The following is a 72,089-nucleotide window of genomic DNA, read 5'->3' as shown; positions in this document are numbered from 1 at the left end:
TATTTACATAAAACACGCCCCCATCACATCCATTTGAATTGCGTGCCCTTACGCCGCCAAAGAAACACTACGCCGCCGTAACTTACGGCGCAAATTCTTTGAGGATTCCAAAAAAAAAAAGTAAGTTACGGCGGCGTAGTGTATCTTAGATACGCCACGCCCGACGCAAATATGCGCCGATGTACGTGAATCTGCCCCGTAGTTTTTTTTACCACTTCCATCAGCTCATTCCCCACAGTTACAACCTTTTGCACCACCTGCCCCACCCTATTAGATTGTGAGCTCTTCTGAGCAGGGCCCTCTTAATCCTCTTGTATTTTATTGTATTGTAACTGTATTATCTCCCTTTTATATTGCAAAGCGCTGCGTTGGCACTATTTAAACCCTGTATAATAATAAATAATAACAATAATACTTTATAAAAATGCATTTTATGAGTAGGTTTTGTGTGCACCACAAGGGCATTTGGGTTTTGGAGGGAGACCCTATGGCTTAGATCTTGCAGAGGAAAAAAATGACTTGTTTGACATTCGGGAAAAAACACTCCAACCTTGCTTTACTTCATTGTATTCACACCAACATAGTAGTAGTAATATGTGTTGTTCCTCAGGGCAGTGTATGTCATCGATCTGTGCCGTGACTTAATCCCCTGGGAGCAGACCTACACATCCCCTTGTATGTTCCCCCCCTGTGTCCTTCATGATTATCTGTTAGGAGACTAGAGGGTTTCGTGCCTCATTATTCCCGAATGCTGATGTAAAATTGATCAGCACTTGCGCTCGCTTTTATCAGCAGCTTTTCATCTCTTTATCATCCTTGTCACTTGTATTGTCACCTAAAAAGCCTGCAATAACATCATTATATGAAGCATGAGGAAGGATGGGATGCCGTATGATGGTTACGCTGGCCAAAAAATAAAAAAACCTGTCTATTGTCTTCAAAGAATCAAAACTGCGAGGCTGAATCCAGCGCTTCACTATTCCACAAAAACTGCAATATATTACAGCTGAATTCCAGGAAAAAATAAAAAAGGCCATCATTTAATCTAGTTATGTAATTAATCGCTTGCCGACTGCCTCACTTAGATATACGTCGGCAGAATGGCACGGGCAGGCAAAGCAACGTATATTTATATTGCTTTAAACCTGCCTCTAGCGGGCGCCTGTGCGTCCGCTGCGGTCTTCGTCACCGTGCCAGCGGGACACGCTGACTCGACGTCCGCCGGTGTCCCGCGATCAGGTCACGGAACGGCAGAATGGGGGGATGCCTTTGTAAACAAGGTATCTCCCTGTTCTGCCTGGTGACATGACAGGGATCTACTGCTCCCTCTCATCGGAAGCAGCGATCAGTGATGTGTCACGGCAAGCCACGCCCCCTAACAGTTAGAATCACTCCCTAGGACACACTAAACCCCTTCCTGCCCCCTAGTGGTTAACCCCTTCGTTGCTACTCACATTTATACAGTAATCAGTGCATTTTTGCTAAAAGTACACTAAGGCCGCGTACACACGGTCGTTCCAAACCAATGAGAATGGTCCGACGGGCCATTTCCATCGGTTCACCGCTGAAGTGGCCTGATGATGGTCTGATGTGCGTACACACCATCGTTCCAAAAACCGATCGGGTCAGAACGCGGTGACGTCAAACACACGACGTGCTGAATAAAATGAAGTTCAATGCTTCCAAGCATGCGTCAACTTGATTCTGAGCATGCGCGGGTTTTGAACCGATGCTTTCTGTACTAACCATCGGTTTGGACCGATCGGGCAGCGGGCCATCGGTTCGATTTTAAAGCATGTTTTAAAATTTTGGACCGAAGGACAACAGACCGATGGGCTATACACATGGTTGGTTTGGACCGATGAAACTGAACCTTGGTCCATTCTCATCGGTTTTGTCCGACCGTGTGTACGCGGCCTAAGATCATTATTGGCAGATAAAAACACAGAAAATGTTACAAAAGTCCCGATAAATATAAAAGCTTAACCTGTATCGAGTTAATAAATAACAAATATTTATAACTTTTAAATTGCGCCTTTTTGCAAAATGGTGATTATCGAACAGACGCAAAAGTGTAAATATCCAAAATAACAAACACTTAAAAAATACTTACCTCCACTGTGCAGCTCGTTTTGGCCTCGATCCTGGTCTTCTTGGGTCCCTCAGGCTGCTGTCTTGGCTCCTCCCTGCATCAGCTAACCCCCTTCATGGGAAGCTCTCTCCCAAGGAGGTTAACTTGCGGGCGCTCTCCTGTGATACAGGCGTCTATAGCCGCCGACTGTATCACTCGCCCCCCCAGCACGCCACGTCATTGGTTTGATTGACAACAGCGGGAGCCAATGGCTGCGCTGCTATCAATCATCCAATGAATGAGCCGAGAACCCTGCTCGTTCACAATGCGTGACTTTTGAGGGCTCAGGTAAGTAAACCGGGGGGGGGGCTGGGGGGCCGGCAAACATCAGATGTTTTTTCACCTTAATGCATTGCCCAGCAATGCCATCAGTGCCACCCCTCAGTGTCCATCAGTGCCACCTCTTAGTGCCCATCTATGCCCAGTGCCCACCCATCAGTGCCACCCATAAGTGCCCATCAGTGCCACCTATGAATGCACATCAATGCAGCATACCAGCGCCGCCTATCAGTGCCGCCTATCGGTGCCCATCAGTGCCGCCTATCGGTGCCCATCAGTGCCACCTCATTGGTGCCCATCAGTGCCACCTCATCGGTGCTCATCAGTGCCACCGCATCAGTGCCCATAATTGAAGAAGAAAACTTTAAAAAAAAATGAAAAAAAAAACTTAATTTTTTTCAAAAAATTCGGTCGTTTTTTAGTTGTTGCGCAAAAAATAAAAATTGCAGAGGTGATCAAATACCACCAAAAGAAATCTGTATTTGTGGGAACAAGATGATAAAAATTTCATTTGGGTACAGTGTAGCATGACCGCGCAATTGTCATTCAAATTGCGACAGTGCTGAAAGCTGAAAATTGGCTTTTGCAGGAAGGTGCGTAAGTGCCTGGTATGGAAGTGGTTAATAATTTTTAAAAGACCCCCCAAAACCATATATTTTCTGAAAGCACATAGCCTGTAGAATAAAAAGAAGGTGCTACTGATTTTTAAGGCCTGGCGATATTTGGGCAAATGTTTATCAAATCAATATTTTTGCTAAAAATACACTAAAATCATTATCAGCAGATACCAACACCAGAAAATTTTACAAAACTCCTACTAAATATAAACGAATAACTTGTGTTGAGTTAATAAATAACAAATATTTGTCAATTTTTAATTGCGCCTTTTTGCGAAATGGCTAAAATCAAACGTACACAAAAATGTTTTCCCAAATTTTGAAGGTTTTAATTTTTCACTTACAGCTTTCAGATTTTGAAAAAGACCCCCCCCCAAACCGTACATTTTCTGAAAGCGCATGGCCAGTAGAATAAAAATAAGTGCGCAAATGTTTATTGGATCGCTATTTTCACTGAAAATACACAAAAATTCTGTTCTAGTGTGAACTCGTTAATGCATTCATTACAAAAAATTGCATTTAATAAACGATCGTGTGTATGCGGCATTACAGTTTTTTTTTTTACAGTAGATCTAAAGGCTTCTTTTTTTTTTTTCCCCAAATACTTTCAGAGCACTAATGTTAAACAGTCCCAGACCTTTTACTACCGCATAAAGAAAAAGAACAGAGAAGTGGAATTCACATTCTACCTAAACCACTTTCTCCAAAAGTACCATCCTGAAAGTATTAAAGATACAAGTTGCTATTTGTAAAAAAAATTGGGGGACTTTAAAATGTTCTCCCAGGCAAAGATTACAATTATTACCATTACCATTTTACCATTCTTTTAACAGATCCATAAAAAGTAATGCATTCTATAAAATATACAGAAGATACAGGTATAAAAAGTTCAGGAAGAAATAGAATACATTTTCTTCCATCTATATGGGCTCTCCTTATAGATATACGGGACGGTCTTTAGGCACAAATCCTCTTTACTGTGAGTAATGAAGATTTATGTCACATTTTCTCTTATATGACATTTGGTGATTGTATTTCTCATCCTATGTATGTATTACAGATAAACCAAGGGAACTTGCACATACTTTACATATTATCAATGACACGCTCCTAGGGGAGCGGCTATTGACTTTGCAATGTGTTGAACAAATGACTTTGATGTACAGCATTTTGAATACTTTCTCTGTGATGACATTTGGTGATGGTGGCCCGGATTCTCGTACGAGTTACGCCGGCGTATCTCCAGATACGCCGTCGTAACTCTGAGTCCGAGCCGTTGTATCTATGCGCCTGATTCTTAGAATCAGTTGCGCATAGATTTGTATTAGATCCGACCGGTGTAAGTCTCTTACGCCGTCGTATCTTAACTGCATATTTACGCTGGTCGCTAGGGGCGTGTACGCTGATTTACGCCTAGAAATATGTAAATCAGCTAGATACGCGAATTGACGAACGTACGCCTGGCCGACGCAGTGCAGATACGCCGTTTACGTTAGGCTTTTCCCTGCGTAAAGTTACCCCTGCTATATGAGGCGTACCAATGTTAAGTATCGACGTCGTTCCCGCGTCGAATTTTGGAAATTTTACGTCATTTGCGTAAGTCGTTCACGAATAGGGCTGGGCGTCATTTATGTTCACGTCGAAAGCATTGGCTTCTTGCGGGTTAATTTGGAGCATGCGCACTGGGATACTTTCACAGACGGCGCATGCGCCGTTTGTAAAAAGCATCATTTACGTGGGGTCACATAAAATTTACATAACACACACCCACATCTACCACATTTGAATTAGGCGGGCTTACGCCGGCCTATTTACGCTACGCCGCCGCAACTTTAGTTTAAGAATACGGCGCCTGCCTGTAAAAGTTGTGGAGGCGTAACGTAAATAGGATACGTTACTCCCGCACAAAGATATGCGATTCTACGTGAATCCGGGCCAATTTGTCTTATCTTAAGCCTCGTACACACGATAGGTTAACCAGAGGCTGCGCTTGAAGGGCACAGTGGCTGCGCTTGATTTATTTATTTATTTCTCAGTTTGTTTGCACCAGCCGCCACTGCCTGGAACCACCGAATCTAGGAGGAAAAGGACATTTCAGAAGAAGACTACACTTAAAGGGGTTGTAAAGGTAAATGTGTTTTTTTCACCTTAATGCATCCTATGCATTAAGGTGAAAAAACATCCGACGGTACCGCCCCCCCCTCCCCCCCCGAACCCCCGTTTTACTTACCTGACCCCTCAAAAGTCCAGCGCGCGTCCACGTGATCCTTTTCGGTTCCCAGCCTGGCCGTTGATTGGCTAGGCTGGACAGATTGATAGCAGCGCAGCCATTGGCTGGCGCTGCTGTCAATTACAGTGGATGACGCGGCGCACTGGGGGGCGGGGCCGAGTGATACAGTCGGCGGCTATCGCATGAAGGTGGAAAGATTTTGCGAGGAGGAGCCGAGACAGCCGCCGAGGGACCCCAGAAGACGGGGTTAAGGGACACTTTGTGCAAAACAAGCTACACAGTGGAGGTACCGTATTTATCGGCGTATACCGCGCACTTTTTTCCCCTTAAAATAAGGGGAATCATCGTGGGTGCGCGATATACGCTTATACCCGCTTCCCGCGCTCAGTTTGAATGCCTGCACAGACATATACCGAGTGCAGTACACTCGTCTACATTCGGCCAGGCTCGGCTTCGCACGTGCTCACGCATAAACGTCACAGAGCGTGAGCAGGAGCGAAGCCGAGCCTATCCGAATGTAGACGAGTGTACTGCACTCGGTATATGTCGGCGCAGGCATTCAAACTGAGCGCGGGAAGCGGCGATTCGATGGGGAGACAGCGTGGGAGAAGCCGGGAGGACACCACCGAAGCCACAGACAGACGCCGGACCCGACGAGGCCGCCGCGCAAGACACCAAAACTAAGTACTAAAATGTTTTTTTATAGGAATTGCGGGTCCAGATTAGGGGTGCGCGCTATACGCCGGAATGCGCAATACCCCGATAAATACGGTAAGTATAACATGTTTGTTATTTTTTTAAAAAATTGCCTTTAGTGTTTCTTTAATAGATACGTGTTGACTTCCTCTTCTGAAATCATAAAACAGAAGATTTTTTATTAGTTTAAGGGAAATGTTAGGGAACTGTATTACCTGAGCACAGTCTGATGGCATACCCCCTACATGACAGATCTGGAGCTGCTGGAGTTATCTGTCTTTCAGTAACAAAGCAATTTGGAAAGGACCGCACGACGTTTCAGTCCACAGAGCGTGGATCATTTCCCACTTATTAAAACATCTGAGGCTTCTGGCTAATATCCTCAACTGTATTAAAACAACCTAATGAAATTACTGACATTTTATTAAATCAACATATTCTTCCGTTTATCTGGAATTTACAAATCTTAAAGGTCATCTCCACAGGCTCAGTATTTATAAAGGATTTTGCAGTCACATCACACCTCAATGTCTGTGTTCAGAACACTGATATATTTTCAACTAATCAAAAACACGGAACTGTACAATGGAGTCTTTGATAGCCAAAAAAAATAAAATCCTGTATTATCTTATCTGCAGGTTTGCAGTCTTTTGCCTTCCATCGGTTGAAGAACCAAAAGAAGCTCAACATGTTTGGCTGGTGGGCATTCTGAGACATTTGGGCCCAGATTCTCAAAGGGCTTACGACGGCGCAACGCAATGTACGCCGTCGTAAGTCCTAACCTGGGCCGTCGTATCTATGCGACTGATTCTTAGAATCAGTTACGCATAGATATCCATTAGATCCGACAGGCGTAAGGCTCTTACGCTGTCGGATCTTAAATGCAATTTTTTTTTTCGCCGCTAGGTGTCCTTTTCCCAGTCGAGTATGCAAATTAGCAAAATACGCAAATTCCCGAACGTACGCGCGGTCGACGCAGTGAAGTTACGACGTTTACAATAGCTTTGCGACGCGTAAAGTTGCCCCTGCTATATGAGGGGCAACCAATGTTAAGTATGGCCGTCGTTCCCGCGTCGAAATTTAAAAATTTACGTTGTTTGCGTAAGTCGTCTGTGAATGGGGCTGGACGCCATTTACGTTCACATCGAAACCAATGACGTCCTTGCGACGTCGTTTAGCGCAATGCACGTCGGGAAATTTTAGGGACGGCGCATGCGCATTATGTTCGGTGTGGGAATGCGCTTAATTAAAATGCTATACGCCCCCTACCCACTTAATTTGAATTATGCGGGCTTGCGCCGGGGGATTTACGCTACGCCGCCTCAACTTTACAGGCAAGTGCTTTGTGAATAAAGCACTTGCCTGTAAAACTTGCGGCGGCGTAACGTAAATGACATGCGTTACGCCGCCGCAGTTTTACGCCCATCTATGAGAATCTGGGCCTCGGTTCCTCAACCACTGGAAGACCAAAACATCACAGGTAAGAAACATAAAGCACACAGACACAGCACTTCACGTGCCATTTTTTGAGGCAGGATAATAGCTTTCTGATGTGTTAATAAGGAACAACAACCGGCAAATACATCAAAGCATCCCTTAATTCAGTGATCCCCAACCTCAGTCCTCAAGTACCACCAACAGCTCATATTTTCAGGATTTCCTTCATCTTGCACAAGTGATCAATGGCATGGTATCAATGAGCTGTTGGTGGTTATACCTATGGAAAATTCCCAAATCATGGCTTGTTAGGCCTCGTACACACGACCGAACATGTCTGCTGAAACTGGTCCGCGGACCAATTTCAGCAGACATGTTCAGTCGTGTGTACGGCCGACCGGACAATTTTCTGGCGGATCGGACAGGTTTCCAGCGGACAAATGTTTCTTAGCATGCTAAGAAACATGTCCGCTGGAAGCCTGTCCGTCGGACATGTTCGGTCGTCTGTACAGACTTACCGGACATGTCCGCTCGGCCGAAAGCCCTCGCATGCGTCGAAGTGATTCGACGCACGCGTGGAAGCATTGACCTTCCAGGGTCGCGCACGTCGCCGCGTCATCGTCGTGGCGACGGCGCGGCCACGTCACCGCGTATCCTGTCCGCGGGGATTTCGGTTTGATGGTGTGTACAACCATCAAATCGAAATCTCCGAGCGGACATGTCCGATGAAAACGGACCGCGGACCGTTTTCATCGGACATGTCCCCTCGTGTGTACGAGGCCTTAGGGGTACTTGAGGAAACACTGCTCTAATTTATCTGTGAATTCCTTCAAATGTCATGAAAGTATTTTCCAATTCAGCTGTTCCAGTCGTTAAAATTTGGTTTTCAGTTAAAATTGCTGCTTTGTGGGCATCGCAAGGGGAAGGTACTCTGTTTCTTTAAAAAAAATAATGCAGAAGTTGGCGCTTTAGTGTTGGCTCGTAAAAAAAAGAAGCTGTTGCTCTCAAACCATATAGCACAGCTCACGATAGTATCAGATTTACCTTGTAAACATTCTAGAAGTTGAATCACATCCGTTTGTGGTTTAACCATATATTTAGATGTTTAGTAGATACGCCCTTCAACTTAAAATGAACCTGTGTCCATGCACAGCGGAGTATTCACATATTCTGAACGAGCATTAAAATCACTTTAAAAGTCCTCATTAATCTCTGCATATGTAAGCATTGTGAAGAAGTTTAGGTACAGTGGGGATCGAAAGTTTGGGCACCCCAGGTAAAAAATTGTATTAATGTGCATAACGAAGCCAAGGAAAGATGGAAAAATCTCCAAAAGGCATCAAATTACAGATTAGACATTCTTATAATATGTAAAAAAAAGTTAGATTTTATTTCCATCATTTACACTTTCAAAATTACAGAAAACAAAAAAAATGGCGTCTGCAAAAGTTTGGGCACCCTGCAGAATTTATAGCATGCACTGCCCCCTTTGCAAAGCTGGGTCCTGCCAGTGTCATTGATTGTTCTCAATCATCGTCTGGGAAGACCAGGTGATGTCAATCTCAAAGGTTTTAAATGCCCAGACTCATCTGACCTTGCCCCAACAATCAGCACCATGGGTTCTTTTAAGCAGTTGTCTAGAAAACTAAAACTGAAAATAGTTGTCGCTCACAAAGCTGGAGAAGGCTATAAGAAGATAGCAAAGCGTTTTCACATGTCAATATCCTCTGTTCGGAATGTAATTAAGAAATGGCAGTCATCAGGAACAGTGGAAGTTAAAGCAAGATCTGGAAGACCAAGAAATATATCAGACAGAACAGCTCGCAGGATTGTGAGAAAAGCAATTCAAAACCCACGTTTGACTGCACGATCCCTCCAGAAAGATCTGGCAGACACTGGAGTTGTGGTACACTATTCCACTATAAAGAGATACTTGTACAAATATGGTCTTCATGGAAGAGTCATCAGAAGAAAACCTCTTCTACGTCCTCACCACAAAAATCTGCGTTTGAACTTTGCAAATGAACATATAGACAAGCCTGATGCATTTTGGAAACAAGTTCTGTGGACCGATGAGGTTAAAATATAACTTTTTGTCCGGAATGAGCAAAGGTACGTTTGGAGAAGAAAGGGCACAGAATTTAATGAAAAGAACCTCTGTCCAACTGTTAAGCATGGGGTGGATCAGTCATGCTTTGGGGGTTGTATTGCAGCCAACATTTCACGAGTAGAAGGAAAAATGGATTCAATACAATTTCAGCAAATTTTGGATGGTAACTTGATGCCATCTGTGAAAAAGCTGAAGTTAAAGAGAGGATGGCTTCTACAAATGGATAATGATCCTAAACACACCTCAAAATCCACGGGGGATTACATCAAGAGGCGTAAACTGAAGGTTTTGCCATGGCCTTCACAATCTCCTGACCTCAACATAATTGAAAATCTATGGATAGACCTTAAAAAAGCAGTGCGTGACAGACAGCCCAGAAATCTCAAAGAACTGGAAGACTTTTGTAAGGAAGAGTGGGCAAAGATACCTCAAACAAGAATTGAAAGACTCTTGGCTGGCTACAAAAAGCGTTTACAAGCTGTGATACTTGCCAAAGGGGGCAGTACAAGATATTGACTCTGCAGGGTGCTCAAACTTTTTCAGACGCCATTTTTTTGTTTTCTGTCATTTTGAAAGTGTAAATGATGGAAATAAAATCTAACTTTTTTTGACATATAAGAATGTCGAATCTGTAATTTGATGCCTTTTGGAGATGTTTCCATCTTTCCTTGGCTTCGTTATGCACATTAATACAATTTTTTACCTGGGGTGCCCAAACTTTCGATCCCCACTGTATATCTAGGGCCATCTGCACTTCTACCTTTCTCTTAGTCCCCCAAATATCCATTGATCCTGACGGTGAATTCCATCTAAAACAGCTTCCCATGATGGTGTGGCAACAATGCTGCACTGCTCCTGAATTCAGAGCAGAGTTGTCGTTCACCTGTAGGCTGTGCCTGTTTGCACTATAGTGGTAAGAGATGTTGCAGGGAACATAGCTTTCAGGATTGTTACTTCTGATTCACAAGACCGTAGCTTGTCAGTCAGTACCTGTCCACACCTAGTCCTGCCTACTGGTTTCTGTATTGACAGCACTGCCTCTGTTGGTGAAACCCCCTCACTGTCATCTGCAGTGTTTGGGAGGGGGGAGTGTGTAAGACACAAATGAAGTAGGAATTGGCTCAGTCAGGAATGGTAAAGAAGTTTTTTGTTTACTTTAGGATTGTGCATCACACAGTTGCTGAATGTGGTACTTGTTTAGACTGTCACAGAGCTGCCTTTAGTTGTACTTTTATTTTGAAAGTTCATAACACTTTTATGGACTCTTGTACACCAAACCCACACACCATTGTGTACTATTGGCTAGTTGTGTGAGGCCTCGTACACACGGGCGGACTGTCCGATGAAAATGGTCAGTCAGACAGTTTTCATCAGACATGTCCGCTGCCAGATTTTGGTCTGATGGTTGTACACACCATCAAACCAAAATCCCCGCGTACAGGATACGCGGTGACGTTGACGCGGCGACGTGCGCGACCCTGAAAGGTTAATGCTTCCACGCATGCGTCGAATCACTACGACGCATGCAAGGGCTTTCGGCCGAGCGGACATGTCCGGTAAGTCGTACAGACGACCGAACATGTCCTACGGACAGGCTTCCAGCGGACATGTTTCTTAGCATGCTAAGAAACATTTGTCCACTGGAAACCTGTCCCATCCGCCGGAAAATTGACCGGTCGGACGTACAGACGACTGAACATGTCCGCTGAAACTGGTCTGAGGACCAGTTTCAGCAGACATGTTCGGTCGTGTGTACAAGGCCTAAGGGGGAGAGGTGATGCATTGTTACAATGCATCCCACTGATTTCTATTTTTACTTTATTGAAGTGTCACAAAATGACCCTTCGTTCTACCCAATGCACTGCAGCATGCTCCGGTGCAGTGAGTTGTGTATGTCAAAAACTGTTAACATGCTACATTTTTAAAGGAGAAGTACAGCCAAAGTTTGTTTGGCTGTACTTCTCTTGTGGATCACAGGAATTCAGTTCGTTCTACACTCCCGTGACCAATTTTCAGCGGACAGCAGGCGGAAGCCCACTGTTGGCTGACATCTCAGAGCTGGTCCAGGCTCTGGTAAGATTCCAAACATATGGTCGAGATCCACCCACATGCTGGGACCAGCAACTAGCTCGATCAGCCTCTCAGCGAGCTGCTGAGAGCCTGCACTGGCTCCTTCTGCCCCCTCCATAGCCCAGTGCGCCAGTGAGCACTGGAGGGGCAGAGTAGAGTGGATATAGTCATAGAAACGAGAGATTGGCAGTGTTTGATTGCTTGGTTCTTAGTCTTAGAACAGGGGGGGGGGGGGCAGATACAGCATCGGACTGATGCTGCATCCACCTAGGTAAGTATGATTCTAAAATTAAATAAAAAATCCCATGCTTCTCTATTAAGCAGCGCCAACTATTGCCCATTAATAGTTTAAGCAGGACATATAGAAAACAATTACATTTTATGTGCCTTTGTGTTGAGCCTGCATTAATCTTTGCAGATTAACATGGCTCAAAGGACATGGTGTGAAAACGCCCTTATCTTAGCTCTTTTCCTTTCTGTTGCACCAGAATCTTTGCAGTCTGGCAGCTCAAATTTAAACGCACACCAGAGGTTTCTAAGTTGTTAGAAACCGAAGCCTGAGTTTTTTGTGATCTTTTTCCCCTTCCTGCCTGCTGGAAGCATATACTGTACGTAGCAGCACAGAGGCGGGCTTTATTTTTTTTTGTGCTGCCTCATCTGCTTGGCTGTCTTGTACAGGGAGCGTGATCAATCGTACTATGACGGCATTGTCATCTACACCCAGGGCTGGACTGGGACAGAAATTTGGCCCTGGACTTCATCCAGACTGGCCCACTTTGACAGGTCTCTCCCATCATGGCCGGACAACTCCCGCACCCCCCCCCCCCCCTGGCCACCCAAGCCCCCTTTCCCCCTTCACTAGCCGTTCTACTTATTTGAGTAGAATGGCTGGTACTGGTACTCTTATAGGCAGTACCAGTGGGGAAGCTGGACATTATTTCACCTGGGGCAAAGAATCAGTTCGGTGCTCCCCCTTGTGGGACAAGATTAGGCAGAAGTGAGAAACTCCCAGGCCATAGCTGTTGAGTCAGCTATCTGTCCCCTCCCCCCATGCTCCTCTGTCGTCCCTGTCGAGTGCTGCGGGCAGGGAGAGACAGAGGAGCGGAGGGGGGCGGCAGTCCACTGTCACTGAAGGCGGCCCACTGAGCCATCGGCCCACCGGGAAACTCCCTGTAGTCCCAATGGCCAGTCCATCCCTGTCTACACCTCTCGATCACACAGTAATGCCTGTCAACCAAGAACCGATAGGACAGGCTCCCTATCATGTGATCACTGTGACAGCCAATCACAGAGATCACATAACTGGGAACCTCAAGGAACGCCTCCAGCATTTAGGTTTCATAAAGGGCTGGTGGGAAGCCAGCTGAAAGGGGTTCATAATTTTGTGAAACAATCTTACATTAAATGCAGCTAGCGAGTGGTGAGGAGTGACTTGTTTTTAAAGCTTTTTTTATGGCTTGTTAACCTCTTAGAGCCGACGCCTGCCATCTCTTTAGGGGTTTAAAATGCTTGGGGCGGGGCTTATGGTCATGTGATTGGCTGTCACAGTGTTCACATGATCGGAAAGCTCTCAATCGCAAGCAGCAAACGGGAGCTTTCCATTAGCCTCCGGTAACTGTGCCGGGGCCGCGCACTCTCGGCACAGCTCTGTCGGCATTATTGCATAAAGGTTTATGTTCAGGCTTATCCTCCAATGGAGTGACAACACTCTGTCCCTTTCTACTAGATGTTCTCCTCCATTCTCACACAGGCATCTGATGGACACTACAAGTAGTTATTTTACAATACATTATACATAGGCATCGTTCACCATCAGAAAAACCCACCTAGGGAAATGCCATACAGCTATATCTCTGGAATGCATGTTAACAGTAGCTGAAAGCACGTATTTTATTAGAAAAATGGCAGTTGTTTATGATTCACAGTGCTTTGGAAAGCTAATGTCATTCAGTTGGGGTTTACATCCACAAAATCGGAGGTTACTGTTAGTAAATCCCATGGCCCAGATTCACAACCGAGATACGTATCTCCAGATCTCCAGTATCTCTGCGCTGCGCCGTCGTATCTATGCGCCGGATTCTTAGAATCAGTTAAGCATAGATAGCTGTTAGATCCGACAGGCGTAAGTCTCTTACGCCGTCGAATCGTAACTGCATTTTTACGCTGGCCGCTAGGTGGCGCTTCCGTCGAATTCCGCGTAGAGTATGCAAATTAGCTAGATACGTGAATTCCCGAACGTACGCCTGGCGGACGCAGAAAAGTTACGCCGTTTACATTAGGCTTTTCCCGGCGTATAGTTGCCCCTGCTATATGGTGGCATAAGTGCGGCGTAACAATGTTAAGTATGGCCGTCGTTCCCGCGTCGAAATTTGAAAATTTTGCGGCGTTTGCGTAACTCGTATGTGAATGGGGTTGGACGTAATTTACGTCCAAGTCAAAACCAATACGTCCTTGCGGCGTATTAGGAGCAATGCACACTGGAAGATTTCCACGGACGGCACATGCGCCGTTCGTGAAAAACGTCAATCACGTCGGGTCACAGTACATTTACATAAAACACGCCCCCTGATCCAAATTTTAATTAGGCGGGCTTACGCCGGCCGATTTACGCTACGCCGCCGCAACTTACGGAGCAAGTGCTTTGAGAATAAAGCACTTGCCCATCTAAGTTGCGGCGGCGTAACGTAAATCGGATACGTCACGCCGCCGCAGAGATACGCAGAACTACGAGAATCTGTTCCTAAATGTCTATGTGTCCATTAGGTTTATAGAGAAAGCTCATTTTATATGTTAATCTCAACTTTAAATGTAAACTTGGCACTTCCTCCTCATTAGGAGAGGCTATCTGTTATATTGAATGGCCAAGAAGGAGACTCACAGGCGGGGCTAAGCTTGACTTTTGCAGGAATCGTCAAGACTTTCATCTACTTAAGGAAAACTTTGGATGTCAAGTGAATAACGTTTAAGCATTGTAGCGGAAGGCACATGGGGAACCAATCAGTAGTCAAGGGACATGATCCATTAAGATGATGGCAAAGTACACATATTTGAAGCATGTTTTATTTAAGATATAGAATTACATCCATTGATGGAACATAAATGAGATCTCTAGGTGTGGTTAAGACCATTAATGCCAAGATCTAGAGTATGGTGACACCACTAGGAGTAACCATAAAACAAGACAATACTAGGAGAGGGACCAGGATCCACAAAGTTGTAAGAGAACTCCTCTTTAAATGTTTGATCTCCTCGGAAATAACGATTCCGGACATTTTGCTCAAACAGTGGCCTTCCAAAATCTGTAATAACCTGCAATCTAACCTTTTTGTAACACATTCTGGATTCATTGAATGTTTTTTGTTCTACCTTTTGATTTCTTCACTATTGCTTTATGCATAGCTTTTCTGTTTTTTTCTTTTGGGGGGGTCATTCATTTCCAACAGAGATGAAATTTATTATGTGGTTTAATTTTAAGCTTTTGTGGGCACAAAATCTTCTTGAATGCCCTCCTAAAGCTATAATGGCAGAGAGGATACAAAACAGGGTTGACAGCTGAATTAACCCATAAGAGCCAAAAGGAGGCCTCATACCAATATTCTGGAATGCAGTGGCCTCTACAGGCTGCCCGAATGATCATCAGCAAGGTGTAGGGTGCCCAACATATTCCAAATACACAGACAATGACGGCTAAAGACTTTGCTACTTTTTTGTCTCTTGACAATCTGAAACGCTGGGCAATTCCTTGAGAGACCATCCTCATGCGCTTCTCCAATGACGGGGTGGATCCCGACTCTGTAAAGCTTCTTCTAGTACTTCTTGTTTTACCTAAAACAGATAGTGTACTCCCATTTAAAGAAGACCTTTTAACTCCTTTAACCCTTTCCAGTATTTCAGCCTCTGCTGACTTGTAGGCCTCATCATCAGAGCGTCCTTTTTTAATTGCTTTTTGTGTCACTTTCCAACATTTCAAAGAACTTGACCTGGGCGGTTCTGGTGTTGGCTTTATATTTTCGGTGGCTGTCTGGCTGTACGGCTCTTGCAAGAGGTCCAGTCTGGCCTTTGTCCTCTTCCGGATGTTCAGATAGATAGACACATTAAAGAAGGTCACACTTATGAAAGGAGTGAAGAATTCTATGGTGGAAGCTGTGATTAGAAAGTACCAGTTATAAAAGAATTCAGCAATGCACTCTCCGTCCAAGATGATGGATTTGCCAGCAATGTATTCCCAGGTTATAATGGCAGGTCCATATAGAAGGAAGGCCAGTATCCAAACCATGGACATCTTCAGCACTGCATGTCTACTGTTAGTTTGCTGAGCCCTGTAGCTCACCTAAGAGGAAACAAAATGTTATTATGAATTCTCTAACACTATAAAGAAAGTATAAGTGAGCATACAGATAGACAGTAAACAATTGGTGTCACTGCAGGAAATAATGCTAATAGTAAACCATAAAGCCTACAGATGGATCCACAGTAAAACAAACAAAAGTATAAAAACAAAGTTTAAAAGGGAGTCACTCTTAATTGAACCCTATTCTTTTAAACTGGATTTGTTGAAGTTTTGTAAACGTTTTACAGTGTACAGCTCAATCTCACAATATAGTAGTATTCAACAAAAACAAGATCGAACATACAGGTCTATTGTAGGTGAGAGGTGACAAGACAGAAGAACACATAGCAACTCCAAAAATCAACGAAGTATGCAACAATAAAATAAGTGAGCCCAAGGGCAAACTGCTTCTTTTAGGTAAGCATGCATAAGTGTGGGGGGGGGGGGGGTGAGGGGGCGACCTGTTTGAGAGTGTAAAAGCTAATAGAGAAGGTGGAGGAAGGGAAAAAAAAGGAATCCTGCAGGGTCCAAGCTGGGGCCCAGGGTAAAAGGGTGTCAGGGGCCCAATCAGGTCGAAGGCAAAATGCCATCTAGGCTCAGGCCATTATTGTAGGATATCCATAGGTCCTAGACCCTCAAGAACTTAGCATGGGTATTTTTCAGAATTGAGGCGAACTTCTCATGAACCATAGTCCCCATGACTATTGCTTGACTTCCTTAAATGGGATAAATGGCTGGTGCCATGCTTTAGCCGACACCTGATGAGTGGCAAGAAAGACAAAACCCACCAGTTTCCTCTGACTTCTAGAAAGTGTTGGGGTGGGTCTGTGTAGTAGTGCCTCCAACAGGTTGTGTTAGCAGATGTTCAAATTGGTTCTAGTCATTGTGTAACCTACATTCAAAAGTGAATCACCTTAGGGTAGGTCCACCAGATGTAAAGCAAGGTGCTTAGTTCTTGACACCCCCGGAAGCATATCGGAGAAGCGGTGGGGACAAACCTAGACAAGCGATCTGGAGTCATATACTGGCAAAAAGCAGTTTAAACACATTTTCTTAGACTAAGATATTCAAGGAACATGTAGAGGTGACAAGCCAAATAATGTTCCATGCTGCTTGATCTAAGGATGTGCCCAGGTCTTCTGAACCCTATTCTTAAATGTTAATGAGGATAGATAAAAACAATAACAGTTAAATTGCCTACCTTTCCTGAAAATAATGCTGCTCCAGGCTCCATTCATTACAGATCCTATGCATTATTGTCTAGACACTTGGTCATGTGATGTCTGCTGAAGATAGAAATTAGCTGTCAGGTCACCTGTGGCCAGGGGCCAGGGATGCACCACAGGGTAGTGAACCCTATGGCCGACTGCTGCGTTTAGAGAGGAAGCGTGAGCCCAAGATTCCCCAGGGCGCGGAGTCTAAGACCCAGCTTTGTATTCACCAGAGCCTCTGGTGGTGAGGATGGCCTTCGCCGCAGCTGGATCCAGGTCACGACCCCTGGGGTCCCCAAGGTCACGCTCTGCAGGGAAAGGGGGGAAGCAGCAACCAGAAGAAGCGATAGTGATGGGTAAGCCGAGGTCGGGGCAACTGGCAGACAAGGGTAAACAAGGAACAGGCCAAGGGTCAGGGAAACAGGCAAACAGGAGAAGTCAGAGACGAGCCAAGGTCGGTACACAGGAAGGTAAACGTAACGCACTACAGAGAGGAACAAGCTACAAACAAAGGTTGAACAGCACTGCAGACCTGCAGTGCAACAGTTAATATAGACTTCCTGGGATGGCCTGGGGTGGGACCATACAGGAAGGAGAGATGATAAAAAGGCAGCCAGAACAGAGTCAGGCTTCTGATGAACACATTGAGACAGGTAAGCTGCCAGACTTTATTGCATATTCATGACATTAGCAAATCTGAATTCTGTTCTCGTTCAGCTTAGATCACATGACCAGGTGCCAACGCTTTAATGCCAGAGGTAGCATTTTTTCCAGCAAAGGTAAATATTTTAGCCTATTACCTTTTACTTAGCCATTCTTGCTAACTTTATGTAGAGGTCCACAACTCCAACCAACAACAACATTAAGTGAGCTGAAGGTACCCAGGGTCAAAATAGTCTTAGATCCCTAGGTCTTGGAGAATAAACTCCTTGCTGTGGACAAAATCTGCAGAGAATCCTCCATCACGGCTCATCTGGTAGGAACATTAAAATATGATCATAACATAAGTGTTTGGATCTGGCAGAGGTTTCTTATCCGTTGTACCAACCTGATGCTTTTCACCAACCGATCCCTGAGGAAACATCGATCGGACAGGTCTTAAAAAAAATGTCCGATTGCTATTGATTCCCCAAAGATAAGTCAGTTCTGGAGTGGCCTCTTGCTTCCTTTTCCCTGCTCCATAGCTTAAACATGATGAGCAGAACATACACGTTTATGTATCCTTCAAAAAGGGGTCTGTCTCAATAGCTGGATTGTGCATGTGCTCCACCATCTGTCATCCAACTATCAGCTGAGGGATGTGACCACCTTTGGTACCTCAGCCAGTATGATACAGACACAATTTAAAGTAAGAGAGGGTGTCCGATGCTGAACTGCATATTACCTGCTCTAGTTTTGCAAGAAAATTTGGTAAAAGTTTGAACTGAAAATATTGTTGATTTTATCACATTTAAATTAGCTCAGAGCCTTTCTTTCACAATGGACACATGGAGAGAGTAAGAACATAACAATAGATGTACAAAAGAGGACCTGTCATTAAAATTCACACTTTACATAATAGGGGACATGGCAGCATCCCAAAATAGCACTAATATTTTGAGCATTTCTTATCACGAATCAAAAGAAGCAAGCTGCAAATGCCGCCGACATCTTGGCAGCCTAGATCACACGGTCAATGGCTAACAGGAGTACTGTGAGTGTTTCATTTACAAACGGTTTATTGAAAAATAAGTCTCAATACAGTTTAAACTCACATTGGCAAGGAGTATAAAAATACATACATAAGCAGTGAACATCAGTGCAGAATATGCATAGCAGTTATTCGAGAGACAAAGAAACAAGTTATGGTTTGTATAAGGGGCTACTCGGCAGAATAATACAGTAATGTAAGAGCTTAATGAATTAGTTTAATGGCAAGGAGATGGAGATAAAAAAAAAAAAACCTCATATCTTAATTCAATAAATCAACAGAGATAGGTCCCACGGCTTCCATTTCTGGTCATATATGTTCATAGTATCATATAGGGTGTGATGTATGCGTTCTGCTAGTTTGATGGATAACATACGATCCATAATTTGGGGCCATGGTACAGTGGCGGAACGCCAGTTGAGAGCTATCGCCCAGTGTATTGATGTGAGCAAGGTGTGTATTAGCCTGGTGTGGGCTATAGGGATGTCAGGGATAGGATAAAAAAGGAGACACATTTTAGGTGTAAGTTCTATTCTTCTACCTGTTATCTGTTCTATTTTGATACTGACTTGTTGCCATGTATTTTTGAGGTGTGTACATTTCCAGAAGGTGTGGATAAGGGAACCCTGTACTGGGCAACCTCTAAAGCAGAGGGGAGAGGTTGCAGGATAGAATGAATTAATTCTGTCAGGGGTGAGGTACCATCTATATTGGAGTTTAATAGCAGATTCCCTAATAGAGGCTGTCTTGGTGCATTTTCGAAGGTTATTTGTCATGCTGTCCCATTGTTCAGTGGAGAAGGATTCATCTAGATCTGATTCCCATTGTAGCATTTGGCATGTTTTGTCTGGTAAGTTGTGTTCATTTAGGGTTCTATATAATCTAGATATCAAGCCCCTGTCTCGGGGTGAAGCAAGACAAATTCGTTCAAAAATCGTGAAGGGGTTTGGAGGGAGAGAGAGAAGTTTTATCTTTAAAGCGGGAGTTCACCCAATTCCTTTTTTTTTTTCCCTTAGATTCATGCTCGTTTTGTCTAGGGGAATCGGCTATTTGTTTTAAAATATGATCCGTACTTACCCGTTTTCGAGATGCATCTTCTTCCGTCGCTTCAGGGTATGGGTCTTCGGGAGCGGGCGTTCCTTCTTGATTGACAGTCTTCCGACGGTCGCATCCATCGCGTCACTCGTAGCCGAAAGAAGCCGAACGTCGGTGCGGCTCTATACTGTGCCTGCGCACCGACGTTCGGCTTCTTTCGGAAAATCGTGACGCGATGGATGCGACCGTCGGAAGCCTCTCGGAAGACTGGCAATCAAGAAGGAACGCCCAGTCCCGCAGCCCATACCCGGAAGCGGCGGAGAAGATGCATCTCGTAAACGGGTAAGTACGGATCATATTTTAAAACAGATAGCCGATTCCCCTAGACAAAACGAGCATGAAGCGAAGGGGAAAATGTGTAAGGTATGGGTGAACCTCCGCTTTAAGTTTATATTCTGTTTGCAGATCTAAGAATGTGCGAAAGGTATTATTTTTAGTGAAAGCTTTTAAGTTGGAAAGATTGAGGAGTTTCCAAACAGAATATTGGTTGGAGTTTAGGTCAGGGGGGGTAAATAGAGGGTTTCCCTTAAGAAGGAAGCTAGGGGAGGGATCTCTGAGGAGATGTTAAACTTATGTTTATGTCTGTGCCATAATAGTAGGTCTTGATGTACTACTTTATTAAGTCATTCTTTGAGTTTTAATCGATTTGGACCATAGGAGGCCTTGGAGGTGGAACGGTACGACAGATTGTTCCTCAAATTCTAGCCAAGGGATATGACTGGAAGGTGCATAACATTGTGCGAGTTGTGTATATCTGGCTGAAAGGTAGTATAGCCACAAGTCGGGCATACTCAACCCTCCCTTCGATTGAGGTCTATACATCAGTGCATATCCAAATCTGGATTTTTTATTTTGCCATATGAACTTGGTTATATCTCTTTGTATAGAACCTAGGGTACTTTTAGGGACCTGGATAGGGAGAGCTCTAAAGAAGAAAAGTAGTTTTGGAAGTATGACCATTTTGGTAGCAACTATGCTACCCATAAAGGACATATGGAATGCTGACCATGATTTCAGTAAATCTCTAATGTTTTGGAGTAATCTAGGGTAGTTGTTGTGGTATAGGGACTTGTAGGACGGGGTGATATGGATGCCTAAATATCGGAACTCCATTGAAATGAAAATTTCTCCTTTTAATATGGCAGTCAGATCCGGGGGGCAGTTAACTGGGAGGGCAGAACATTTAGATACGTTTCATGACCTCTCAGGGTTAGGCATAAATTTATCTAAAGTCTTGATTAGGTTCGGTAGCGAAAGTAAAGGGTCAGTGAGAAACAGGAGGACGTCGTCTGCGTATAGACTTAGTTTAAAGTCTTTCAAACCTTTTGTGTACCCTTTGATGTTGGTATTATTACGGATGGCGCAACCAAGGGGCTCAATAGCAAGAGCAAACAGAAGAGGGGATAAGGGGCAGCCCTGTCTTGTGCCCCTGCCCAATGGGAAAAATTCAGAGTTATGGCCGGGGAGCTTAATACGAGTATGTGGGTCGTGGTATAAGGCTTTAAAACCGTGTAGAAATTCGTCTCGTATGCCGTATCTAGGGAGTAGCGAGTCTAAGTAGGACCAACTGACGCTATCAAAAGCTTTATGAATATCTAAACTAAGTAGTAGTGTTGATCTTGCATGAAGGTTAGAGTCTTGGATGATGTTTGTTGCTAATCTTATATTATCCGTGATCTGTCTACTGTGAGTGTTTCAAGTCATTAGAGGCTGTAGTATCTGTTGTTTTTAGTCAGGCAAACAAAGTCGGGTACACTTGCAGTGAGATAACTGGATTGGCAAAGCACAGCTTAGCAGGAAGCAAAGCCTGCATGTAATGAGAAAATTTGGCAGCCTCCATGTACACATATTATCGGAAGGTATACGTTTTCAAGGTTTTTCAAACGGCACACATTGACCAAAATATTTACACTGAGACAGATAAAGAATAGCCCATTAAAAACTAAAATCAATAAGATGCTTTTGCATTTATATTCACCTTCAGTTAAGAGCTGTCCCCTGCACTACATTCTTGCTGCCCCAACGTGTCCTAAATCTTCCAGGTTGAATGACAGCCAACATCATTCAAATCACTTCCTCTGGGCCTAGGCTGTCATGTGCCTTCCCTAGATTGTTACAGGACCGTACATATATATATACGTTGCTTTGAATTTCACGCCGTGTGGGTGCGCATGCGCCCTGCCGAGAGCTCCGTGACCGTGCTCGCGGGACCCACGGACTCGATGTCTGCCGGTTGTCCCACGATTGTGTCTCGGAGCTGCAGAACGGGGGGGATTTGTCTAAACAAGGCATCTCCCTGTTCTGCCCAGTGACAGGACACTGATCAGAGGCGGCTCTAGGCTTTGTGAGGCGCTAGACAAAACTTAGACATGAGGCCCCACTCACGCCCAAAATGAGAAAAATAATTCAAGCAAGAAAAATGGCTGCAGAAAATGCACGGATCTAGCACACAGGTGATCAGCATCGCTTTCAGAGCACCCTCCTCATCCATCAGACATATTCAGCCAATGCGAGAGGGGGAGGTGAGAAAGAGAGAGGTGTAATAGAGAGATCCGATGCCGCCGACATTAGTATTAATCACAGGCAAATTAGGCAGCCGCGAGGCCTTAATTTGCCTAATTTGCCTAATTTGCCTAATCTTCTGCTCCCTGTCATCGGGAGCAGTGATCAGTGTCGTGTCACTGGTAGCCCAGCCCCCACACAGTTAGAATCACTCCCTAGGACACACTTAACCCCTTCCTCACCCCCTAGTGGCTAACCCCTTCCCTGCCTATGTCATTTACACAGTAATCGGTACATTTTTATAGCACTGATCGCTGTATAAACAACAATGGTCCCAAAAATAGCGTCAAAAGTGATCCGATGTGTCTGCCATAATGTCGCAGTCACAAAAAAAAACGCTGATCGCCGCCATTACTAGTAAAAAAAAAATGATTAAAAATGCCATATTTTGTAGACACTTTTGCGCAGACCAAATAAATAAATGCTTATTGCGATTTGTTTTTTACCAAAAATATGTAAAAGAATACCTATTGGCCTAAAATAAGGAAAAACAACTTTTTTTATATATTGGGATATTTATTATAGCAAAAAGTTAAAATTATTGCTTTTTTTCTAAATTTTTGCTCTATTTTTGTTTATAGCACACAAAATAAACCCCGCAGAGGAGGTGATCAAAGACCACCAAAAGAAATCTCTATTTGTTGTAAAAAAAGGACATCAATTTTGTTTGGGAGCAGCATCGCACGACCGCACAATTGTCAGTTAAAGCGACGCAGTGCCGAGTCGCAAAAAGTGGCCCGGTCATTTGGCAGCCAAATCCTCCGGAAGCTGAAGTGGTTAATGTTGAAATAATGAATACAGAATAGAGCTGCAGGATTAATCGTTAAGATTCAAAATCGCGATTCTACTCCCCTCCTGATCTTAAAACAGCATTTCCGGATTCTATATAATGCAAAGTTCTCTGCTCATTTCTGACAGCTGAAAAAAAAATAATAATACAGGCAGCCTGCCAAGTTTATCTCAACATCCCAGATAACTATAAACAAAGTAACATTTCGTTCTTAGATCAAATGAATGAACTTCAGTGAGGTCAGTTTAACCACTACTTCAGCCCCAGAAGATTTTCCCCATTAATGACCAGGCCATTTTTTGCGATATGGCATTGTGTCGCTTTAACTGACAATTCTGTGGTTGTACGCCGCTGTACCCAAACAAAATTGACATCCTTTTTTCTCCACAAATATAGCTTTCTTATTTGATCACCTATGCACAAGTGATTAAACAGTACTGACTGGCATATTTAAGGCTTTGGATATCTTTTTATATCCTTTTCCATCTTTGTAAAGTTTTATTACCTTGTTACGCAAGTCTTTTGACTGTTCTTTTCTGCTCCTCATGGCTCAGTGTCTAGCCTGCTTAGTGCATCCATGTGAGAGCTAACAAACTCCTTGACTATTTATACACAGACACTAATTGTGATTTAAAATGCCACAAATGTGGAAAATTAACCTTTAGTTGCCCTTTTAACCTGTGTGTACCACCTTCTGTGTCTGTACCAAGGCCAAACATTCCACGGGATATAAACCTTTTTATCAGGGCCATTTGGGTGATTTCTGTTATGATTATGATTTTAAAAGGATCCAAAAAAACGATGTGATAATAAGTGGCTTCGTGTGATTGCTATCCTTAAAGTGGAGTTCCACCCATTTTTTTTATGTTTGTCTGTGCTGCATGCTCTAATCTCATAGTGTTCAGAATGGACAATTTGTATTTAATTTGTTGCTTGTAAATACCTTTATTATGTAGTCCTTCATTACTTCCTCCTCCTTATTTGCCTAGGCTATTTGCAAGGGTTTCTGGGATAGGCATCATGTTTCCCAGTAGTCCTTGCAAACCTGACTGAAACCTATTACATTGCTTGTGCACTGAGCATGTGCGAGATATGCAAAGCTGAAATCCAGGAAGTCATACAGTCTGGCTTCATGATGCCCACACTTAAGATGGCCACGGTCTATTTCTAGATTATAAACTATTTAAATGCTGTAACAACCTAACAAAACGGACCTTAGTTTACAGACTAACTTTACTAGAATACATTAGGCTTGTGTATTACAGGGGTATTTATATTTAAAAAGTGAAATTGTGGGTGGAACTCCCCTTTAAATAAAATACAGTTTTTTGGCATGATCAGTCAGTTTTTCAGTATTAATGCCAACATTTCACAATTTCTACCAGGGTATGAAAACTTTTAAGCACAACTGTATATACCAGTGGTCTCCAAACTGCGGCCCTGGGGCCGGATATGGCCCTTTGCCTGCCTTTATTAGGCCCTTGGGACACTATTCCTCTTACTGTTATGAGACACTTTTCGTCCAACTGACACCCAACAACGGGGCATCATTTCTCCCCCTGACACCAATAGAACTTACAGCGTATTTCCCGTATCCACAAAGAATTTGCGCCGTAAGTAACGGCGGCGTAGTGTAAATGTGTCGGCGTAAGGGCGCGCAATTCAAATCACTAAGTTGTGGGCGTGTTTTATGTTAATACGTCTTGACCCCACGTAAATGATGTTTTTTTTAACGGCGCATGCGCCATCCGTGGGGGTATCCCAGTGTGCATGCTCGAAATTAACCCGCAACAAGCCAATGCTTTCGACGTGAATGTAATTCTACGCAAAGCCCTATTCGCGAACGTTTTACGCAAACGACGGAAAATTCGACGCTGGCCCGACATCCATACTTAACATTGGCTACGCCTCATATAGCAGGGGTAACTTTACGCCGGAAAAAGCCTTACGGAAACAACGTAAAAAAATGCGCCGGCCGGACATACGTTTGTGGATTGGCTTATCTAGCTAACTTGCATACTCAACGCGGAAATCGACGGAAGCGCCACCTAGCGGCCAGCGTAAATATGCACCTTAGATCCGACGGCGTACTAAGATGGATCTAGCCCAGCTTCAGGCATATCTTGTTTTGTGGATACAAAACAAAGATACGCCGGAGCAACCTAGAAGTTACGCGGCGTATGAATAGATACGCCAGCGTAACTGCTTCGTGGATCTGGCCCTATAACTTTCGCACAAACCAAATAATACACACTTATTGGGATTTTTTTTGATTTTTTTTGATTTTTTAACCAGACATGTGGCAGAATACATTTTGGCCTAAATTGATGAAGAAATATATTTTTTTTATTGGATATATTTTATAACAGAAAGTATAATATATATATATTTTTTCTTTTCTTTTAAATTGAGGTCTTTTATCATATTTTATATATATATATATATATATATATGTGTGTGTGTGTGTGTATGTATGTATATATATATATATATATATAATACCACCAAAAGAAAGCTCTATTTGTGTGAAAAAAATGATAAAAAATTCAATTGCATACAGCGTTCCATGGTTCACGATGGCCAGTTAAAGTAGCGCAGTGCCCCGTTCATTAAGGGGGGTAAAACCTTCTGGAGGTCAGGAAGTTAAAAGGTGAAAAAAATAAAGAATTTCACAATGACAATGTGTAAACAAAAATAAAAACAGGCAATAAAGAGCAAAGACATTAATTAAGCAAGCAAGCAATACATTCAGTACAATTAGATATACTTTGTAAAACATGTTGACTTGTTTTGTTTCTGGACACTTTGATACACCTGTTTAGGCATCCTGCTTATTTTAATTGATTGATTAGCAGTCAATGTTACTCCATACGCTGAAGACTATTAGCAAATGTCGGTGTTTTAATAACGTTTGGCCATTGTGTAATTGGTTGCTGTCTCCTAGCTCATCTGTATTTGGCAGAAGACGAGCAGTTGAAGGGGCTGGTAACATGTCTGGTGGGGTAATTATTGCAGTCAGCTGGCCGTGCTGGGCTGCTCATTTGATGTGTAGAAATCCAATAAAGATTCCCAGGACAGCGAGGATTACCCGCATGATTGCTGCGCTTCCTGACTTTGACTGACCACCCTCCTCCCTTGAGAATGGATAACCTGTTACAAGTGTCTTCACGTAATTCCACACAGAGAAGCAGACCTCTGTGCCCAGAACACAATTGTCTATGTCTCTTCCAAAGCGTTCTGGCTTTGCTGCAAGCAGGACTTCCCCGCCATGTTAGACATGTTCTGTGGTTGTCATCGGCAGTTACAATTGCCACCACATGCCACACATCAAAGCAAGTTGGGCTTTTATTTATTGCAAAGTCACCATGGAGGAGGACAGTTCTTGGCTTATGATCCAGACTTTGTGGTCAGGTAGGGGACCTGAGTTTCCTCCATTGCAATTCCACTATTTGCCATGCCCAGCCTGCTGATTGGACAGTAATGGAGTATCATCACACCTACCGACCCCTCACTTTGTTTTCTACTCCTTTTCATGAGCCCCAGTTTAAACTTAATAGTACGCTCAATCTGCTTGAGGAAATTGAGTAGGAAGAGTGTACTAGAGTGGCAATTGTTAGAACCTTATTTTTGGCTCGTAAGTTAATAATGACACATTGGAAGTCAGAGAATCCCCCGTCATTAGCGGACTGAATCAAGGCGGTGGGTAACGGGCTCCAGGTGGAGAAAGTGATCTAACAATAAAGGGGCTGCTCACAACATTTTGAAAAACTCTGTGGTCCGTGGCTGGATGTGCCGATGCTTGCCCCGTTGGATCTGGTTATGGACAGGTTGCTTGGCATGAACGCCGGTTGAGAATAAGGTAAGCAGTAAATGAAAGGGCTATCTTGTTAACAGGTATTAATATGGTTAAAGGATTGGAGCTGTTAATATTGATATGTGTTCATGCTTAACATGCAGTTTTCTTGATTGGCTGTTCTCGCTGGAGATGTATGTTTTTTTTTTTTTTTTTTTATCCAAAGAAAAAAGTAACGTAATAGTAATGTGAAATGCAAAATTCTTCGGTGCAGGGGATTAAAAGGAAGCAAATATAAAAGCAGTTTCAAATATTAGTACCAGCTGTACTTGTTCTCAGAGAGGAGGGTGACTCTTTAAAGACTCAAGTCATCTCCAACTTTAGACCCAAAAGCAAACAAAGACTTAAAACATTTAAAACCTATACTTTCCCTTTGATCTGACCTCTAAGGCCTGTTTCACACAGTATTCAGCTTGTATAAGAGCAGTGTGAACAGAAGGCTTTGTTGAAGCTTTTAAAGTATCATTCATCTCCAGTTTGTAAATACTGAATACAGATCCTAATGAAACTGAATGCCACGCATGGGTGTCCGCTCCATAGGGCAAGGGGGGGGAATTGCCCCCCCCCCTGAAATCGTAAGAGAAGAAACTTGACTTGCCCTCTAAGTCTGCTGCTGGCCTGGGGGCTGGGACTGCTCTCAGTCTGTTCCGACATATTCACCGCGATACTTACAGACACATCTGTCCCTCCCTCCTCACCCCCGGCCCGAGCATCGGATTGGCTCTGCCGCTCGGGCCTCTGCTTAACATCCAGGCTGTTCTGTTCCGTGATTGGCTGCCTCAACCTGCCTGCCTGTGTAAATGTATGCACTTGCTATGCCTATGCCGATCCGGCCAGTGTGGCGCCAGCTCCTCCCACAGATCCATAGCGTGCAGTGGCCAAGCTGAGAGAGAATACGCTGCCAGTGCCTGCCTTGGGCCTATGATCGATCACTGAGAAACAACAGGTAACAGCAGCAGTGCCGCATACACTGTTACACACACACACATATTTTTACAGCAATAGCTCAGCTGTCCAACTTTACAAGCAGCAAATTGCAATATATAATATTCTCCTCTCAACTGGCACAGTGTCCCTGAGTCAAAAAGGGACCGACCATGGATGACCTTAAAATTATGCCCCCCCCCTGAAAAAAGTTCACCGGACGCCCATGATGCCACGTTAAAGAAAAGTTCCACCCAAAAGTGGAACATCCGCTCATCTGCTTCTTCCCCCCTCTGGTGTCACAATTGGCACCTTTTGGGGGGGGGGGGACAGTATATCTGTTCCTTTCCCACTTTCGGGAGTCCGGGCCGTGGTCGTGGCCCGAGACGTCACAGCGGGGCTCCCTCCTCCTCCCCCCAGCCGCCGGGCCAATAGGAGAGAGGAGCGGGGCCTCACTCATGCACAGTAGGGTTCCTGGAGTGAAACCGGAAGGCTACACTGCTGGGTTCCCTTACCCGCAATGGCGGCGGCAGCACCCAACAACTAATGGAAATATCCGCTGCAGTGCCGTCATCGAGGGACACCAGGACAGGTAAGTCTGTTTATTAATTTTGCATAGAAAAACAACAAAATACAAAGACATCTAGCCTCGCAGGGCCAAAAAAGTACACTTACTAACCTTCCTCCCCACCCTTCCATGTATGTGAGGAAATCCATTTAAGTAGCAGTATAGGAGTATATTATGATGATTGTGAGGGGGTACTTAGAGGGCTCAGCAGAAGGAGAGACCTTAATGTGTGATGACTGATGATCATAGGTGACCCAAAGAGCAGACAGGGGTGAAGTGCATTGTCATTTCTGCTGCGTAGTTGTCAATACAATTGTGCTCTATCCTTAAAATAAAGCTGCATGCTTATGAATTGTGCAAGCTTTGAATTGCACTTTATTTTCCCAAATTATATCACAAGATCAAGATATATACAGGACAGTAGCATTTTTTATTTTATTGGTTGGCTAGATAATCTGCAGCTGCGAATTACTGCACAATTTTTATAACTCCCCTTGGTTAATGAACCAGCTTGTAGCAATAAACTGGGAAAAAGGCAGTTAATCTGAGACCAGAATCCCTGCATTCATCTAAGACGCTGCATTATCCATACATGCCGCATTGTATATCACAGTCCTAGCCGTGTCATTTGCATTAAAATGCTTATATTTGCATCATCAGGAACTGGCAGCATTTAGCAGGCATGTTTAACTGCTTCAGTGCCGGGGCCTCATATACTCACCGCTCTGGTCACTGAGATAAACCTGTCATAGCTGATCAGGACGATGTTAAAAACTGAGGAGGTGCACAATAAGTAGTCCAGTACAAGCCACAGTTTGCAGACGCCTCTGCCGAAGCTCCATCTGCCAGTGAGGACGTAAGGGACATAGAGGGGGATGCACAGAGCCCCTGCAAGAAGAAGAAGAAATACAGATTAAAATCTTACCAAACACATTGCAGTTTGCTTGTACAATATATTAAATTCCAACTCTGAGTTCCAGTATTTCCTCTCCTAAATTCTTTACCCCCCCTCTTCTCCAGGTGGTCCCCAGCAATCATTTATGGTTATTTATTTATTTTATGTAGCGCTACCCCCGTAGGGGCTGCTGGTGAATGTGGTTCGTCTCCTATCCTGCAATGCCAGGCACATGGATTTCCAAACACACAGAGTCAAGAAGAAGTTCTTACACTTAGTTTTATTAGGGGGAGTAAACTTGGATGGGGAAAGGGTACATATGGGATGCCCACTTGATTGATGAAACTTGGTAGGGACTTAACTACTGTATATACACTCCTGTATATACAATCTCTTCTCCTCAACCTCCAGCACATACAATTGCTTGCAGACTATCACTCCCAGGAACAGTTAGCACAGGTTTCAGGCTCAGTACAATCTCAGCTGGGTCTGATGGTATGCCCTTTGCAGGCAGGGACCACCAGCCCCTATGGTGTAGCAAATGAAAGTCTTTGGTGTCAGCTGTCCTATCTGTGGCTACTGCTTCCAGCACCACCTCTTCAGGCACTGCAAGCCCCCCTGGCTGCAGCTGTCCCTTTCCACTGCCCATGCCACCACATTCTTCCTGACTGGCTCTGCGCCCATCCCAGACTTCTCCATCCCAGTTCTCTCAGGCTTTCCTCTCAGTCCTTCTGTCTGTGTGCCACTCACCAGCCCTCCTGGCTGTTCCTGTTATCCTGGAGACTTGCCCAACAGTGTTCTCCCACCGTCCTTGCCTTGCTCCCAGTGCCTCCCTGCCAGGACACCACCATGGGTTCTGAGAAGGGCCCATCCACACAGAGCCCAGGCCCAATGCCCCTCCCCAGACTGGGGAGCTCCCTCAAAGGCCACAACAGCCTAACACTCCACCTCCATCTTCCACCCTAGCTGCCCCCCCAGCTGGGCTGACCCAGAGTATTTGAGGAGGCCTGTTCGCTGCCAACCCAAGTTGGGGATTGGTCAGGGCCCCAGAAAACTCCAGGCAGCTCCACCTTACTTACCCTCCCATTTTCTAGAATGTCCCAGCATATTCTAGAAATAGGGGGGAGGTCTTAGAGATGCTGCCTGGGAGTCATCCAGCTCTCCCTGAATCTCTGCCCAACCCAGGAAAAAACACAGACAGGCTTGGCTGCCAGCTTTTGGAGGGGGCTGCAGGGTAGCCTCTTGCCTACTGTCTATGGGCCCTGGCTTTTGAGGGGGCTCTTTTCTTGGGAGGTGTGTGCCTGGATGATCCTTGGAGGGGCTATCATTATTATTATACAGGATTTATATAGCACCAACAGTTTGCACATCGATTTCACAACGTGAGGGCAGGCAGTACAGTTACAATACAATTCAATACAGGGGGGATCATAGGGCCCTGTTCGTAAGTGCTTACAATCTCGAAGGGAGGGTCAAGTGAAACAAAAGGTAATAACTGTGGGGGGTGAACTTTACATTAATAAGTCACTGGGACCAGATGGCTTGCACCCGAGGGTCCTTAAGAAACTCAGTCAAGTAATTGCCAGACCATTGTTCCTTATTTTTAAGAATAGTCTACTGATTGGTATGGTACCAGAAGATTGGAGAAAAGCAAATGTAGCACAAATATTAAAAAAGGACCATGATATATCCCAGAGAATTACAGACCAGTTAGCCTAACATCAATAGTTTGCAAGCTCTTGGAGAGGATGATAAGGGACTATATACAAGATTTTTGTAAGGAGAAGGGTAACATTAGCAGTAATCAGCATGGATTCATGAAGAATCGTTCTTGCCAAACCAATCTATTAACCTTCTATGAGGTGAGTTGCCATCTAGATAAAGGAAGGCCCGTAGACGTGGTGTATCTGGATTTTGCAAAGGCTTTAGATGCGGTTCCACATAAACATTTACTGTACAAACTAAGGTCTATCAGCATGGACCATAGGGTGAGTACATGGATTCAAAATTAGCTACAGGGGCAAGTTCAGAAGGCAGTGATAAATAGGGAGTACTCGGATTGGGCTTGTGTAGAAAGTGGGGTGCCCCAGGGTTCTGTCGTGGGACCAATCATATTTAATTTATTCATAAACAACCTGGAGGATGGAATGAGCAGCTATTTCAGTATCTGCGTACGATACTAAGCTAAGCAGGGCAATAATTTCTCCACAGGATGTGAAAACCTTGCCATTCAACTCCATGGCAAATGAGGTTCAATGTAGAAAAATGTAAAATAATGCATATGGGTAGCAAAAACATGAATGCAATCTACTCACTAGGGGGTGAATCTCTGGGGGAATCTAGGATGGAAAAAAACCTGGGGGTCCTAGCTGCTGCAAGCAAAGCCAACTGAATTTTAGCATGCGTTAAAAAGGGGATTAACTCCAGAGATAAAATTATAATTCTCCCACTCTACAAAACTCTGGTCCAGCCGCACATGGAGTATGCTGTCCAGTTCTGGGCACCAGTCCTCAGGAAGGATCTGCTGGAACTGGAGAGAGTCCAGAGAAGGGCAACAAAGCGAATTAAGGGACTGGAGGATCTCAGCTACAGGTAAAGACTGCAAGCACTAAACTTATTCTCTCTGGAGATGAGACGCTGAGAGGGGATATGATTTCAATGTACAAATACCGTACTGTTGACCCCACAATAGGGATAAAACTCTTCTGCGAAAGGGAATTTAAAAAGACACATGGGCATTCACTAAAATTAGAACAGAAGCGATTTAACCTTAAACTGCGTAGAGGGTTCTTTACTGTAAGAGCAGTAAGGATGTAATATTACATAGGAACCTGAGCGACCATAACATACAGGAATATAGAATGTAATACTGACATAAAAACACACACAGGTTGGACTCGATGGACTTTTTTTTTTCAACCTCACTAAATGTAACTATGTAACTGATGGAAACAATCTAAATACAGTTCTTAGGTGTGGGTAGGATAGGCTTCTTTGAAGAGGAGGGTTTTCAGGGATCGTCTAAAAGCTATAAGAGTAGGAGATTATCAGACAGATTGGGGTAAGGAATTCCATAGGATTGGAAAGGCTCTGGAAAAGTCATGATAGCGAGCAAAGGAGGAGGTGATGAGGGAGCTAGAGAGCAGTAGGTCTTAAGAGGAACAAAGGGAACGATTAGGTTGGTATTTTAAGACTAGGCTAGAGATGTGGCTGGAGACTAAATTGTGGATGGCTTTGTAAGTTGTTAGTATTTTGAATTTAATTTGTTGGGTGAGTGGGGCTACCTTCGGCCTTCAGATCTGTGTCTTCCCGAAACACACAGACTATGGAAATGTAGGACCTGGATACAGATTTGTGGCCTCTGTGCCCAAACCAGCAATGACTGCTTCACCCCTCCTAGACTCAGAAAATATGTTATTATAATCAGCTCAAAACAACCCGATGCTGGGGTCTCCTACTATAATCTGTTTATTAAGGTGTTGTTCTCTCATGGTATAATTTCCTCATTGTGTGCCTTCTAGGTATGAATTACCATTGCTAATTGAGTCACCTGTTGTTTCTGTCTGTCTGCTAGTTTTGTGTTCACTTCAACTCATCACCAAACTATTGTGGGATGTTATATGTTTGTTAATTATATTACTGTTTAAATAGATCACTGTTTGTTTGCTGTTCATTAGAATTATTGCTATTACTAGTTATACTTTACATTGTTTAGGATAATGTGATCAAGCTCTTAAAATAAAGAAAGTATTCAGCGCTGAACCATAAAGTGAAATACAAAATATACAATAAGAATGCTTGCCAGCACTTAGGATAAATTCAAATAAAACATCCCAAAGAAACATGTGATAGCGCAAAAAATAAATCTGCGTGTTATATGCCTGTGCGTGTTATACGCCGATAAATACTGTAGTTTGTAATTATATATGTGCAAGGGACAGCCATATTTGCTTGTTATATTTACATTGGCCCTGTTTCCCGCTTTGCAGTGCTATATCAGGTTTTACTGCTCCTGCTCCTAATACAGGTCTACGTTTTTGTTGACTTGCTAAAACCAATGCACTCCCAGTGCGGTTTATATCTTAACAGTTGTTAAGCAGCCAAAGAGAGTTTTGCATTGAGCCTTCTTTAGAATCTCTAAAGGCCAAAGCTGCTGCAAAACATTAAAACAACAACACAGATTATTTGATCATTAAATATTTATTTTCTCTTTCAGTTTAGATAGAATTGTACTGAAATCTGAATGGGGGGATTCACATAGAATCTAAAGGAATCATAAATACTGGAAAACTTACATGTTAAACTGGTTGCACTTAACTTTTATTTAATCTGAGCAGATTTTTACACTGATCATATCTTTCTGATCTCTTTTGGCAATCCAATTTTCCTTCATTTCTATTTTTGCACCATTCGACCTAAGCTTCATAGATTCTAAACCGCATTGTAAAGTGCCTGCCACATCGCCGTAAGAGTGAAAAAGGATTGGTATCCAATTCAGCTCTGTTATTTTATGGCCACACAGGGCAACGTTTATTGGTTGTTTGGACAGTTATAACAGAGTGGCCTTAATCTGGCCATGTATAGGAGGTAATAGATTTAAATGTCTCACAACCAATCATCAGTCATTCCCTTTCTCATAGACACAGGGATTTTTTAAGCAAAATTCCAGGCAGACATAATAGCATACATACATGAATGCAGCAATGGTATTATTAATACATCAACAAGTTTATTTTTATAAATACTAGAAGTAAAAGTATTGTTCTATAGAAGCCTTTCCCAACCTTAGCAACACAGAGGAACCCTTAAAAATAACTTTCCAGTCCCAAGAAAACCCTGCTAAAAATTTCTATATCTACATCTCATGATACATTAGTGTAATGGTCAGTGGGAAGAATGCTCCTTACACTTGTGGTCATTGGGAATAATTAATTACCTCTGTACAGATAGCTAGAAAGATCAATAGTGTCAATGAGAACTTTTCTGATATGCATACATTTCTCATTAATCAAGGAACCTCTAGCAACCTTTGGGAAGAACCCTGGAGTTCCATGGAACCCTGGTTGAGGGGTTCTATAGTGTGTACTAGCCTTAATCCAAAGCACCTAGTGGGGGTTCCTATCTGCTCTCTCTTTCCTCTGCTATCTGCGTGAGTCACTTTTGACAGGTTAAGCCGACACCACAGAATCCCAGGGGACATCCCCTCCCCCCAGCACACAGACAGCCTCAGTTGTGCATGTTTCCCTAAGAGACTGTGTAGAGGGGGGTGTGTCCTTTCCCTCTACTAAGGTCTCAGATTACACCTACCTCATGGCTCTATGCTGTGCATTTTGTGACATCAGATCTTCGTTCCCTGCTTGCTAAAGCTCAGAGATGTGTAAAATGTGTGCTTTAGGAGCCTGTATGTGAGGGTTTACAACCAAGTTGATTTTAGATTTTTGTGACCTTGGTACAGCAGCGCTCAGACTATGAGGGGGAGAAGATGCAAAGTGTGCCAAAAGCACTACTCATGTGATAACAAGAAACCTGTTGATGGGAGGAGGGAGCAGAATGACAGAGAGGTCGGCCTATCAATCTGCTGCTTCTTCTTTCACTGTCCAGTCAATGAGTGGGTTGGTGGTGGGTAGAGAAGACCTGTAAAGCCTCGTACACACGATAGGTTAACCAGAGGACAACGGTCTGAAAGACCGTTTTCATCGGTCAAAACTGATCGTGTGTGGGCCCCATAGGTTATTTAATCATAGGTTTAAAAAAAGCCAACTTGCTTTAAAATATAACCGATGGATTGATAACGGATAGGTCAAAACCGATTGTTAGTATGCAAAACCATTGGTTAAAAACCCGTGCATGCTCAGTATCAAGTCGACGCATGCTTGGAAGCATTGAACTTCTTCTTTTTTCAGCACGTTGTGTTTTACAACACCGCGTTCTGACACGATCGGTTATTTAACCTATGGTGTGTAGGCGTGACGGACCATCAGTCAGCTTCATCGGTTAACCTAAGACAATGGTCCTTCAGAGGGCTTTAGTCTCATCCCCTAACAGTCATGTCTATGCTCTGTGAAGGGGTTGTAATGCAAATCCTTTGGCAGATATATTTCTCTATTTTTTTTATCTGTATGCCTACTATTCAGCTAAGTACATGTGCAAAAACAAAGCCATGATGTGACTGCTTTAGCACTATTGTAGGACTTGTTAATCTTGTAGTCTAAAACATTTTCCTGTGTGGGGGTTGGCCATACACAATCCAATAAATGCAAGAAAGGCAATCATGTCTGGCAATTTTGTTCCACCTAGGGGCAGAATATATGAAGAGTTATTTTTTATTGCCTTCTTACATTTTCCTACATGCTATATAATACCTGCAAACAATCATCAAAATAGAACAAAGCGTTCACTACCCAATCTGTGCATTGTATCTTTGCTAGGAAAGATCAGAACAGGTCCTGATGAGATCTGACTCAGGCTAAGGTGGGCAGACTTCTCAATGCATGCTGTTCGGTATGACAGATTGGTCTATGTATACTTCCCCAAAAAGGATGCCCTAGTATACCTTTAATGCTGATGTTAACGCTGAGACCTGTGTAAAGCAAAACCCACTTAATTTGTATCACACATTTTATTACGATCCTTCTGGGCTCAGAAATCTACTTGACAAGTAGAGCCAGAACTGAAAATGACATTGATAATTAACCCTGCCAGAAGTGATTTGTACGAAATAGCTCACATGCAAGAGATGGCTCTGTGTAGAATCTGTATAATCCCTTACACTATCTACAGATATATAGGACTGTGTGGAATGTTGTGTATCTGTAATGGGTCAGGATAATAATAAATCGGAGAGGAAATTGTCTATTTTGTTATATTTACTACATGATCTTCATCGGCATGGAGACGTCCCTCAAAGGGCAATTAGAAATCCAGGTTCAGATTAAAGAATAAAAAAACACTTTGAGATGTGGTCCTTTAAACTGGTTTAGGTAGAGCTCATCCCATTGAAAACGTCTGTCTTATGACGAAACGCGTCTGGGTGGACGTGCAGTGACGTCACCACGCTGAGGAGGAAGGGCTCCGTTCGTTTGCAGGCCGGCATCTGTTTTATATGAATGATTTTATCTGTATTCTGTAAGTACAACTTACTTTATTTAATAAACGTGTTATGCGGAATTACGCTATGGTGCATCCTCTTTTCACACATGGTCATTCGGTGGAGTCTGCGGATGTGTAAGAAGCCATTCCAAGGAACCTGTAACCTGCGAGTTCACCACAATTTTTAAAGGCCGCGGCTGGGCTATAGCCGACTGCTAGCCAAGCTTGCCCTGTCTGGTAAGCGGCTTTGATATCTGGTGGCGGGTCTTCAGTATCTGTGAAGTCACGGTGGTGATTGGGAGCATATCTCACAAGATCAGATCAACCTGTGCACACAGTGGGCTAGATTCACGTAGCTGCGCCCCTTCTTACGGCGGCGCAGCATATCGTATTTACGCTACGCCGCCGCAACTTACAGGAGCAAGTGCTGTATTCACAAAGCACTTGCTCCGTAAGTTGCGGCGGCATAGCGAAAATGGGGCCGGCGTAAGCCCGCGTAATTCAAATGTGGAAGGGGGGCGTGTTTTATGCTAATATGTGATGACCTGACGTGATTTACGAACGGCGCATGCGCCATCCGTGTACATATCCCAGTGTGCATTGCTTCAAATGACGTCGCAAGGACGTCACTGGTTTTGACCTGAACGTAAATTACGTCCAGCCCTATTCGCGAACGACTTACGCAAACGACGCAAACAATTCAAATTTCGAAGCGGGAACGACGTCCATACTTAACATTGGCTGCGCCACCTAATAGCAGGAGCAACGTTACGCCGAAAACGACTTACGCCAACGACGTAAAAAACTACCGCCGGGCGCACGTACGTTTGTGAATCGGCGTAACTAGGTAATTTGCATAATCAACGACGGGAGCGCCACCTAGCGGCCAGCGTGAGAATGCACCCTAAGATAGGACGGCGTAAGAAACTTATGCCAGTCGTATCTTAGGCTAATGTCGGCGTATCTTGCTTTCTGAATACAGAAAGAAGATACGCCGGCGCAGATTTGAATTTACGCGGCATATCTATAGATACGCTGGCGTAAATTCTCTCTGAATCTAGCCCAGTGAAAAGTGCACTGTTTGGACTGTACATATATGTTTAACATCTTTTAGTTTCAGTGGACTATAAAGTTTTTGGTGCAGTGGCGCAGCTTTAACCCCTTGTTAAATCAGAAGTGATTTGTACGAAACAGCTCACATGCAAGAGATGGCTCTGCGTAGAATCTGTATAATCCCTTACACTATCTACAGATATATAGGACTGTGAGGAAGGTTGTGTATCTGTAATGGGTCAGGATAATAATAAATCGGAGAGGAAATTGTCTATTTTGTTATATTTACTACATGATCTTTATCGTGATGGAGACGTCCCTCAAAGGGCAATTAGAAATCCATGTTCAGATTAAAGAATAAAAAAACACTTTGAGATGTGGTCCTTTAAACTGGTTTAGGTAGAGCTTAGGCTAAAGAGCTTGCAATCTTGTATGGACTGGGTAATTATCCCCGATTATAAGATGCCTATAAATATCTTAATTTTTTCACAGTTTATGTAACCTTCGATATGGAACCTCGATGGGTCTTACTAAAACTTTATTTTTATAAAGTGGATTTATTTTTGTTGTTGTGGGGTAGGCGGATATTTAAAGAGTTTCTTATTTTTGCCCCGACCAGCAGGTTACTGCCCACTCACTACCTCTACTGACCGGCTGCTTGGTTAGCATTGACAAGCAACTGTGAGGCTGCTGTGCATGGTTTTCTTCTGTGAAATGCAGCCCATTGAAGGCAGCAGCAGGGGATATACCTAATGGTACTTTTCTGTTTCACGCTTAAAAAAAGCTCTCTATATATCTTTTGTGGTGTGGGTAAGAATTCATATGGCTTAAATCCTTGACTTAATATAATAAAAACAAGTTCAATAGTTCTTTACACTTAAATGTGATATGTTGGTTTAAATGCATATGTAAAGACTTATTCAGTCAGGCCATTCAAAGGATTGGGATCTTGTGCATTGTACGGCGACTCAGAGAAATTAAAATTCTAATTAGTTGCTATGGGTCTCAAGCCTCGTACACACGACCGAGTTTTCTCGGCAAAAACCAGCAAGAAACTTGCTGGGAGATATTTTTTTGCCGAGGAAACCGGTCGTGTGTACATTTTCGTCGAGGAAACTGTTGAGAAACTCGACGAGCCAAAAAGAGAGCATGTTCTCCATTTCCTTGATGGGAATGGAGAAAATTGGCTTGTCGAGTTCCTCGACAGCCTAACAAGGAACTCGACGAGGAAAACAATGTGTTTCGCCCGTCGAGTTTCTCGGTCGTGTGTACGAGGCTTCAGAGTGTTTATACAGCCTACATACATATATATCTAGTTAACAATCAAACATGAATCCAGCCTTAGCCATGAGTACTTTATCTGATCTTGTAAAATCGAGATAAAATTTTCATGCAAATTGTAAACAAATCCAAACCCTTAAAGAGAATTTTTTTTGGGGGATTTCCTCCAAGTGTTTCAATCTCTTTCCACAACCTGAAAACATACCACTTGATTAAGGCTGGCCATACATTATACAACAACTTAATTGTACAATGTTCCTTTACATTTACAAAAACTATATGATATGAGGTCAAACCTAAACACTTTCAATTTGTATGCAATCAAGCCGGCCCTGGCACTACGTAGTTGAAGGTAAAAATAAAAACAATTGTACAGGAAAAATGTATAATGTATGGCCAGCCTAATCGTCTTTTGGCTAAATGAGCTCTGTAGTCTCACTATTTCAGTGGCAGGAGATTGTATGCTTTTGTTGAAGCAGGAGGGGTAGGGTTAAAGTCTGTTGGCTTTATATAGATGAGGAAAATGTGATAGACATTAAATAGAGTGATACTTTACCTACTAGAAAGTCAGAGATGGCCAGATTGAGCAAGAAGTAGTTGTTTTGAGTCCTAAGGCTGGAGTCTACTACAAAAGCCAACATAACCAAAGCGTTGCCCAGCACTGTAGCGACTATCAAGATCCCCATGAGAACAGCCAAGAATACAGTCCAGGAGAAGGCAAAGTTGCCTGGAAAGCCGTTTCCGCCACCATTGCCCTTCCAGGAGTCATTGAGATGCCAAGTTTGCTGGGTGCTGGCCATTTCAGCACCACAGCTTAATAAACCTCTAGGTAGAGAGCATAGTAACCGTTGATAAAAGTCAACAAATTGGCCATCCTTAGCTCCCCGTCGTAGATGGACAGCGAAACTGAACCTGGCTGTCTTGAGGTGGACTTAATTTAATATCCAAAGGCATTTGTCTTCTCATGATCCTTTCCAATTGTACTTTGGTTTATGCAGAGAAGCCCATCTCTTGTTTGTAGTGTCTGTCTGAGAGGCTACTCATTATCTGTCTGAGCCCATCTGCTTCTCCTACCACCTGAATCTCTGCCCCACTCCAGTAATGAAGAGAAACCTGATCCCAACCATCTCTCTTTTAGTAGGACTAAACCTCCCTCCCTTCCCTTGCTCTCCCTCCCACCTCCAAGCCGAAGAACCTCACACAATTCACACACTCCACAACCTCTCCGAGAGAGCGAGAGCGAAGAGAGAGGAGCTTGGTTATAAATATCAGACACAATCAGCTGGAAATCAGCTTTGAAAAGGAATTTGTTTAACTCAGTCCTTGCTGAATGACGAAGCAGGACTGGCACTGCTTACAGGGGTTCTGCATTCAGTATGTTTCGTCTATTTAGCCCTCGATTCCTTCTTTCTTTTTTTCATCGCTTGCAATGTAGTTCAAAATCGTCTAAGAGTAAGTATTTTATTTTGTAATGCCCTGGAATAAAGAAATATATCAAATAGATGATTTCTAGGAAACATTGCAACTGTACTAAAGTAAAATGTCCATTTAGTTTACCTTTCATTTCAGTTTTAATACATTTGTTGCAGCGTGGCCTCTCCATTTCTAAGAACTGTAAAGCCTCGTACACACGACCGAGGAACTCGACGGGCGAAACACATCGTTTTCCTCGTCGAGTTCCTTGTTAGGCTGTCGAGGATCTCGGCGAGCCAAATTTCTCCATTCCCGTCGAGGGAAAAGAAGACATGCTCTCTTTTTGGCTCGACGAGATCGAAAAGTGTATACACGTCCGGTTTCCTCAGCAAAAAAAAAAACAGCAAGTTTCTTGCTGGTTTTTGCCAAGAAACTCGGTCGTGTGTACGAGGTTTAAGGGGACACGTCACCACAAACCACCAATGTAAGGGGACACATCACCAATGACCAGCAACATAAACGGTCACATTACCATTTACCACCAATTCAAGGGGACACATCACCACTGACCACTAAGTAGGTCACGACTGACCACCAATGTAAGGGGACACATCACCAATAACCGGAAAAATAAAGGGTCATATCACCATTTACCACCAATTTAAGGGGACACATCACCACTGACCACTAATGTAGGGTCATGTCACCATTTACCTCCAGTTCAAGGGGACACATCACCACTGACCACCAATGTAGGGTCATGTCACCATTTACCACCAATTCAAGGGGACACATCACCACTGACCACTAATGTAGGGTCACGTCACCATTTACCTCCAGTTCAAGGGGACACATCACGTCTGATCACCAATAACCGGAAAAATAAAGGGTCACATCACCATTTACCACCAAATCAAGGGGACACATCACCAATAACCAAAAACATAAAAGGTCACATCACCATTTACCACCAATGTAAGGGGACACATCACCAATGACCAGCAACATAAAACGGTCACATTACCATTTACCACCAATTCAAGGGGACACATCACCACTGACCACCAATGTAGGGTCACATCACCATTTACCACCAATTCAAAGGGACACATCACCACTGACCACTAATGTAGGGTCACGTCACCATTTACCTCCAGTTGAAGGGAACGCATCACGACTGACCACCAATGTAAGGGGACACATCACCAATAACTGGAAAAATAAAGGGTCACATCAACATTTACCACCAAATCAAGGGGACACATCACCAATAACCAAAAACATAAAAGGTCACATCACCGTTTACCACCAATGTAAGGGGACACATCACCAATAACCAAAAACATAAAAGGTCACATCACCATTTACCACCAATGTAAGGGGACACATCACCAAAAACATAAAAGGTCACATTACCGTTTACCACCAATGTAAGGGGACACATCACCAATGACCAGCAACATAAAGGGTCACATCACCATTTACCTCCAGTTCAAGGGGACACATCACCACTGACCACCAATGCAATGGTTAAGCACTGTGTAACGGTGTGAAACGCGTCACATTCTGTTCTAATTTTTGCTGTGGCATGTATTTTTTGTGACCAGTTTTAATAAAAGGAACGTTTTTTGGAGTGCGGCTGTCCAAGTTTTCCTCTATATTTTTGCATCACCATTGCATTGCCGGCACCCATGGTTTGGATCCAGTGAGAAGGCTCTTTGGTTCATCTGAGCGGTTACTCTTTCCTCAACCACCAATGCAAGTGGACACATCACCACTGACCACCAATGCAGGGTGACGCATCACCACTGACCACCAATGTAAGGGGACACATCACCAATGACCAGCAACATAAAGGGTCACATTACCATTTACCACCAATTCAAGTGGACACATCACCACTGACCACCAATGTAAAGGGACACCACCAATAACCAGAAACATGAAGGGTCACATAACCATTTACCTCCAGTTCAATGGGACACTACACCACTGACCACCAATGTAAGGGGACACATCACCAATAACTAAAAACATAAAAGGTCACATCACCATTTACCACTAAATCATGGTGACACATTACCACTGACCACCAATGTAAAAGGACACTTCACCACTGACCACCAATATAAGGAGGCTCTTCTCCATATACACCTCACCACAAGCCACCAATGTGAGGGCACTTCTCCTTTGACTACTAATGTGGAAGACACTTCTCCATTGACCACCAGGGTAAGAGGACACTACATGCCTACATACAATGCAAACCCCCAGACATATTTCTGACTTCTGCAGTCTGTACGCTGTGCTGTATATTACATACTATTGCCTTCTGCACCTTGCAACTTGTACTGTACATTACATACTCTTGACTGTTGTACTGTAACTTGAGCTGTATGTTATATACTCTGTTCTGACTGTTGAATTCTGTAACTTGTACTGTCCATTACATACCCCTGACTGTTGTACTCTGTAACTCGTGCTGTACATTACATACTCCTGACTGTTGTACTCTGTAACTTGTGCTGTACATTACATACTCCTGACCATTGTACTCTGTACCTTGTGCTGTACATTACATACTCTTGACTTTTATACTGTGTAACTTTTGCTGTACATTACATACTCCTGACTGTAACTTGAGCTGTATTTTATATACTCCCTTCTGACTGTTGAATTCAGTAACTTTTACTGTACATTACATACTCCTAACCATTGTACTCTGTACCTTGTGCTGTACATTACATACTCCTGACCATTGTACTCTGTACCTTGTGCTGTACATTACATACTCCTGACCATTGTACTCTGTACCTTGTGCTGTACATTATATTTGATGTGCTCTCTCTCTTTGCTGTGCAGGTGATTATGTGCAGCTAAGGTTTAAACTATGGGCAGATTCTCGTACGATCGCGTAACTTTGTGCGGGCGTAACGTATCTGATTTACATTACGCCTCCGCAACTTAGACGCGCAAGTGCTGTATTCTCAAAGCACTTGCTCCGTAAGTTGCGGCGGCGTATCGTAAATCGTCCGGCGTAAGCCCGCCTAATTCAAATTTGGATTAGGGTGGTGTGTTTTATGTAAATCTTCTGTGACCCGACGTGATTGACGTTTTTCCCGAACGGCGCATGCGCCGTCCGTGGAATTTCCCAGTGTGCATTGCTCCAAAGTACGCCGCAAGGACGTCATTGGTTTCGACGTGAACGTAAATGACGTCCAGCCCCATTCACGGACGACTCACGCAAACTACATAACTTTTTCAAATTTCGACGCGGGAACGACGGCCATACTTAACATTGTTACGCCGCACTTACGCCACCATATAGCAGAGGGTAACTATACGCCGGGAAAAGCCTAACGTAAACGGCGTAACTTTACTGTGTTGGCCGGGCATACGTTCGGGAATTCGCGTATCTAGCTGATTTACATATTTCGACACGTAAATCAGTGTACACGCCCCTAGCGGCCAGCATAAAAATGCAGTTACGATCCGACGGCGTAAGAGACTGTCGGATCTAACAGATATCTATGCGTAACTGATTCTAAGAATCAGGCGCATAGATACGACCGGACGGACGCAGAGATACGACGGCGTATCTGGAGTTACGCCGTCATATCTCCACTGAGAATCTGGCCCAATGTATTTACTTAGATTTCAGTTTTTGCGTTACGATAAGGTGGACCAAAAAACACACCCTGAAATTACCATGAAATACAGTGTGACTGGCATTAGAGTGAAATCAATGCGCTTTTTTTTTTTTATATGACATTTGTATATTCTTTTATCTATTTCTGTTATTTTTTTTATATGTTGCCACGTAATACATAGCCCAGGCATAGCGAGCCTGTATAAATCATGTCTGTCTCCCTTTCATTCTCAGCGAAGCTGATTAACATAACAATTACCCTTTAATATCGTAGATAATATTTGATTTGTTTTAATGAGCAGACAGACTGGCTAGTGCATAAGGGTCCTATCCATTTCTTGGCAGATAGATATCAGCTTGCTTTTTTTTCCCTTTCATTATGTGTGAAATTATCTTCCATCTTGAGTACTGCAGGTTGATAATGTAGTATAGAGAGGCTGCACTGGGACAGACTTTCACAAGTTGATGGCAATTCTACTGTTTGCGTTAACATTGTGTTTTATTTATTGACTGGCTTTGTATAGTCAGGACGCTGCGCAGACAAGCACAGGGGATCAGATCCTGAGTTGTAGAGGGAGAGGAGTGACAGGTTGAATTTCAAATTCAGTTTTGGATTCAGTCAAGTGCTTAGAATTCTAATACCCTGTAGAGGAATACCACTTGGCATTTCAAAAGTAACAGTGGCGCCAAAGTACCTTTTGTAAGTTCTTAAATCCATCCCTGTGGAGCCCCTCCTGGGTATGTCTTACCTGAAGCCTCAACATCTGCCCACATTTGGAATCAATCTTGTCCTCTCGTGATGGTGGGCTCTGCTCTCTCCACTCACCATCTTCTGTCCCCACTCACCCTCTACTGTCTCCACTCACCCTCTTCTGTCTCCACTCACCCTCTACTGTCTCCACTCACCCTCTACTGTCTCCACTCACCATCTTCTGTCCCCACTCACCCTCTACTGTCTCCACTCACCATCTACTGTCCCCACTCACCCTCTACTGTCCCCACTCACCCTCTACTGTCTCCACTCACCCTCCTTTGTCTCCACTCACCCTCTACCGTCTCCACTCACCCTCTACTGTCTCCACTCACCCTCTACTGTCTCCACTCACCCTCTACTGTCTCCACTCACCCTCTACTGTCTCCACTCACCATCTACTGTCCCCACTCACCCTCTACTGTCCCCACTCACCCTCTACTGTCTCCACTCACCCTCTACTGTCTCCACTCACCATCTACTGTCCCCACTCACCCTCTACTGTCTCCACTCACCCTCTACTGTCTGCACTCAGCCTTTACTTTCGGCACTCACCCTCTACTTTTGGCACTCACCCTCGACTTTCTGCACTTATCCTCTACGTTCTGCACTTACCCTTTACGTTCTGCACTCACCCTCTTCTGTCTGCATTCACCCTCTACTGTCCGCACTCACCCTCTACTGTCCGCACTCACACTCTACTGTCTGCACTCACCCTCTACTGTCTGCACTCACCCTCTACTGTCTGCACTCACCCTCTACTGTCTGCACTCACCCTCTACTGTCTACACACATCCTCTACTGTCCGCACTCACCCTCCACTGTTCGCAGTCACCCCCCACTGTCCACAGTCTCCCTCCACTGTTCACACTCGCCCTCTACTGTCTACACACACTCTCTTCTGTCCTCACTCACTCACCCTCTACTGTCTCCACTCACTCTCTACTGTCTCCACTCACCCTCTAATGTCCCCACTCACCCTCTTCTGTCTGCACTCACCCTCTTCTGTCCCCACTCACCCTCTTCTACCCCCACTCACCCTCTTCTGTCTTCACTCACCCTCTACTGTCTCCACTCACCCTCTTCTGTCCCCACTCACCCTCTACTGTCCCCACTCACCCTCTACTGTCCCCACTCACCCTCTACTGTCTCCACTCACCCTCTACTGTCTCCACTCACCCTCTTCTGTCTACACTCACCCTCTACTGTCCCCACTCACCCTCTACTGTCCCCACTCACCCTCTTCTGTCTGCACTCACCCTCTACTGTCCCCATTCACCCTCTACTGTCCCCACTCACCCTCTTCTGTCTGCACTCACCCTCTACTGTCTCAACTCACCATCTTCTGTCCCCACTCACCCTCTACTGTCCCCACTCACCCTCTACTGTCTCCACTCACCCTCTACTGTCTCCACTCACCCTCTACTGTCTCCACTCACCCTCTACTGTCTCCACTCACCATCTTCTGTCCCCACTCACCCTCTACTGTCCCCACTCACCCTCTACTGTCCCCACTCACCCTCTACTGTCCCCACTCACCCTCTACTGTCTCCACTCACCCTCTACTGTCTCCACTCACCCTCTTCTGTCCCCACTCACCCTCTTCTGTCCCCACTCACCCTCTTCTGTCCCCACTCACCCTCTTCTGTCCCCACTCACCCTCTACTGTCTCCACTCACCCTCTTCTGTCTCCACTCACCCTCTACTGTCCCCACTCACCCTCTTCTGTCTCCACTCACCCTCTATTGTCCCCACTCACCCTCTACTGTCTCCACTCACCATCTTCTGTCTGCACTCACCCTCTTCTGCCCCCACTCACCATCTTCTGTCCTCACTCACCATCTTCTGTCCCCACTCACCCTCTTCTGCCCCCACTCACCCTCTTCTGTCTTCACTCACCCTCTTCTGTCTCCACTCACCCTCTTCTGTCTCCACTCACCCTCTTCTGTCTCCACTCACCCTCTACTGTCTCCACTCACCCTCTACTGTCTCCACTCACCCTCTACTGTCTCCACTCACCCTCTACTGTCCCCACTCACCCTCTTCTGTCTCCAGTCACCCTCTTCTGTCTCCACTCACCCTCTTCTGTCTCCACTCACCCTCTTCTGTCTCCACTCACCCTCTTCTGTCTCCACTCACCCTCTTCTGTCTCCACTCACCCTCTTCTGTCTCCACTCACCCTCTTCTGTCTCCACTCACCCTCTTCTGTCCCCACTCACCCTCTTCTGTCCCCACTCACCCTCTTCTGTCTTCACTCGCCCTCTTCTGTCTCCACTCACCCTCTACTGTCTTCACTCACCCTCTTCTGTCTCCACTCACGCTGTACTGTCTCCAACCACCCTCTACTTTTTGCACTCACCCTCTACTGTCTCCACTCACCCTCTACTGTCTGCATTCACCCTTTCTTATCGCCACTCACCCTCTTCTGTCTCCACTCAACCTCTTCTGTCACACACATCCTCTACTGTCTGCACTCAGCCTTTACTTTCGGCACTCACCCTCTACTTTTGGCACTCACCCTCGACTTTCTGCACTTATCCTCTACTTTCTGCACTTATCCTCTACTTTCTGCACTTACCCTCTACTTTCTGCACTTACCCTCTATTGTCTGCACTGACCCTCTATTGTCTACACTGACCCTCTTCTGTCTACACTCACCCTCTCCTGTCCCCACTCACCCTCTCCTGTCCCCACTCACCCTCTACTTTCTGCACTTATCCTCTACTTTCTGCACTCACCCTCTTCTGTCTTCATTCACCCTCTCCTGTCCCCACTCACCCTCTACTGTCTGCACTTACCCTCTACTGTCTGCACTCACCCTCTACTGTCTCCACTCACCCTCTACTGTCTCCACTCACCCTCTACTGTCTCCACTCACCCTCTACTGTCTCCACTCACCCTCTTCTGTCTACACACATCCTCTACTGTCCGCACTCACCCTCCACTGTTCGCAGTCACCCCCCACTGTCCACAGTCTCCCTCCACTGTTCACACTCGCCCTCTACTGTCTACACACACTCTCTTCTGTCCTCACTCACTCACCCTCTACTGTCCGCACTCACCCTCTTCTTTCCCCACTCACTCACCCTCTCCTATCCATACTCACCCTCTTCTGTCCCCACTCACCCTCTTCTGTCCCCACTCACCCTCTACTGTCCCCACTCACCATCTACTGTCCCCACTCACCATCTACTGTCCACACTCACCCTCTTCTTTCCCCACTCACTCTCTCCTGTCCCCACTCACTCACCCTCTCTTATCCATACTCACCCTCTGCTGTCCTCACTCACCCTCTTCTGTCCCCACTCACCCTCTACTGTCCCCACTCACCATCTACTGTCCGCACTCACCCTCTTCTTTCCCCACTCACTCTCTCCTGTCCCCACTCACTCACCCTCTCCTATCCATACTCACCCTCTGCTGTCCTCACTCACCCTCTTCTGTCCCCACTCACCCTCTACTGTCCTCACTCACCCTCTACTGTCCTCACTCACCATCTACTGTCCACACTCACCCTCTTCTGTCCCCACACTCTTCTGTCCCCATTCACCCTCTACTGTCCACACTCACCCTCTTCTGTACCCACACTCTTCTGTCCCCATTCACCCTCTACTGTCCACATTCACCCTCTACTGTCCACACTCACCCTCTACCGTCCTCACTCACCCTTTGCTATCCTCACTCACCCTTTTTTGTCCACAATTGCCAACTTCAGTCCTTACTCACCCTCTTCTATCCTCACTCCCACCACACTGTCCCCACCCACCTACTACTGTCCCTACTCACTCTCTTCTGTCCCCACTCACCCTCTACTGTCCACACTCACCCACTTCTGTCCTCACTCCCACCACACTGTCCCCACCCACCTACTACTGTCCCTACTCACTCTCTTCTGTCCCCACTCACCCTCTACTGTCCACACTCACCCACTTCTGTCCTCACTCCCACCACACTGTCCCCACCCACCTACTACTGTCCCCACTCACACACAAGGCTTATTTTTCTTGGTTTACAGTGGGCCCCACATAGGATGCATCAACGCGAGGAGACGGCATCGGGAGTTCAGACCTCCCAAACATGCTGGAACTTTTATTAACAGACAGGGATTGATTTACTAAAACTGGAGAGTGCAAAATCTGGTGCAGCTGTGCATGGTAGCCAATCAGCTTCTAACTTCAGCTTGTTCAATTAAGCTTTGAAAAAACAACAACCTGGAAGCTGATTGGTTTCTATGCAGAGCTGCACCACATTTTGCACCCTCCACTCTAAAAAAAAAAATTCGGGTGAACTCCCGCTTTAAGGTATCTGTCAATGAACTCCAAATGATCTCAGAAGCATCCCATACTGATCTTAAAGGGGTTTTCCAACCATTTTTTGAGTTTATTAAAAGTCAGCAGCTACAAAAAGTGTAGCTGCTGGCTTTTAATAAACTGACACTTACCTGGTGCTCCACGGCTCCAGCAACGCGCCGGCCGGGGCTCCGCTCCTCGCCCCCCCCCCTCGCCGGCCGGCCGCAGCCAATGTTAATTATGGACGTCGTTCCCGCTTAGAAATTTGAATTATTTACGTCGTTTGCGTAAGTCGTTCGCGAATAGGGCTGGACATAATTTACGTTCACGTCGAAACCAATACGTCGTTACGCCGTACTTGGAAGCAATGCACACTGGGATATGTACACGGACGGCGCATGCGCCGTTCATAAATCACGTCAATCACGTCAGGTCATCACACATATTACCATAAAACACGCCCCCCCCTTCCCCATTTGAATTACGCGCGCTTACGCCGGCCCCATTTACGCTACGCCGCCGCGACTTACGGAGCAAGTGTTTTGTGAATACTGCACTTGCTCCTGTAAGTTGCGGAGGCTAGCGTAAATACACTACGCTGCGCCGCCGTAAATTATAGCGTAGCTACCTAAATCTACCCCAATGGCCCGGATTCAGGTACGACTTGCGCATTATTTGCGGAGGCACAGGGCACGCCGGCAAAATTGCCCGGCGTAAGCGCGCGCAATGTAAATGATCCCGCCGGGGGCTGGAAGCATTTAAATTAGGCGCGCTCCCGCGCCGAGCGTACAGCGCATGCTCCGTCGGGAAACATTCCCGACGTGCATTGCGGCAAATGACGTCGCAAGGACGTCATTTGCTTCAAAGTGAACGTGAATGGCGTCCAGCGCCATTCACGATTCACTTACGCAAACGACGTAAAATTCGACTGTCGCGACTCGGGAACGCCGGGTATCCTATAGCATTGGCTGCGCCTGCTATTAGGATGTGTAACCTTACGCGAAACCCGACGTACGCAAACTACGTAATTTGCGTACGCAGGGCTCGCGCAACGTTGTGAATCGTGTTAGTATGCAATTTGCATACTATACACAGATCACAATGGGAGCGCCCCCTAGCGGTCATCGCTAGAATGCAGCCTAAAATCTGCGTGGCATAAGAGCCTTATGCCACGCAGATTTTAGGCTGCAGTCGGCGTAACAAGTTCTCTGAATCAGGAGAACTCGTTACGCCGGCGCAAGTCAGCAATTGCGCTGCGTAACAATTGCTACCTGAATCTGGGCCATTGTTTTTTTTTTAGTGTATTTTGTGCGTGTACTCGAGAGAGGAGCCGGACTGCAGGAGTTGGGAGTAGGCAGGCCTCCCCCAGAGGCAATCTGCCACCTTTCTCCATGCCCCGGGTGGCAATGGCGGGTGTGTGAGGGGCCCTCCCACACAGCCCACCCTACCTGCTCCGCTTTGAATCCCAATGGGGCAGAGGGACTCCCTATAAGGGAGTTGTTTTTAATGATGAAGTTGGAAAAACTTAATTTTTTGGACATGCTGAAAAATGTCGTTTTTTTTTTCATGCCGAAAAACGACCGTGTGTACGCCGCATTAGGGTTTTTTTTTTGGTCTTACGAACCAGCGTTGGATAGCGACGCACATTTTTGTAGAAAGTGTTTGAAGATTGGCATTCATTGAGAACTGTTTACATTTCTTAAAGATGACAGTCTGAACAGCTGTCTGGTTGACAAGATAATTTCCCAGCTTCAATACAACCTTTTATCATTGGGTCATGTCTCTTTTTCAGACACATCTCTCTCTCTCTCTCTCTGCTGAGAGATTTTAATATTCCCTTAACAAAGACCACAAATAATCACCTCCATATATATATATATGTAAACACCTATGAGGTGTTAGCGCTCTACATGTGGCCTTAGACAAGGCTGCAAATGATCCATCTCCTGCTTGTCAATCACGGCTTGGGATTGTTCTACTTTAAATGAAAAGGGATTTACCACGTATAGAATTGTCCTATAGACCTGCACTGGTAAAGGATTTAAACGACCTCTTCATCATTTTAGAAGAAGCCTGCCTTGACAATTTAAGCTGGTCAGTCGCATTTCCCAAGGCGAAGGCTTATAGTAATTTCCCTGAAAAATTGGCTACCCACCAATATGTTCAAAAGGTTGTGTCTTATGCCGCGTACACACGACCGTTATTCATGTCATGGAAAAAAACGAAGTTTTTCTCGACATGATTCCTCTCAAGCCTGCCTTGCATACACACGATCGTGAAAAAAAAAAATGCTCTAGCAAAGCGCGGTGACACACAACACGTACGACGGCACTACAAAGGGGAAGTTCCATTCGAATGGCGCCACCCTTTGGGCTGCTTATTATTATTATTAGGGTTATCCCAATACCGATACTAGTATCGGTATCGGGACCGATTCCGAGTATTTGCGGGAGTACTTGTACTCCCGCAAATGCCCCCGATGCCTCATCCGATACTGCCCCCCCCCGAATCCCCGCTGCCGCCGCCGCTTGGTTAATACGGGCGGGGAACATTACAGCTTTCATTTGAATAGCTGTAGTGTTTCCCGCCGCGCCGCGTATAGACACTCCCCCTTGCTCGGATGAACTGTTCAATCCCGAGCAAGGGGGAGTGTCTATACGCAGCGCGGCGCGAAACACTACAGCTATTCAAATGAAAGCTGTAATGTTCCCCGCCCGTATTAACCAAGCGGCAGCGCGGCATCATGTAGGTAAGGGGGACATGGCTGCATATATGGGGGGGACATGGCTGCATATATGGGGGGACATGGCTGCATATGGGGGGACATGGCTGCATATGGGGGGGACATGGCTGCATATGGGGGGACATGGCTGGATATGGGGGGGACATGGCTGCATATGGGGGGACATGGCTGGATATGGGGGGGACATGGCTGCATATGGGGGGACATGGCTGCATATGGGGGGGACATGGCTAGATATGGGGGGACATGGCTGGATATGGGGGGGACATGACTGGATATGGGGGGGACATGGCTGCATATGGGGGGACATGGCTGCATATATGGGGGGGACATGGCTGCATATATGGGGGGGACATGGCTGCATATGTGGGGGGACATGGCTGCATCTGTGGGGGGACATGGCTGCATTTGTGGGGGGACATGGCTGCATTTGGGGACACATTTAAAAAAAAAGTATCGGTATTCGGTATCGGTAGTATCGGTACTTGTACTCGGTCCTAAAAAAGTGGTATTGGGACAACCCTAATTATTATTATTATTATTAAGCCTGCCTTGCTTACACACGATCGTGAAAAAAAAAATGCTTGAGCAAAGCGCGGTGACGCACAACACGTACGACGGCACTATAAAGGGGAAGTTCCATTCGAATGGCGCCACCCTTTGGGCCGATTATGCAAATTTCCCTTCTCATAACTTGCTTCTGAGCATGCGTGTTTTTTCCCCCCGTCGTTAAAGCGTACACACGACCGTTTTTCACGACATGAAAAACGACGACGTGAAAAAATCAACATGCCAGTTGGTGATGACTGTAGACAGCGTTACAGAAAGTAAGATAGACCTAGAGGCCTGCTAGAATCATTCTTGTTAGCTCTCACCCATGTTATTCGGAGAAAAGGGCCTCTCATGCTGACATCTGACACTCCATAGACTTACATGGAGCGCCCGTGCAGGTCCACCAAAAAGGGGCCTTTTTCAATGAGGTTTGGTTTCTTACCAAATTGTAGGTAAACAACAACAGTAAAAAATTAGCCTTTAAAGCAGAACTTAACTGTGTCTGAGCACCACAAACGGAAAACACTGTTTAATTTCTTTTCAGTATTCAAAGCCCTCCCATCTATCCATGTCCCCATGCTTTATTTTGTTTAGAAATCATTTTAACCACTTGCCGCCCGCCAATGACAGATTGACGTCGGCAAAGTGGTTATAGAATCCTGACTGGACGTCATATGACGTCCTCAGGATTCTGAGCCGCTGCGCGCCCCCGGGGGCGCGCATCGCGGTGATCGTTGTTGCGGGGTGTCAGTCTGACACGCCGCAACACCGATCTCGGTAAAGAGTCTCTCACGGAGGCTCTTTACCACGTGATCAGCCGTGTCCAACCACGGCTGATCACGATGTAAACAGGAGAAGCCGTTGATGGCTCTTCCTCACTCGCGTCTGACAGACGCGAGTAGAGGAGAGCCGATCGGCGGCTCTCCTGACAGGGGGGGGTTCGCGCTGATTGTTTATCAGCGCAGCCCCCCCCCCTCGTATCGCCACATGGACCACCAGGGAAGCCCACCCTGGACCACCAGGGAAGGGCAGATAAAAAAAAAAGCCCAAAAAAAAAAAAAAAGTCTGTAAAAAAAAAAAAGCATTAAAAAAAAAAAGATGCCAATCAGTGCCCACAAATGGGCACTGACTGGCAACATAGGTAAATCAGTGCCGCCCCACAGTGTCCATCAGTGCCACCCCACATTGTCCATCAGTGCCACCCTACAGTGTCCATCAGTGCCACCCCACAGTGCCCATCCATGCCCAGTGCCCACCTATCAGTGCCCATCTGTGCCACCTATAAGTAGCCATCAGTGCCACCCATAAGTGCCGCCCATGAGTGCCCATCTGTGCTGCCTTTGAGTGCCCAGTGCCGCCCATGAGTGCCCATCAGTGCCGCCCATGAGTGCCCATCAGTGCCGCCTATGTGTGCCCATCAGTACCGCCTATGTGTGCCCATCAGTACCGCCTATGTGTGCCCATCAGTGCCGCCTATGTGTGCCCATCAGTGCCGCATACAAGCGCCGCCAATCAGTGCCACCTCATCTGTGCCCGTCAGTACTACCTCATCGATGTCCAGCAGTGCCATCTCATCGGTGCCCATCAGTGCCGCCATATCAGTGCCCGTAATTGAAAGAGAAAACTTACTTATTTACAAAAAAATTAACAAAAAAAAATAAAAACGTATTTTTTTTTTCAAAATTTTCAGTTTTTTTTAGTTGTTGCGCAAAAAAAAAAAAAATCGCAGAGGTGATCAAATACCACCAAAAGAGAGCTCTATTTGTGGGGAAAAAAGGACGCCAATTTTGTTTGGGTACAGTGTAGCATGACCGCGCAATTGCCATTCAAAGTGCGACAGTGCTGAAAGCTGAAAATTGGCTTGGGCGGGAAGCTGCGTAAGTGCCTGGTATGGAAGTGGTTAATAAACACATCCTAGCATTTCTAGCCATGTCCCTCCTGAGTAAGGGCAAATAAATCATGTAATATTTGCTTTCCGGAATCCATCTGCCCTTAGTTTAGGCAGGCAGACAGATAGACATTGTGGCCCAGATTCTCATACAATTACGTTGCTCCTGGGCAGCGTAACGTATGTGATTTACGCTACACCGCCGCAGGTTTACAGCGTTAGTGCCTGATTCTCAGAACACTTACCTGTAAACTTGCGGCGGTGTATCGTAAAAGCGCTCGGCGCAAGCCCCGCCCAATTCAAATGGGGCGGGCACCATTTAAATTAGGCGCGCTCCCGCGCCGAGCGTACTGCGCATGCTCCGTCGGGTAAATTACCCGACGTGCATTGCGCTAAATGACGTCGCCCCAACGTCATTTGCTTAGACGTTAACGTAAATGGCGTCCAGCGCCATTCACGGACGTCTTACGCAAACGACGTAATTTTTTAAAATTCCGACGCGGGAACGACGGCCATACTTAACTTTTGGTTGCCCCTCCTAATAGCAGGGGCAACTTTACGCGTCGCTTAAGCTACGGAAACGTCGTAAATTCTCAGCGTCGACCGCGCGTATGTTCGGGAATCGCGCGTAATTACCTAATTGACATAAGCGACGGGGAAAACGACGATGCGACACCTAGCGGCGGGAAAATAAATTGCATTTATGATCTGACAGCGTAAGAGCCTTACGCCTGTCAGATCTAATGGGTATCTATGCGTAACTGATTCTAAGAATCAGACGCATAGATACGCCGGGCCAGATTAGGATTTACGACGGCGTAAATGGTGTTGCGCCGTCTAAACGCCATTGAGAATCTGGGCCGTCAAGTTAAGAAAGCCCCTCCTCCATAATAAAGAGAAAAAATGCCCATGAAGACTCCTGGGATGTATGACATCATTTTGGCCTAGGCCACAAACCAGAAAGCAACTAAAGAAATATATATATATATATATATATATATATATATATCTCACACTTTCCTATCTATTTACTAATGTTATCAGCATAAGGAGTAAAAATAGTTGACTGCTGGATTAAAGTTCTGCTTTACAGTTAATTGTAAGAAACATTGCATAACAACGATACCTTGAACAGCTCTGGCTTTTTTATATGATGACTACATTCTGATATACTAAGTTTGCAGTATTCAGCTTCGAAGACGTTTGCTGTTGGTTCATGTTCTTTGCAGGCTGCAGTCCAACTCTTCTCATAGAGCCCCATTATATTTGTGTTAATTGTAGAGATACCAGTTTTCACCAGAAGGTGGCAGCGAAGCTATAATGGTCTAAAATCAATTTAATTTATTTACTATACGTTATGTCTTTTTTTAATATAAAATATAAATACTATTGGATTTTTTTGCATTGATCATTTTAATATTAACATTCAATAAATACATAAACATGCAAACAATGTTTCAAAACAATAAATAAAAAAAATCTTTTACTCCTATTTGTCTACACTGGGAAGCACCTGTACTGTGAAAGGTGTACCCAAACTTGGCAAGCAGAGGGCACAGCTGGTATTTAGCCCATTAGCATGCCTTGTTCTGAATTGTGCTGAGGCAGCCATTTTTCTAAATGCAGGCCTTTGCTTACTCATGTCAGACCTGCCCCATGGATGGCAATGTGATAATAGATATTATTTAATGTGAAACTTCACCTTAAAAGGGAAGTTCCGCTTATCCTCCTCCTCCCCACTTCTTTTTTAGGGAGCCAGTGGCTAGTTTGTACCCGTTCCCACTTCGAAGGTACCAGTTTGGCACCGCCCTCCCCCTGCAACCTCCCGTGATACATCACAGGTCCCAGGAGGCTGCGGGACCATTCAGAATCTGCAGCACATTTCATACATGCGCAGTGGGGAGTCGTCTGTGAGCCCACAGGAAGTCACAGTTGGCTTCCCACAGTAAACATTTCCGGTAAAGTCCCGCAGGATCCGGGACGGTTGGGAGGTATGCACAAGAAATTGCCTGGTGGGCCGGATTCAGCACGTAGACCTTGTGTTTGACACATGTGCCTTAGATGATCTCATGCTGCAGATATACAGTTATTAGGCTACAAAACACTGATATGTCAAAGTTTTTTTACAAGTAATTTAAGAATGCAAGACAAAGGGTACTGTTCAGGCACAATTTACATTTCTAGATGTTCTAGATTCCATCGCATGACGCCAACAGGCAGAGGTATGATGGGGCTTGTAGTTCTGTAACAGCTGGAGGGCCACCAGTTTGACAGCCTTGTTCTAAATCAATGTTTCTCAATTCCAGTCCTCAAGTACCCCCAACAGGTCATGTTTTCAGGCTTTCCTTTATTTTGCACAGGTGATTTGATCAGTTTCACTTGCCTTGGTAATTACCACAGCGGTTTCATCTGAGGGAAATCCTGAAAACATGTAGCCAGATTCAAGTAGGGCGCCACATCTTTAAGGCGGCGTAGCGTATCGTATTTACGCTACACCGCCTTAAGTCAGAGAGGCAAGTACTGTATTCACAAAGTACTTGCCTCCTAACTTACGGCGGCGTAGCGTAAATGGGGCCGGCGTAAGCATGCCTAATTAAAATGAGGATGAGGGGGCGTGTTTTATGTTAAAACGTGATTGACGTTTTTACGAACGGCGCATGCGCCGTCCGTGTACATATCCCAGTGTGCATTGCTCCAAAGTACGCCGCAAGGACGTATTGGTTTCGACGTGAACGTAAATTACGTCCAACCCTATTCACGGACGACTTACGCAAACAATGTAAAATTTTCAAATTTCGACGCGGGAACGACGGCCATACTTAGCATTGACTAGGCCAGCTATTTGATGGAATAACTTTACGCCGGAAAACGCCTTACGTAAACGGCGTGACTTTACTGCGAAGGGCGCACGTACGTTTGTGAATCGGCGTATCTAGGCATTTACATATTCTACGCCAAACTCAACGGAAGCGCCACCTAGCGGCCAGCCTAAATATTGCACCCTAAGATACGACCGCGCAGGCTGTCGTATCTTAGCTAGGTTTAAGTGTATCTCAGTTTGAGAATACACTTAAACTTACGACGGCGCAGATTCCGAGTTACGTCGGCGTATCTACTGATACGCCGGCGTAACTATTTGTGAATCTGGCGAATGGCCTGTAGATAACCCTTATTGAGTTCATGTTCACTTTAAACAAAGTCCAGAAGACAGTAGCGATTTTGATGTATTTGCTCCCTCTGTATACAAAAAAAACGGACACTTGGTCAGACCCCAGGCTCTGAGGCCTCGTACACACGACCGAGTTTCTCGGCAAAAACCAGCAGGGAACTTGCTGGGAGATATTTTTTTGCCGAGGAAACCGGTCGTGTGTACATTTTCGTCTAGGAAACTGTCGAGAAACTCAACGAGCCAAAAAGAGAGCAAGTTCTCTATTTCCTTGACGGGAATGGAGAAAATTGGCTTGTCGAGTTTCTCGACGGCTTCACAAGGAACTCAACGAGCAAAACGATGTGTTTCGCCCGTCGAGTTCCTCGGTTGTGTGTACGAGGCTTGACAGATAGAGAGAGAGAGAGAGAGAGAGAGGCTGAGGGAGGAGTGGGGAGGCTGAGTAGGAATACATTACTTGGGAATCAGGATGACGGCTGCCGTGGAGGGAATTAGCTGGCAAATATATTATATTGGAATTTGCCATATCCTGTATCAGATTGATTAACAATGAGGATGAAGGAAACTACTGAGATTCAATTCATCAAGGGTTCTGCAAATCCATAAAAAAATAATAATTGAACCATGAATTCCACAATGAAGCCCCATTGAAATCAATGGGAGGTGAATCTTGATAAGCAACTGTGGGGTTGTTGGGCAGGCTATTGCCAAACAAATAGCACAGGGAGTTGAGCTCTGCAGTGCTGAAGAGAAATGTAAAAATTCAACATGAGTGGCGAGATGTGGCTTTGAGGGACAAATGAAATGCGAACAAATCCTTTAAATCGTAGGCTTAGGTAATCGCGTAGCGCTGTACACGGTCTCATGGAACCATGCGGTTTTCACAGATTGCCTCAGTGACAGCTGACAATTTTTTTATCAGCACTCCTGTGCTTGATGTGGCTAGATTGATTGGCCACGTTGTGTGCTACCTTACCACCACTTTGTCCTGCTGGACCTGCTACAACCTCCATGCACAGACACCTCTGCCTCCCATTTTTGGCCTCGGCCATTATTATTTTTGTGGGTGATTGTCTATCTTTTATGTAATTAATGGTTATAGGGAGGTGAATGTGTGGTGCATAACAACGTGGCAGCATACAAATGGCAACACCAATATGCAAAACCTTTAGCCTTTAGACCGGCTTGTCTTGAGAGGCGGCTCTCTAATTAGACGGTCGCCTAAGGCCCCTTTCACACGTGCGGACCGTATGTCCGCTTTTTTATCCATCTGTTTGCGGATGATAAAGGGACATACATTGGTCCCAATGCGATTGCGGGTGTCGGCGGATGAACATCCGCTGACACCCGTAATCGTCCGCCTTCGCAAAGATCCGATTTTGCAGACAGAAGAAAACCCTATGGGCCAGATTCAGAGACAGCGGCGTATTTTTGTGCGGGCATAGCGCAGCTCATATGCGATACGCCGACGTAACATAGAGAGGCAAGACCAATATTCACAAAGCACTTGCTCCCTAAGTTACGGCAGCGTAGCGTAAATGGGCCAGCGTAAGCCCGCCTAATTCAAATTAGGCAGGTAGTGGGCGTGTTGTATTAAAATTAACCGTGACCCCATGTAAATAAATGGCCGAACGAACGGCGCATGCTCAGAATCACGTCGCATATACTCCCTAAGATACGACAGCTCAATGCGTATGACGTGAACGTAACGCCCAGCCCCATTCATGTACGACTTACGTAAACGGCGTAAAATCTGACGGCTGTTCCAACGTCCATACCCTAACATGACTTACCCCTGCTTTATGAGGGATAACTTTACGCCAGACGTACGCCTTATGTAAACGGCGTAACTTACTGCGACGGCCACAAGTACGTTCGTGAATCGGCGTATCTAGGTCATTTACATATTCGACGCGTAAATCAATGGAAGCGCCCCTAGCGGCCAGCGTAAATATGCACCCAAGATACGACGGCGTAGGAGACTTACGTCGGTCGGATGGAGCCAGAATTCAGGCGTATCTGGTTTCAATGCATCTGTGGACTTACGCGCCATATAAGAATATTAGTCGGCGTAAGTCATGCCTGAATCTGGCCCTGGCACGGTCCGTGTTCATCCGATCCCCCATAGGGGAGAGCAGAGAAAAGACAGGACGGTCCCTGCACAGTGTGCGGGGACCGCCCTGTCATCCGCCGGCTCAGCGGGGATCAACAGAGCGATCCCCGCTGAGCTTACGGAGCATACGGAGGCAGATCATTACTGATCCGCCCCGTGTGAAAGGGGCCTGAGGCCCCGCACCCACAGGGGCCTCGCAAACAACCTAAATGGGTAGGAATAGCCGGGTGGCTGGAGGACGGGATGAGTAGCAGAGCTCCCGCCTCTACCGCACTGGCTGCTCTGTGTCACATTCCCTACTTGTGTGTTCGGCCGGTCACCGGCTCCTCTTTGTCTCTCGATCCTTCTCCATGCAGCGCCGCTCAGCGCCGCTCAGCCCAGAGTCCTCCCCATCCAGAGCTCCGCCCCCCCTGAGGACAGGGACTCCCTATCATCTCCCCTAGAGGCAGGGACCCCCTTCATCTCCCCTGGGGGGGGGGGGGGACTGAGAAAAAGTGCCCCAACACCAGCACTGAGAACACGCTGACGCCAATGCTGAGAAAGAGTGCACTGACAACAGCCCTTTAAGGCTCTTAATATATGCAATTCATGCAGTTAATTTTTATCACTTACATTTTTTCCATTACGGGCGTAATGTCTAAGTTACGCCTAAGGCCTCACAAAGCCTAGAGCCGCCTCTGCTTGTCTTTGTCTTTTTTTGGGAGATGTATGCCTCACTGTAAGGTAAATGTAAGCAATGTGAGATACTTCTGGTGCACTCTGTTTTAGCACAACAAAGCAGTGGCATGATGCATACAAAGAGCAGCCCCAAAACAGTTCAGCAACAAGTGCTGCATTTTGAGAATCCCAAAGATAAAAAATGCCCTAGCAATACAAACAGAAAATAAATAAAAACAACCCCCTATAATATATTAAAGAGCAAGAGGCTTTGATCTTGACAGGACAGCAAAAAAGAGAGATGTCACGTACCTGAGAGGAGACTAAAATCACGAGGTAGGATTCGAGATCAGGTCAGGAGCAAGCCGGGTCAGCAACAAATGAAATCCACTGGATGAAAGTAGGACACAGGGAACAGCTAAAGACCTGAGCACGGGCGGGAGCATCCATAAAGGGTAACTTCACTTTCGTGGGGGGAAAAAAATAGCAAACAAAGAAAAAATAATATAGCGTATACAATTGTGACACAAATCATATTGTAATTGAATGTTGTCAAAAATATCCTTTCCTTTTCAATCTGAAGCCGCTTTCATTTTCTGAAAATGCAATATGGCTACCTGGAGGTGTTCTATACACAGAGGCCAGGATTCACATACATTGGCGCATATTTATGCCGCCGTAGCGTATCTAATATACACTACGCCGACGCAGCGCACAGAGGCAAGCACAGAATTCACAAAGCACTTGCCTCCCAAACTGCGCTGGGTTTCCTCGGCGTAAGCCGGCGTAGGTGGAAGTGGGCGTGAGCCATGCTAATGAGGCGTGACCCCATGCAAATGCTGGGCCGAGCGCCAGACAAGTACTTGAAACGAACGGCGCATGCGCTGTCCCGTGGACGTATCCCAGTGCGGATGCGCACAATGACGTCAAAACAACTGGCTAAGATACGTTGAATCACTGCCTACGATGTGAACGTAACCTACGCCCAGCCCTATTCACGTACTACGTAAACGGCGTAAAATACGACGGCTGTGTTCCCTGGTCCATACCTTAGCATGAGTTGCGCCTCCTATATGGGGAATAACTTTACGCCGGACGTACGACTTACGCAAACCACGTATATTATGCGCTGGGCGCAAGTACGTTCGTGAATCGACGTATGTCCCTCATTTCCATATTTAAATAGGAAATCAATGGGAGCGCCGCTTGCGGCCAGCGTAAATATGCGCCCACGATATGCCGGCGTAGGAAAGTTACGTCGGTCGGATGAAGCCTATTTTCAGGCGTATCTCAGTTTATGGGCGCGGCGCACAGATACGACGGCACACATTTGCACTTACGCGGCGTATCTTGAGATACGTCGGCGCAAGTGCTTTGTGAATCCGGGCCATTATGCGTACAGAACATCCACCGGAAACATATTTTCATGCTTGTGTGATTGACTCACCAATTTTCCCAGAAGTCTGCACTGAGATTTTAGGCATCCCCAGAAACAAAAATTAAATTTTTGGTGAAATATTCCCAATCGGAACACGTCTAAAGGGATGCCACTTTCCTCATAAGAGCCCTGCATGCAGCTTCCGCAGCTGATTGATAATTATGAAACCACTCATTTTTCGGGTTGTAAAAAACAAAGTTTTTTTTAAAACGTCATTTAAGCCCTGGTTCACACTGGGTACGATTTGGAACGATTTGAGATGCGATTTGACATGTCAAATCGCATCTCAAATTGTCGGCAATGGCACTGTCCTAATCAGTGCGACGCCGCATCTGTGATTTCAAAAAGTAGTTCCTGTACTCCTTTTTTACATTAAATTGCGGCCGAAATCGCGGCAAATCGCGGCCGCGAAATCGCGGTAAAATCGCGCATTTTACCGCGATTTTGAATTCGCAGCAGTGTGAACCTAGGCTTAAAACGATCGTGTGTGGGCTTCAGAGCATTTTTCGGGTTCTGGAAAATGGCCAAATTTTTTTTCGAACATGCTCTATTTTCTCACGACGTTTTAAACGTTGTCGTTTTTCGGGTTGTAAAAAATGGTCGTGTGTGGGCTTTAACGACGTGAAAAACCCGCGCATGCTCAGAAGCAAGTTATGAGACGGGAGCGCTCGTTCTGGTAAAACTATCGTTCATAATGGAGTAAGCACATTCATAACGCTGTAACAGACTGAAAAGCGCGAATCGTCTTTTACCAACACAAAATCAGCAAAAGCAGCCCAAAGGGTGGCGCCATCCATATGGAACTTCCCCTTTATAGTGCCGTCGTACGCGTTGTACGTCTCCGCGCTTTGCTAGAGCATTTTTTTTTCACGATCGTGTGTAGGCAAGGCCGTTTTAATGATGAAGTTGAAAAAAACTTTGTTTTTTCTAGAGCCTGAAAAACGTTGGGCCAGATTCACAAAGCACTTACGCCGGCGTATCTAGAGATGCGTGGCATAATTGTAAATATGCGCCGCGCGTATCTATGCGCCGTATCCTCAAAACGAGATACTCCTGAAAACCAGCTTTTTCCGACCGACGTAAAACGATTACACCGGCGCATCTTGGGGCGCAAAAATACGCTAGACACACCATTGTTTTGCTAGTCAAATATGCAAACAATCTGTATGCCAACATGCCAGGGGCATACATGTTCATAGCTATACTAGTGACTTTAGAGGCGCGCAGAAGGCACCTTTGCATGTTAAAAACACACATTAATCATGGCACAAGTAGAATGCATGCATGCACACCACTGTGGTCCCTAGCACACACACCACATCCTCATCTAATTGGATTAGACCAAAGTACACCGCACGGTACTAGGGAGCAGCAACGCCACGCCAAGGCTCCAATTATGTCACTGTACATTCATACACCATTCACATGGACCTGGGATCACTTCTCCTTGGTCCTGGGGAACCCTTCTCCACCACAACTGAGGGTGACACCCCTTTTTTTGGCAGGAATGTCACCCCCACAATCATACATCATTCACAAACATAAAACAAATCATAATGACAGTAAAAACAAAAAAAAATAATAAAACACTGAAAACAAAAGTACATCACAAATTAACGTCGGCGTGACCCACGCCTGGGCCGGCCACGGCCCCGGCCCCTCAGGGGAGTCTCATGGGGGTGGGGGGATTCAGGGGAAGGAGGAGCCTCCCCTGGTCTCTGCCCACCTGCTGGCCTGCCCTCAAAGGCCACGGCTATCCTGTTGAGGCCAACATTCAGGGCTGCCGTATTGGCCTGGACAGCCTGGGTCAGGGCACGCACCTCCTGACCCACGCCTGCTGTGGCAGCCTGCAGTTCATTAAAACAGTTTATGAATGCCAAGGAGTTGCAGCTCACGTCATTCACTGAGTCCTTTATGAAGGCCAGGCTCTCCTCCATCTGGGCCAAACTCTGGGTGACCTGACCCAGATGGCGGGTCTGAAGGGCCTGGTCCCTCCTAAGATTGGCCGGCAGAAAGTCTGACACCCCCCTGGTCTTCCGGGTGGCCTTCCTGCCTGCAGATGAGGCTTGTGGCCTGGGAGGAGGGGAGCCCTGTTGGGGGAGGAGTGGGAGGGGCTACCCCTGATGGAGGCCTGACTGCTGCCAGCCACAGGGGGAGACTCCTCCAAAAGGCAAAGTATCTCACTGGCAATGGAGACCTCCTCCCCCTCAACCTCCTCCTCATCCTCCTCCTGAGGAGAGGTGTAGCCACTCCCCTCCCCTGAGGACTCCGGCCTTTCCTGGGGGTCTTCAGCAGCCTGATGTCCAGGGGATGGTGCAGACTGGCCTGATGGCCCAGCACCCTCCTGCACATAAAACCCTGCCACCCCTCCTTTCCCTGTTCCTCTTCCTTCTGGTGCACGGGTCCCCCCTTCCTTCCCTTGTTTCAGGATAGAGAGCGTATGTGTTGGAGCCTTGAGGTGCACACCCTAATGCAATTGGCTGTGCACACCTATGCAAGTGGAGTGCAACGGGGATCCATTACTCCCCCTTAAAATAAAGCATAAAGAAAAATTAATTAAAATTAGACCTTAAAGCTGCAAAGGGTGCCCAACAGGTAGCAAGCAATGGCATTTGTTGCTTATATAAGGGGTTACGGGAACAAAAGTGTGAGCCCAGGGGGGACAATGTAACCCACCATTACAATCCACAGCATAGAATAGCATGGTTAAAGCAGTTGTGGCAGCTTGGACCAATGTGAACTATGTATATTCCATACCTGGTCGATGCTCCTGGAAGCTGGAAATCACTGTGGTAGACAACGCTTCTACAGTGATCCCTATTAGCTTCCTGATCCCATGCCGAGAGGCTGCTCTAATTCTCTAAATGGCACCCGTACCAAGTGTGAACAAGCCCTAAAAAAGCCATCATGGTACAGATTATACTGTATCTCAGGAGACCTAATTACAGACAAGTTTATTTTCCCCCACACTGGTCATCCACAATTAGCCTGCAGAGATCACGGAATCCCCATGGACAGATCATTGTTTTCCCAAAGTAGCTTCTATCCAGAAATGTAGACAATCATCTCACGTTTTTGGGCAGCATGTCAGGATCTCTTAACTAGCGGAGCATTAATTATCGAAGCAGATAGCATCTCCTGTTAAACAAAGCCATATGTCTTCTCGCCGAACCTTCACCAATCTGCTAATGTTATTGTCAGCTTGTGTTTGTTGCATTGATTTGTCCCAGATCATAGTCAAATAATGGCTGCATTATGAGGATGAACAGCTTGAAGAGCTTGGAAGGGTTTGGTTATACTCTGCTGAGCAACATGTCCAGGTCTGCTGAATGCCATTCAGGCCCTTCCACCAGCTGGGCGCTCCATGCAAAAGATATTCAAATAATGTCTGAGTTGCTGGAAAGATAACATGGAAAACAGCGATACAGTGTTTGTGCTGCTGTAGTGTCTGCACTGTAGTTTCTAAGTCAGTTCCTAGCAGCTGACCACAGTTCCTTCCTTACCTGTTTATCCTGCCAAGAGATCAAATACAAAAAAATTTAACTTTTTTATGAGTCCTAAACCACACTCAGGCGGCGTACACACCATCGGATCTGTCCGCTGCGTCCGCTGCCGGATTTCTGTCTGATGGTTGTACACACCATCAGACAGAAATCCGCGCGTAAACAATACACGGGGCGTGGCCGTGCCGTCGCCGCGACGTGGGCGGCCTTGAAGTTCAAAGCTTCCACGCATGCGTCGATTCAGTACGACGCATGCGAGGGATGGCGGTCGGTCGGACGTGTCCGGTGAGACCGAACACGTCCGACGGACAGGTTTCCAGCGGACAGATTTCTTAGCATGCTAAGAAATTTTTGTCCGCTGGAAACTGTCCGATCCGCCGGACAATTGTCTGCTCTGGCCTACACACGACCGGATCTGTCCCCTGAAACTGGTACGTCAGACCAGTTTCAGCGGATAGATCCGGTTGTGTGTACGGGGCCTCAGATAACCATTTGATTGCTAACAGCAACATAAAAAAAAAAAAAAAGGAATTAGGTTGCGAATGCACAGTGCTTATAAGCCAGCCTCAATCAATACGGGACGCAGTAATGGTGCAGGGGGTGACATGTAGGCAATTTGCTTACAGAGGTGTTGGTTCAGTTAGTGGCTGGCCCAGACTGGGAGGGAAAGAGTTAATGTGTGTGCTGCTTTTGGCAGGCTTTTTGGATCCAGCCTACCCCCCAGTGATATAAATATGGGGGGGAAAGAAATATTGGAAACTGTGCATATGTGCTAAAACACAAAAAGACGATATCCTTCCTAGTGTCAAGAACAAGAATATACTGTGTTGTGCTGAAAAAACATACATAAATACGTGTTAAATATTAAAAATAACTCCATATAATAATGCATAAATGACAGTGTCCACGTGATATATGGAAATGAAAAGTCCAATTATCCCAAAGAGTGTCAGTGAAGGCTTCGCCTTAGTACTAATGGAGCTCCAAAGCGCATACGTATGGGCATGTGCTGTCCGGGAACTGGCAGAGGAAAGGTGCATAAACGTGAGCAGATTGCATACGCACATGCGCATTCGCAGGCGCGCACCTGTCCCCAATACTGGCGCCAAACAGCCTATTTAAACAGGGCCACTGCACTGGCTAATCATTGTTTGGTCTATAGCGTTCTGTGAGTGTATTCCTGATTCCTGACCTCTGATCTTGACCCGGCTTGCTCCTGACCACCCTTGTCTGCTACCTGCCCTGACCTTGGTTTTCATCCAGATTCTGCTTCTGCCTTTTGCCCTTGTCTGATCCATTCACCGTTGCTGACATTGGCCAGTGACTCAACCATTATTCTGTCTGCTGTCTATTCCTGATTTGCCTGTCCGTTAACCAACTTTGTCCAAATCTGCATCCAGCTTTTACAGCCTTCTACAGCTCCTTTAAACATCAGCAGCTGCAGTATTTGTAGCTGCTGACTTAAATTTTTTTTATGAAGGAGGCTGGACCTCCTCTTTAATGCATAGAATGCATTAAGATACAATACAACCTTCTGCCTTTTGAACCATTTTAAATGTACTTTCCACGTCAAGGTAAAAAAAACTTCTGTGTGCACAATCCCTCCCCCGAGCCCCTATTATACATACCTAAGCGCAGTCTCAATCCACGGCCGTGCCCATGAGCACCATCTCTCTCCACTCTCTCACTCCTCATAGGCTCAGATACAGCAGAGGGAGCCATTGGCTCCTGCTGTTGTCAATCACAACCAGCGAGCAGGAGACTGGGCAAAGCTGCTTGGGAGCAAGCCAGGACGAGTGCCCCCCATAACAAACAGGGGGCACTCGGTAGGAGAAACCATTGCACAGAAAAGGTAAGTATGACATGTTTGTAATTCTAAATAAATACAATTTGAACCTGTAGTATCACTTTAAAATGTAATCACTTTTAAATCAGGGGTCTTCAAACTGCGGCCTGAGATGTGGCCCTTTGCTAGCCTTTATCATGCCCTTGGGGCACTATTACTCCCACTGATATGAGGCACTATTCCTCCCACTGACACCAATAATGGGGCACTATTCCTCCCACTGACACCAATAATGGGGCACTATTTCTTCTACCGATACCAATGATGGGATACTATTTCTCCTATTAATCGGGACACCACTCCTATTGACCACCAACCCTGAGGCCATATTAATTCTCACTCATGCCAAGTCCATGACATTTTCTGCCACACTCCTGTCCTCCTAAAGTCTGAAGGACAATAAACTGTCCCTGTGTTTGAAAAGTTTGGATACCCCTGGTTTAAATCATAAAAAAACAGAGCAGAACTTAGCCACATACCCTACTGAACCCCTGATCATCTCCTAGAATGAGATTCCTATAAGCCGGGGAAAAGAAGGCTGTCAGTACTGATGTATATTTCATTGTTTCTCACCAAGAAAGGGGTATATACCTCTGAGTAATGCTTTCATTTTCTCCGGAATCAGATCTTTCTATGAAGTCCAAAGTTAAACCACAAAAACAATAAAGAAGTTCCAGCAGAATTATTAACTTTACAGAGACTCTCGCCATGGTTTTCAGTCTGCCATTGTATTTGGTATTAATAATGAAGGATTGTTTGAATAGTAAAATAGGTTGCTGTGGTGAGAAGTCGCTTGGAGAAGATTTCTGCAGAATCTGAAGAAGTGACCTTTTGTAGGTAGTGGAAAATGTCATTAGAAGATTTGTCACATATTCTTTGGATTATTACTTCTGATAATTTTATATACTCGTATATATTGTGAGAAGTGACTTCAATTGGTAGAGCTTTAGACCCCTTTTACACTGCGATTTCCGTCCGTTAGCGCTAAAGCGAAGCCTTTTAGCGACCCTTTAGCGCTGTTTAAGGCCTCTAGTGGGGCGCTTTTAACCCCAAAGAATGGGTTAAAAATGCCTGTGTTGCGGCGCTTCCAAAGTGCTTTTCAGGCGCTTTGGAAGTGCTGCCCATTCATTTCAATGGGCAGGGTGTTTTGGGAGCGCTGTATAGAGTTGTGTGGAGGAAAATGCCTTGAGGTTAGAGGAGAATGGACAACAGTAAGGCCTCGTACACACGACGGGACATGTCCGATGAAAACGGTCCGCGGACCGTTTTCATCGGACATGTCCGCTGGCGGATTTTGGTCTGATGGCTGTACACACCATCAGACCAAATTTCCCGCGGACAGCGAACGCAGTGACGTGCTTTCGGCCGAGCGGACATGTTCAGTCATCTGTACGACTCACCGGACATGTCCGCTCGGCCGAAAGCACGTCACTGCGTTCGCTGTCCGCGGGAAATTTGGTCTGATGGTGTGTACAGCCATCAGACCAAAATCCGCCAGTGGACATGTTCGATGAAAACGGTCCGCGGACCGTTTTCATCGGACATGTCCCGTCGTGTGTACGAGGCCTTACTGTTGTCCATTCTCCTGTCGGACAGGCTTCCAGCGGACATGTTTCTTAGCATGCTAAGATCTGTACAGAAGAGTGGACCAAAATCCCTCCTGAGATGTGTGCAAACCTGATCACCAACTACAAGAAACATTTTACCTCTGTGCTTCCCAACAAGGGTTTCTCCACCAAGTACTAAGTGATCTTTTGCTTGGGGACCAAGGGGGGTAATCCACAAAAGGGATACGCCGGCGTATCTACTGATACGCCGTCGTATCCCTGTTTCTATCTATGGAACTGATCCACAGAATCAGTTTACCATAGATAGGCAGAAGATCCGACATGTGTAATTGAATTACACTGTTGGATCTTAAGGATGCAATTCTAGGCCGGCCGCTAGGTGGCGAGGCCATTGCGGCCGGCCTAGAATATGCAAATGAACACTTACGGCGATCCACGAACGTTCCGACGGGCCCGTCGCTCTAAATCTACGTCGTTTATGTCGAGTTACGCCGCGTAAAACTAGGGCTGAGCCCTAGTTCTCTTATGCCATGTTAAGTATGGCCGTCGTTCCCGCGTCAAAATTTAAATTCTACGTCGTTTGCGTAAGACGTTCGTGAATGGCGCTGGATGCCATTTACGTTAACGTCTAAGCAAATGACGTCGGAGCGACGTCAGTTAGCGCAATGCACGTCGGGTAAGTTACCTGACGGAGCATGCGCAGTACGTCCGGCGCGGGAGCCCGCCTAATTTAAATGGGACTCGCCCCATTAGATTCGGCACGCCTTGCGCCGGACACATTTAAGTTACACCGCCGCAAATTTCAAGGTAAGTGCTTTGTGGATCGGGCACTTAGGGAGAAATTTTGCGGCGGTGTAACTTAAATCGGAAGATTTAAGTTGCGCCCGATATTTGTGGATTTGGCCCCAAATACTTATTTTACTCACTGAACTGCAATTCAATTTCTAACATTTGTATCATGTGTTTTTTGTGGATTTTCTGTTGATATTCTGTCTCTATCATTTAAAATACACTATGATAAAAATGATAGACCCTTCATGTCTTTGTAAGTGGGCAAACTTACAAAATATGCAGGGGATCAAATAATTATTTCCCCCACTGTATACACACATTTCCTTTGTATTTATTTTTGTATTTTTATAATACTTTTTTTGTGTAGCTTTAGCTTTCTAGAAACCTATTTATGCCCGAGGCTCATTAGCAGAGACTGTCTTGGCATCAATATCCAGTTTAAGTCTAAATGCAAGAAACTAAGGAAGAATTTATTTACTTGCTAAATGAACTGCTCTTATCTCAGACTCTGCTTTCCCAGAGATCCATATTGTCTCCCTCCAGACTAGATACATTGATTGCTCATTTGCCTTCAGTGTAAAGAGAACTTTGTAAATCAATGCGGTAGTAAAGTTATTGGCTGTATTCCACAGTCATGTTCTTTTTTTTTACCTCTCGATGCGAGTCTGGATTTAGAAGAAAAAAAACTGCTCCCCCATTCCCCAGTGACTTTACTTACCTTCCACATTTCTGCTCTGATCCCCACTACAGCCCCTGCAAATAATATATATAAATGTCAACCATGCTGTTTGATGGGTATGGGTTCCTTCGGATTCATAAACATAGCACAGGGACAAGTCAGTGACTCTTTTCGATGAGTTAGGCTGGCCATAGACATAACAAATAGTCAAGTATGCAAGCACAAACTGAAAGTCTCTAGACATCTGGCAAATCACTACTGCAAAGTTCTATAGCCTAGAACAGTGGTCTCCAAACTGCGGCCCGAGGGCCGGATGTGGCCCTTTGCTTGCTTTTATCCGGCCCTTGGAGCACTATCCTTCCAAATGATACGAGACACTATTCTGCCATCTGACACCGACAATGGAGCACCATTTCTCCCCCTAACACCACTAATGGGGCACTATTCCTCCCTATGATACCAGCAATGGGGCACTGTTCCTCCCCCTAATACCACATGTTTACTCCCACTGATTTCAAGAAAAATTTCACTCCCGCTGGCCAAAGTCCGGCCCTCCAAGAGTCTGAAGGACAATAAACCGGCCCTTTGTTTAGAATGTTTGGAGACCCCTGGCCTAGAACAATCAACCACAATTCACTGTGCTGACACCAAATTAGTATGAGATTGATTATGACTATTTGTTGGGTTTACAGAATTTTGGTGCTCACAAAAAGCCTAGACTTGTGACAATGATTTAACAGACTTAAAGTGGAAGTAAACCCTTCAATTTGATAGTTACAAAAAACAGTTAACATTCCCGGCATGCCGGTAAAGCTAGCTGTCACATTTGCTTGTGCTCTCAACTAAACTGTCAAACCATCCAATGGCTGGTTTCATAACAGGTCACATGTACAGCATTATGGCAGTTACAGATTAAACAGAGGTCAAGATGGCCGCTTCCTTGGCTGAAAACGATAGGAGGGTTTACTTCCACTTTAAGCCCCGTATCGGATATCTGATGGAATCTAATCAATGGATTTTTTCGTCAGAAATCCGATGAAACTGACTTTCATCAGACTTGCCTACACACCATCAGTCAAAAATCCGACCGTGCCAAAAACGCGGTGACGTAAAACACTACGACGTGCTGAGTAGGCCGCTCAGCTGTCGGTTAATTGCCAGCTATAAATCTTTCCACACCTGTTGATGATATCCTGTCAGGCCTCGTACACAGGACCGAGGAACTCGTCGGAAAAGACACATCGTTTTCCTCGACGAGTTCCTTGTTAGGCTTGTTGAGGAACTCGACAAGATTGCTTTGCGTACACACAGTCAAGACAAAATCTCCTCGTTCTCAAACGCGGTGACGTACAACATATACAATGGCAGGGGAAGTTCGATTCCACTGGCTAAACTCTTGGGGCTGGTTTTGGTAATCTCATGTTACTGCGTGTTAAGTAAAAGTTTGTTAAGAGACGATTTGCACTTTTCAGTCTGTTACAGCGTGACAAATGTGTTATCTCCATTACAAATGCTACTTTTACTCCCGTCTCATACTTTATTCTGAGCAAGCGCGGCTTTCTTAGCATACACACGCTCGAGTTTCTCGTCGAAAACCAGCCCGACGAGGAACATGACGAGGAAATTCAGAACTTGCTCTCTTTTTTGCTCGTCGAGTTCTTCGACAGTTTCCTCGATGAAAAACGTACACACGATCGGTTTCCTCGGCAAAAAAGCTCTCCCACCAAGTTTCTTGATGGATTTTGCTGAGGAAACTGGTCGTGTGTACGAGGCCTTTGTCAATCCTGCTGGTTACTTAAGCTATTCAGTTCAGATCTCTGCCTTTGCCTTGGTCAACACATCCAGAGACTCTCTCCTGTGTACCTGATGAAAACTCGCTTGGCTGACGTCCATCCTGGTTCCTGATCCTGCTTGCTGTTTCACTATGCTGATTCTCTGGTTTCCTGATTTCCTGGCCTGTCCTGAAGTACGCTGATCTCTGGCTCCCTGACATCTTTGCTTGTCTGACTATCCGTTTCGGTTACCGAACTCTGGCTATGATTTGACTACGTTGCTCTGTTTACCTTTTACTATTATTATTAGGGGTGCAACGGATCAAAAAACTCACGGATCGGACCGATCCTCGGATCAG

The 72,089-nt window shown here is 45.4% G+C and overlaps 1 protein-coding gene across 1 annotated transcript; it reads right to left on the bottom strand.

The window, feature by feature from the left end:
• Nucleotides 1-14,612: 14,612 nt before the first annotated feature.
• On the bottom strand, nt 14,613-40,054 carry HRH3 (histamine receptor H3). The gene is made up of 3 exons (XM_040330170.1): nt 39,468-40,054; nt 29,315-29,481; nt 14,613-15,900 (listed from the first exon to the last, which is right to left on the bottom strand). The coding sequence occupies exons 1-3, from the start codon at nt 39,709-39,711 to the stop codon at nt 15,001-15,003; spliced, it is 1,311 nt and encodes a 436-aa protein (XP_040186104.1). The 5' UTR covers nt 39,712-40,054; the 3' UTR covers nt 14,613-15,000.
• Nucleotides 40,055-72,089: the final 32,035 nt, after the last annotated feature.

Source organism: Rana temporaria, chromosome 12 (assembly GCF_905171775.1).
Source record: "Rana temporaria chromosome 12, aRanTem1.1, whole genome shotgun sequence".
Classification (NCBI taxonomy): domain Eukaryota; kingdom Metazoa; phylum Chordata; class Amphibia; order Anura; family Ranidae; genus Rana; species Rana temporaria.
The sequence above is the reverse complement of the archived record's forward strand: the minus strand, read 5'-3'. Positions and strand labels throughout refer to the sequence as shown.

Coding starts and splice junctions, on each gene's coding strand:
- HRH3 (XM_040330170.1), bottom strand. CDS start 39,711: ATGGCCAGCACCCAGCAAACTTGGCATCTCAATGACTCCTGGAAGGGC. Junction 29,482..39,467: donor CATCTCTGACTTTCTAGTAG/GTAAAGTATCAC, acceptor TTCTTCTTGCAG/GGGCTCTGTGCATCCCCCTC. Junction 15,901..29,314: donor TTATCTCAGTGACCAGAGCG/GTGAGTATATGA, acceptor GTTTCCTCTTAG/GTGAGCTACAGGGCTCAGCA.